Genomic DNA, 72,089 nt, shown 5'->3' on the forward strand with positions numbered 1-72,089 from the left:
CAGAAATTAAACAGAGAGGTAGACAGACTAAAAACAGTCATGGACCAAATGTACTTAACAGATATTTATAGAACATTCTATCCTAAAACAAAAGGATATACCTTCTTCTCACCACCTCATGGTACTTCCTCCAAAATTGACCATATAATTGGTCATAAAACAGGCCTCAACAGATACAGAAAAATAGAAATAATCCTATGCGTCCTATCAGACCCCCTCAGGCTAAAGTAGTTTTTCAATAACAATAAGGAAAGAACGCCCACATATACATTGAAGTTGAAAAATGCTCTACTCAATGATAACCTTGTCAAGGAAGAAATAAAGGAAGAAATTAAAGATTTCCTAGAATTTAATGAAAATGAATGTACAACATACCCAAACTTATGAGACACAATACAAGCTATGCTCATAGGAAAACTCATAGCTCTGAGTGGCAGCAGAAAGATACAGAAGAGAACATATATGAGCAACTTGACAGCACACCTAAAAGCACCAGAACAAAAAGAAGCAAATACACCCAGGAGGGTAGAAGGCAGGAAATAATCAAACTCAGAGATGAAATCAACCAAGTAGAAACAAAAAGGACCATCCGATGAATCAACAGAACCAAAAATTGTTCTTTGAGAAAATCAACAAAATAGATAAACCTATAACCAGACTAACGAGAGGACACAGAGTGTGTGTCCAAATTAACAAAGTCAGAAACATAAGGAAGACATAAACTACCAAATCAGAGGAAATTCAAAAAATCTTCAGATCCTACTACAAAAGCCTATATTCAACAAAACTTGAATATCTGCAGGAAATGGACAATTTCCTAGACAGATACCAGATACAAAAGTTAAATCAGGAACAGATAAACCATTTAAACAACCCCAGAACTCCTAAAGAAATAGAAGCAGTCATTAAAGATCTCTCAACAAAAATGAGCCCAGGTCCAGGTGGGTTCAGTGCAGAATTCTATCAGACCTTCATAGAAGACCTCATAGCAATACTATCCAAATTATTCCACAAAATTGTAATTGACTGAGTGCTACTGAAATCCTTCTCTGAAGCTACAATTACTCTTATACCTAAACCACGCAAAGACCCAACGAAGAAAGAGTACTTCAGACCAATTTCCCTTATGAATATTGACACAAAAATACTCTGTAAAATTCTGGCAAACAGAATCCAAGAGCACATCAAAACAATCATCCACCATGATCAAGTCGGCTTCATTCCAGGCATGCAGGGGTGGTTTAATACACGGAAAACCATCAATGTGATCCATTATATAAACAAACTGAAAGAACAAAACCACGTGATCATTCATTAGATGCTGAGAAAGCATTTGACAAAATTCAACACCCCTTCATGATAAAAGTCCTAGAAAAATTACAAATTCAAAGTCCATATCAAAACATAGTGAAAGCCATATACTGAAAATCAGTAGCTAACATTACACTGAATCGAGAGAAACTTGAAGCAATCCCACTAAAATCAGGGACTTGACAAGGCTGCACACTCTCTCCAACTTATTCAACACAGTCCTTGATGTTCTGGACAGAGCAATTGGAAAACAAAAGAAGATCAAAGGGATACAGATTGGAAAAGAAGAAGTCAAAATATAACTATTTCTAGATGATAGTATATTTAAGGGATCTCAAGAGATCCACCAGAAAACTACTAAACCTGATAAACACCTTCAGCAAAGTGGCTGGGTATAAAATTAGCTCAAATAAATCAGTAGCCTTCCTCTACATAAAAGATAAACAAGCCAAGAAGGAAATTAGGGAAACAACACCCTTCATAATAGTCCCAAATAATATAAAATTCCTCTGTGTGACTTTAACCAAGGAAGTATAAGATCTGTATGATAAGAACTTGAAGCCTGTCAAGAAAAATGAAGAAGACCTTTGAAGATAGAAAAATCTCCCATGCTCATGGATTGGCAAGAATAATATAATAAAAATGGATATTTTACCAAAAACAATCTATGGATTCAATGCATTCCCCATCAAAATACCAATCCAATTCTTCAGAGAGTTAGACATAACAATTTGCAAACACATCTAGAATAACAAAAAACCTAGGATAGCTTAAAATATCCTCAACAATAAAAGGACTTCCTGGGGAATCACTATCGCTGAACTCAAAGAGTATTACAAAGCAATAGTGATAAAAACTGCATGGTATTGGTACAGAGACAGATGGGTAGACCAGTGGAATAGAATTGAAAACCCAGAAATGAACCCACAAACCTATGGCCACTTGATTTTTGACAAAGAAGCCAAATCCAAACAATGGAAAAAAGATAGCATTTTCAGTAAATGGTGCTGGTTCAACTGGACGTCAGCATGTAGGAGAATGCAGATCGATCCATGCCTATCACCCTGTACAAAGCTTGAGTCTAAGTGGATCAAGGGCCTCCACATCAAACCAGATACACTCAAACTAATAGAAGAAAAGGTGAGGAAGCATCTTGAACACATGGGCACTGGAGAAAATTTCCTGAACAAAACATCAATGGCTTATACTCTAAGATCAAGAATCAACAATTAGGATCTCATAAAATTGCAAAGCTTAAATAAGGCAAAGGCCATTGTTGTTAGGACAAAATGACAACCAAAAAATTGGGAAAAAATCTTTACCAATCCTTCAACTGATAGAAGGCCTATATCAAAAATATACAAAGAACTCAAGAAGTTAGACCGCAGGGAGACAAATAACCCTACAAAATTGGGGTTCAAATCTAAACAAAGAATTCATAGCTGAGGAATGCCAAATTGCTGAGAAACAACTAAAGAAATGTTCAACATCTTTAGTCCTAGGGGAAATGCAAATTAAAACCAAATTGAGATTTCACCTCACATGAGGGAGAATGGCTAAGATCAAAAACTGAGGTGACAGCAAATGCTGGAGAGGATGTGGATAAAGAGGAACACTTCTCCATTTTTGTTGGGATTGCAGACTGGTACAACCATTCTGGAAAACAGTCTGGAGGTTCCTCAGTAAATTGGACATTGAACTACCTGAGGACCCATCTTGGGCATATACCTAAAAGATGCCCCAACATATAACAAAGACATGTGCCTCACTATGTTCATAGCAGCCTTATTTATAATAGCCAGAAGCTGGAAAGAACCCAGATGCCCTTCAACAGAGGAATGGATACAGAAAATATGGAACATCTACACAATGGAATATTACTCAGCTATCAAAACAGTGACTTTATGAAATTCATAGGCACATGAATGGAACTGGAAAATATCATCCTGAGTGAGGTATTCCAATCACAGAAAAAAACACATTGTATGGACTCATTGATAAATGGCTTTTAGCCCAAATGCTTGAATTACCCTAGATGCACAGAACACATGAAACTCAAGAAGGATGACCAAAATGTGAATGTTTCACTCCTTATTTAGAAGGGGAACAAGAATACCCTTGGGAGGGTATAGGGAAGAAAAGTTTAGAACAGAGGCAGAAGGAACACCCATTCAGAGCCTGCGCGACATGCAGCCCATACATGCACAGCCACCCAGTTAGATAAGATGTATGAAGCAAAAAGTGCAGGCCAGATCGATCCATGCTTGTCACCCTGTACAAAGCTTAAGTCCAAGTGGATCAAGGACCTCCACATCAAACCAGATACACTCAAACTAATAAAAGAAAAACTAGGGAAGCATCTGCAACACATGGGCACTGGAAAAAATTTCCTGAACAAAACACCAATGGCCTATGCTCTAAGATCAAGAATCGACAAATGGGATCTCATAAAACTGCAAAGCTTCTGTAAGGCAAAGGACACTGTGATTAGGACAAAATAACAACCAACAGATTGGGAAAAGATCTTTACCAATCCTACAACAGATAGAGGCCTTATATCCAAAATATACAAAGAACTCAAGAAGTTAGACCTCAGGGAGACAAATAACCCTATTAAAAATGGGGTTCAGAGCTAAACAAAGAATTCACAGCTGAGGAATGCCGAATGGCTGAGAAACACCTAAAGAAATGTTCAACATCTTTAGTCATAAGGGAAATGCAAATCAAAACAACCCTGAGATTTCACCTCACACCAGTGAGAATGGCTAAGATCAAAAACTCAGGTTACAGCAGATGCTGGCGAGGATGCGGAGAAAGAGGAACATTCCTCCATTGTTGGTGGGATTGCAGACTGGTACAACCATTCTGGAAATCAGTCTGGAGGTTCCTCAGAAAATTGGACATTGAACTGCCTGAGGATCCAGCTATACCTCTCTTGGGCATATACCCAAAAGATGCCCCAACATATAAAAAGACACATGCTCCACTATGTTCATCGCAGCCTTATTTATAATAGCCAGAAGCTGGAAAGAACCCAGATGCCCTTCAACAGAGCAATGGATACAGAAATGTGGTACATCTACACAATGGAATATTACTCAGCTATCAAAAACAATGAATTTATGAAATTCATAGGCAAATGATTGGAACTGGAAAATATCATCCTGAGTGAGGTAACCCAATCACAGAAAAACACACATGGTATGCACTCATTGATAAGTGGCTATTAGCCCAAATGCTTGAGTTACCCTAGATGGGTAGAACAAATGAAACTCAAGACGGATGATCAAAATGTGAATGCTTCACTCCTTCTTTAAAAGGGGAACAAGAATACCCTTTTGAGAGAATAGAGAGGGAAAGATTAAAACAGACACAGAAGGAACACCCATTCAGAGCCTGCCCCACATGTGGCCCATACATATACAGCCATCCAATTAGACAAGATGGATGAAGCAAAGAAGTGCAGACCGACAGGAGCTGGATGTAGATCGCTCCTGAGAGACACAGCCAGAATACAGCAAACACAGAGGCAAATGCCAGCAGCAAACCACTGAACTGAGAATAGGACCCCCGTTGAAGGAATCAGAGAAAGAACTGGAAGAGGTTGAAGGGGCTCAAGGCCCCATATATACAACAATGCCAAGCATCCAGAGCTGCCAGTGACTAAGCCACTACCTAAAGACTATATATAAATGGACTGACCCTGGACTCTGACCTCATAGGTAGCAATGAATATCCTAGTAAGAGCACCAGTGGAAGGGGAAGCCCTGGGTCCTGCTAAGACTGAACCCCCAGTGAACTTGATTTTTGGGGGGAGGGCAGCAATGGAGGGAGGTTGTGGAGGGGAACACCCATAAGGAAGGGGAGGGGAGAGGGGGATGTTTGCCCTGAAACCGGGAAAGGGAATAACACTTGAAATGTATGTAAGACATACTCAAGTTAATAATAATAATAATAAAATAGTGCAGGCCAACAGGAACCGGATGTAGATCTCTCCTGAGAGACACAGCCAGAATACAGCAAATACATAGGCGAATGCCAGCAGCAAACCACTGAACTGAGAACGTGACCCCCATTGAAGGAATCTTAGAAAGGACTGAAAGAGCTTGAAAGGGCTTGAGACAGCATGTGAACAACAATGCCAAGCAACCATAGCTTCCAGGACTAAGCCACTACCCGTAGAGTATACATGGACTGACCCTGGGCTCCAACCTCAGAGGTAGCAATGAATAGTGTAGTAAGAGTACCAGTGGAAGGGGAAGCCCATGGTCCTGCCAAAACTGAACCCCCAGTGAATGTGATTATTGGGGGGAGGGTGGTAATGAGGGTATGATGGCAAGGGGAACACCCATATAGAAGAGGAGGGGAGGGTTTAGGTTGATGCTGGCCTGGAAACCGGGAAGGGGTATAACAATCAAAATGTAAATAAGAAATACTCAAGTTAATAAAGATGGAAAAAAGAACAACAACAACAACAACAAAAAGAACATTCATAACAGCCTGTAAAGGTGCATTGTGGCATCGTAACATCAGCTTCCATGTTCTCTTTTGTCGGTGGCTTCTCCTGTCCCTGCTTTCTTTTCATCATTTCTGTTCCAGTCTCCTTCCCTTCCCTCAAACTTTTCTCCTATCCATCTTTCCTTCTCATCCAATGACCGCCTCATTCTATCTTATACCTGCCTTACCTTTGACATCATTTCACATAGATGTTCATTCAGTTATTGCCCTAGAACATGCCACCAGTAATCATACTAATTCAAACCTTCAGCCCATACCTTGTTTTCTACATAATGTACCTTATATACTGCTCCTATTCTGTATTGTACGTATACCTGCATTTTGCATTGAGTAGTCTGAAATAAATTGTATATCATATGCCAAAAAAACCCCAAAAACAAAAAAACATTAACTAATAATTGCTTTCCATAAATGCATTTTGACAGATAAACCTAAATAAAACCTGGAAGTACGTTATCATTCTCTCCAAATGTTCCAAGATTCAGTGAAATTGAAGTATTGTTTTGCTTATTATCTTTCTTTATGTAATTTATTAAAGTTATTTTAATCTCTTTTTACATTCCTGATATTATTCCCATTCCAGTCCATCTTCTAACTCTTCCACATCCCATATCTCCTGACCATTCTCAAGGACCTCCCCACCCCACCCACATCCCACCCCTCACCAGACTTCCCCATTCCTAGGGGCCTTGAGTTACTTGAGGGTAAGGCTCATCAGCTCAGACTGAGTCAGCCCCAGAAGTTCTCTGCTGTATATGACCTCTTCTCAGCTGTCTACTCTGTATAGTTGGTGGTTCTTTGTCTGAGAGGTCTCAGGATCCAGATAAATTGAGACTGCTCTTTCTCCTGTATCATTGCCCTCCCCTCCTCAAGTTCTTTCATTTTTTTTCACTAACTAATATAACCACAGGTGTCAGTAGCTTTTGTCCATTGGTTGAGTATAAATATCTGAATCTGACTGCTTATTGTGTCTTTCAGCAGGCCGTCCTGATAGGCCCCTTTTTTTTCAGAACACCATGTCCTCAGTAATAGTGTAAAGCGTTGGGGTTCCCTCTTGAACAGGATAGTACTTTTGACCTGTGACTGGATCAAGTTTTCCTCAGGGTCCTCTCCATATTTGTCACTGCAATTCTTTCAGACGACAATAATTATGAGCCAGAGTTTTTGAATGTGGAGTTTTTATATTTTTGCCTTCTTTGTCAAAGATCTACTGTCTCTAAGTATTGGTTTCATTTCTGGGTCTTCAATTCTATTCCATTGATCAGTGAGTTCATCTCTCTACCAATACCATGAAGCTTTTATAACTATTGCTCCATGGTATAGTTTGAGGACAGGGATGGTGATTCCCCACCAGTTCTTTTATTGTAAGGAATTGTTTTGACTATTCTGGAATTTTTGCATTTCCAGATGAATTTGAGAATTGCTTTTTGATTTCTTTGAAAAATATTGTTTGGATTTTTGATGGAGATTACAATTATCTATAAATTGCACTTGGGAGGGGCACCCTTTTTTTACTGCTAATTCTGCTGATTCACAAGCATGGGAGATCTCCCCATTTTCTGACACCTTCTTCAATTTCCTTCTTGAGATACTTGAAGTTATTGTCATACAGATCTTTCACTTGTTTGTTTCAAGTTACCCACAATTTCCAGAGCACTTAGTGTTATAATACTTTTTTTCTCTTAACTGCTTGCCCAGTGCCCCATTGGTTGTATTTTACCATCATTTTCCTCGAATTCCTGTAAGTCTTTAATTTTGTTCTTTATTTTTTCCTAACTATGCTATCATTGAGTAGAGCATTTTATAGTTTCCACTTGTAGGTAGGATTTCTGTTGTTTTTGTTCTTATTGAAGACCAGCCCTAATCCATGGTGATCTGATAGGATGCATGGGATTATTTCTATCTTATTGTATCTATTGTGTTTGGTAAGTGGACCATTAAATGGTCAATTGTAGAGATGGTACCACGAGTTGCTGAGAGGAAGGAATATTCTTCTGTTTTGTAGATAACTTTTAAATCCATTTGGTTTATAACCACTCTTAGTTTCACACTGTCTCTGTTTAGTTTCTGTTTCAAAAACCTGTGTTAATAGCAATGGGTTGTTGAAGTCCACCTCCATACATGTTTGGTGTTCAATGTGTGTTTTGAGCTTTAGTAAAGTTTCTTTATGAATGTGGTTGCCCTTGCATTTGTGGCATAAATGTTCAGTATTAAGATATTCTTTTGGTAGATTTTCCTGTGATGAATATGTAGTGTCTCTTCTGATCTCACTTGACAACTTTTGGTAGAAATACTATTTTAGTGGATATTAAGATAGCAACTCCAGCCCATTCCATGGAAGCATTTCCTTGGAAGATATTTTTCTAGGCTTTTACTTTGAGATACTGACTCCCTTTGCTATTGAGGTGTGTTTTTTGTATGCATCAAAATGATGGAGTCTGTTTGTATATCCAGTCTGTTATCTTATAACTTCTGATAGGTGAGTTGAATTCATTAATATTGAGAGATATTAAAGATAGGTAATTGTTAGTTCCTGTTATGTTTCTTTTGTAGATGGCATTATTTGCATGTTACAAAAATTATTTTAACTTAATTAACTTAAATCCTTCTCACTGACCTTCTCCCAGTTAACCCCTACAAAAATATTTTTTGCTTTTTCTATCTGATACTTAGTGATTGTGTGTCTTCCCCTGGGTATCCCTCTACCCTAACACTTTAAGTCTCTAATTCTAGGGCTCTGTTCTCCCAGTGAGACGTGAAAAGTTTCCCTAACCATAAGAAAATATCCCAGGCAATACTTTTTGTCTCACTTACTTACAACAATAGCATAAAGGATTATGATGGCCAATTCTGACTTCCAAAGAGCGATACCTCCATTATTGCACATAGCATAAAACTGCAAAATCAATAATACACCTACCAGGAATTAAAAAGAAAATATTTCCATTGAATTATACAAGGCACAGAAAACAACTGACTTTCTTTTCTTTCTTTCTTCTTTTTTTCCTTTTTCTATTTAGATAAAATACTTGTTTTTTAATTAAATAGCCTGATTAAACTTTTTTCCTACCTCTTGTTTTCCCAGGTCCTTCACACATCCTTCCTCAAAACTATAATGCTATCTACCATTAGAAAACTCTCTTCAATGGGACATCTCTAGAATATTGTATATTAATGTAAAATATGTTAAAATAAAACAGATATAACACATATGTATTGGACAAAATAAGTAAAGGAGCCCAAAATAAGCCATGAATTCCAGAGATTCATATGTTCAAACACTTACAAATATCATTAAAAAATTTAACTTATAACAAATAATACATTTGCAAAGAATTTTAGGTTAATATATATAGAATGTAATTTATTTTCACTCAAGAATATGGGGGGAAAGATCTTGGGGTTGATAGCTTAGAAGAGGGGACAATTAGTAGAATTTAAATTGAATAAGTAAAAAAAAAATAAATTATTACAAAAATAGAAATTGTTACTCTATTAGTGATGGGACAAGAGTCTACATCAACTTTCAGATTTTGCTCTCCAATTATAACAAACTCATGAATTATTTTTCCTGTTGCCTTGATATCTTTCTTGCTCTCTCCCTCTCTCCCTCTCTTCCTCCCTCCATCTCTCTCTCTCTCTCTCTCTCTCTCTCTCTCTCTCTCTCTCTCTTGTGTGTTTGTGTTTGTGTGTGTGTGTGTGTGTGTGTGTGTATTTCTATTTATTTAGAAATCCAGGCTTTCTTGGTGTCCTAAATCAACTCTAGCTCTCGCATTTTTCTATTTCCTTTCTATGGTGTTTCCTGAAGCCTGAATAAAATGTTATGCCCATACACCCATCCCCCATCTCCCTTCTTCATGCTTCTGTGAGACTCTCCCACTACCACTTACCCAATTTCACAACAAAACTTTGGCTTTCCCCTATACTGTGGAAATGAGCATTCATAGGACCAAAAATGTCTCCTTCTATTGAGGCCACACAGTGCCCTCCTCTGCTACATACGTGACTATAGCATGGTTCCCTCAGTGTGTACTCTTTGGTTTGTGGTTTAGACCCTGAGAGCTCCAGGGAGGTCTGGTTGGTTTATATTGTTGTTCTTCCTATCAGGGTGCAAACCCCTCCAGCTCCTTCAGTCTTTTCTCTAACTACTGCACTGGGGTCCCATGCTCAGTTCAAAGTTGGATGAAAGCATCCAACTCTGTATTTATCAGGCTCCAGCAGAACATCTCAGGAAACAGCCATCAGGCTCCCCTCAGCATGCAAATTTGACATCTACGAAAATAACTGGATTTGGTGGCTGCATATGGGATGGATTTCCAGGTGGAGCAGTCTTTGAATGACCTTTTCTTCAGCATCTGCTTCATTCTTTGTTGCTGTATTTCCTCCTGTGAATATTTGCTTCTCCCTTTTAAGGACTGAAGCATCCACATTTTATTCTTTCTTCCTCCCAAGCTTCATATAGTATGTTAATTGTTTTTTGGGTGTTCCGATCTTTTGGGCTAATAGCCACTTATCAGTTAATGCATACCACCTCCTTTTTCTTTCTTTCTTTTTTTTTGTGTGTGACTGAGTTACCTAACTGAGAATGATATTTGCTCATTCCATGCACTTGCCTAATAATTCCATGAAGTCATTGTTTTTAATAGCTGAGTAGTATTCCATTTTGTATATGTAACAAATTTTCTCTATCCATCCCTATTTGAAGAAAATATGGGAGCTTTCCAGCTTCTGATTATTATAAATAAGGCTGCTATAAAAACAGTGGAGCATGTGTCCTTGTTATACATTGGAACATTTTTGGGTATATGCCCAGGAGAACATTTTGGGTATATCTGGGTTCTCAGATAGTACTATGTCACATATTCTGATGAACAGAAAACTGATTTCCAGAGTGGTTGTACCAACTTGCTATACCACCAACAATGGAGGAGTGTACCTCTTTCTCCACATACTTGTCAGTATCTACTGTCACTTGAGTTTTTGATCTCAGCCATTCTGACTGGTGTTAGCTGGTATCAGGTTTGTTTGTATTTGCATTTCCCTGATTACTATGGATACTGAACATTTCTTTAGGTACTTCTCAGCCTTTTGATATTCCTCAGTTGAGAGTTCTTTGTTAAGCTCTATAACCTCTTTTAATAGGATTATTAGGTTATCTGGTATCTAACTTCTTGAGTTATTTGAATATATTAGACATTAGCCCTCTATGAGATGTAGGATCTTTTCACAATCTGTTCATTGCTGTTTTGTCCTATTAACAGTGTTCTTTGCCTTGCAGAAGCTTTGCAAATTTATAATGTTCCATTTGTTGATACTTTATCTTAAAGTATAAGTCACTGGTGTTCTGCTCAGGAACTTTTTCCCCTGAATATATGCTGTGAGTATAATCTGAAGAACAAAATTTTGAAATTTGCCATTTTAAACATATTAATATACAGACTCAGTGTTAACTGTAACAGAAACTAAATGCCATTCCTTGTACAGAGAAACCATTCTCAAAATGAATGTTAGTACAAATTACACTGCATAATCAAAGCAATCCTGAATAAAAATAGTAATGAAGAGGATATCACATATCTGTTTCCTGTGACATACTGAACAAAATGACCAAAACTAGGAAAATACTAGCACAAACATGGTTTTAAGTATATTGAATAAAAATCTTCAAATGAAAATCTAAAATATGGTCTAGAATTTAAGTTGCCCTGCTTTATAGAACTGCTGGGATATGCCTGTGCTCCAGAAGCAGAGACACACTGTACCATGATAACTCATATAACATAGTTGTTATATGTCTACTTCATTTTACTTCCAGGGGTATGGAATGAGAACATGTAGAATAACTGAAAGCATAACTAAATAGCCAAATGAATACAGCTCTCCCAAAATTGCTGTGACTCAAGCATAAACTAGAAGTTGTGTAATGATATAAGCAACATCAGAATGCCTAGAAGAAGTTCTGTATGTCCCTCATCTGTATTGATCCTAATATAGCAATATAGTATCCTATAATATAGGACAAACTACATCATAATGACACATGTGATGAGAAAATTCATGTTTGATGACTCAAAGTATAGATTACTGTTTTCATTCAGCTTTCACCCTTGTAATATTAACATAAGGAAAAATAAAATAATAAATACTAATATTAAAAGAAAAATAAATGAACATTTTTAAAAGTATAAAAAAGTGAAAAAAGTAAAATATTATATATACAGTTTGAAAGTGGAATAAGTGTTAACATTAAAATTAAAATATCCATTGTTTTGGTTCTTGGTCATGAGGTTGAAAGAACATGAATAAAATTCAGCATTCTCTGCCCACTTGTAGTTACTGTATTCATTTTTCACAATAAAATAGACAAAGAATTACTAATATAACTATGAGATGTCTATAATAAATTTAAATCCATTTTTGAAGAGCTGTAAAGCACACATTTTACTATGAATCATTTTCACTCTACAATTTATATCATTCTCCAACATCACTCTTGTTGAAATTCAACATGAAGTACAGGATGTTCAAGAGAAAGATTAAAAAAAACTACAGTGAGCTTCTTCACATGAATACAAAATCTAAAACCTTGGAGAGTATATTGGGTATGGAGATCATTATATCAAATGGACAATATATATATATATATATATATATATATATATATATATATATATATCCCCTTCCACTGGAGTATTCACTTGAGTGATAGTTTTCTTAAAGTTTGTTATATTTTCTGAAGAATGCCTGTTACCCTCTGTATTTGGGATCTGTCCCCAAAGTCCAAATAAAGGTGAAACTTTGGAGTTTGGAAAATATATTTGAAGAAATATAAATAAACTTTTTATTCTTGTGCCATCATTTATACACCAATAAATTGAGGCCCCTAGGAAGAAGAGGCTTCACTGGACAACTGGTTACCAGGTCAGAGTCAACAAGTTGTGGGTTTGTAAAATCCTTTGGAAATTATGTGAGTAGATTGTATCAGAGTATCCAGTGCTACAAAAGAAATTATAACTGTCAACTAAAGTATGAAAACAAGAGCTCATGTGGATTCACAGTGTGTTCTATTCACAAATATAAATGAGGTAGCATTAGCAGGGTATGTATAGCATCCAAGCAATACTGTTCACTCTACTTTCTTCTTCAGATTCTGTAAGTTTATTTATGATTTTCTAAGTTGATTTGCAGGTCCATATTCTCTTGACGATGTCCTTACACTCTGACACATAAGCTTTTTCTCTTCCGTGTGCTGTAGGGAACATGAAGTGAAGAATGTAACCGAGACCTCACATTTAAAGTTATTTGTTCCAAGATCTAGTTCCCTTTGTAATGTCTGCTTTCTGAATGTGTTCCTTTCTAATCAAGGGTAAGCTTACCTGATCATTGTTCAATAATTCACTGACCGATGAATTTAGCAGAATGTCATCTGATTTAGTTTATATCACCAATGTATTTGTGAAAGTCCACAAATATTTTATTTTCTTTTAGGTCTCTTGTCTATCAAGTTTCTCATAGTCTCTAAAGCAGTATCAAACAAATGTTCCATTGATGAAATGGAATTAAGACTATTCACATATCATTTTATTTCCATCCCCCAAACACTTTATCACCATTATAAAATATTTTGTAGGCAACACAATAATATCTTGGTAAAAAAAGGAGACAAATCAATCAATTAAATAAAATTAAAGACCAAGACATAAAATATATAACCTATGCAAACTTCATTTTTGAAAAAACAATTCAAAAGTGTACAGTGGGTAAAAAAGCTCCTTCAACATATGGTGCCAATCTAACTGGGGATATCCATGTAGAATAATGAAAATAAATCCATGTTTATCACCTTTTATAGAGGTCAAGAAAAATAGATCAAGGACCTCAAGATGAAACCAGTTAATCTAATAGACAAGAAAATGGTAGAGGACCTTGAATAAATTGGCATAGGGGACATTTTCTTGTACAGAACACAATGGTACAAGCTTTATGATGAAATATTGACAACTAGCACAACATGAAAGTGACAGTCTTTGGAAAAGCAGAGGAAATTGACAATAGTACAGAGCAGCAGATTATAGATTGGGAAATGATCTTCCCTATCCAGAAATCTGACACAGGGTTATTATCCAATATATAGAAAGAACTCAAGATGATAGACTGCACAAAAAAATAGTCTAATTTAAAGACAGATATTTTCCAACAGAGTATTCTCTAATGTCCTAGAAGATCTTAACTACAGTCGATGCCAAGAAGAGAATGCTGACAAGAGCCTGTTATAACTGTCTCCTGAGAGCTTCTGATAGAGCCTAATAATTGCAGAGTCACATTCTCCCAAACAAACAATGGACTCAGCATGGGGTCCCCAATGCAGAACTCAGAGAAAGGACTGAGGGAGCTGAAGAGGTTTTCAAAACCATAGGAAAAAAGGCAATATCAACCTATCATTCCCCTTGGAGTTCCCATAAACTAAACCACCAAACAAATAATATATATAGAGGACCCATGGCTCCACCTGCATATGGAGCAGAGAATGGCCTTGTTGGAATTCAATGAGAGGATAGATCCTTGGACCTGTGAAGGTTTGTTGCCCTATAGTAGGGAAATGCCAAAGCATGGAAGTGGGAGTAGATATGTGCCTGGGGGGCACCCTCATAAGCAGGGGTAAGGATAAGATATAGGGTGTCCAGAAACGAATCTTGGAAAGAGGATATCATTTAAAATGTAAGTAAATAAAATATAAAATAAAAAAGAAATATTCAACATCATTATTTACCAGGGAAAGGCAAATCAAAATGGTGACATCAGATTATAACTTTTGTTCCTAGGAAGGGTTAATATCAAAAACACATATTACAGTACATTCTGGGAAGAATGTGGTAAAAGAGGAACACTGCTCCATTGCTGTTGCAATTGCAAAATGTTATAAGCACACTAGAAATCAATCTTCTTCTTCGTTAGAAATAGTTCCACCTTGACACCCTAGGTACAGTTTTATATGTACACATATATACATATAACACATATATATATATGCATATACATATATGTATACACATATACATATGTGTGTGTGTATGTGTGTGTTTCTACCTATAACACTCCTGGACATACACCCAAATGATGTTGCACTATAGAAAAAGTATACATCCTGTATGTTCATACCAGCCTTGTTTGTAAAATTTAGAAACTGGAAACATCCCAAATGTTAATTGACTGATGGACAAAAAAATGCTATTCACTGACAAAATGGACATTATTGAGCTTTTAAATATGATAGCATCATTAATATTTTAGTAAATATATGAAACTAGAAAATATTACCATGAGTGTTTTAACACAGGCAAAAAAGTACATCCCTGGTGTGTACTCACTGAGAAGTGGGTATTAGCAAAAGTTACAAAACACACATGGTTCAACATTAGAGCTTTTGAAGATTAACAAGGAGGAAGGTCAAAGTATGGAGACTTCAATAAACCTTACAAGGAGAGACAAAATAATCATGTGAGGGAGAGGAATGAATGACCTTGAGAGAAGAAGGGGAAAAGGATCAAAGTTGGAAAGAAAGGAAGCCCAGAAAGCCAGAAAAACTAGTGGAAATCTGCAGCACTTTGGAGTAGAATAGGGGGATTCCTATTTGTTAGAAACCCCCAGGACTCAATGAAGATGACCTTAGCTGAAATAACCAACTGTGCAGATGGAATCTGAAGAGACTACTTCCAGTAAAGAGACATGGCTCCCAGTTGATGCATGAACCTCCTCAGTAATCTTCTAAATTTTTGACCAAGAAATGATTCATTCTAAAAGAAATGCAGGGAAAAACTGGTGTAAAAATTAAAGGACAGGTCTTTTTTGATCACTTGTCCTATTTGGGATTAATCACCTGGGCACTAAACGCTGATGCTATTACTGATCCCAAGTAGTGCTTGCAGAAAGGAGCCTAGTGAAGCTGTCCTTTGAGAAGCTCTACCAGAAGGTCACTGGGACAGACACAAATTCTTAGAGCTCAGCATTGAACTGAGGTCAGAGACCCCTGTGGAAGAGTTATGGTTAGGACTGAAGAGACTGAAGGGGATTGTCACCCCAGAGGAAAAGCTACATATGGTATCAACTAACCAGTATCTCTGAGATTTCCTAGAGACTAAGACACCAACAAGAGAGTATACTTGCACTGGACTATGGACACTAGCAAATTTTAATCAGGACTGCCTTATCTTGGATCAGTAGGACAGATTTGCCTAATCTTGAAGAAACTTGATGTCCCACCAAAGGTAGATGCTTGTGTGTATGAGGTGGGTAGATGGTTGGGAGAGTTTCCTCTCCAAAGACAGGTAAAGATGGTGAGCGGAAGTATTGGGAAGGGGAGAAATATTAAGAATGTAAGTATATAAAAATTTTTTAAAACATTTATTTTCTTCAATGCTTTTTAAAAATAATTTTCTTGATGTTTGAATATATGGGGATATCTGTAGTAGAATTTCTGTACTCTACAAGAGATATTTGGTCCTTCTTTTTTATTTTGCTTTAATGCTTTGTGTCTAGACATAGAGGATGAAAATGATTAAAATTCTATTTGCTGACATCTGTTTCTTTCAGTGTTGAATGGGTGTTATATTTCTTCATTTATGCTTTTGCCCTTGATTCTTGGAGAGCTTTAACAACGTGCTAAGTCTGATAAGAAATTGTTTACTGACCTGAGAGGTTTGGATACTGCACAGGCCATTTAAAAACAAGTTTTGAGGCATTAGAATGTGACACTTAAGTGTGGCAATAGACTAAGTATCTGAAATTGTTCCAAAGCAGAAGGAGAAAATCCTGTTGCAGTAGGATTTTTTATTTATTCACTGTTGTTTGAATAATGTAAAAAAGTGCATGGAAGTCTTCCACCCATGAATGTCAACTATTTCAATGGGTAAAAAAAGGAGTTTTGATTTATCCTATCATTTTCTCAGCACAGGCCCTTTGTTTTCATAATAATCTGTGTCAGATGACATTGAGGTGTTACATTAGCCAAAACCATCCAATGTAATAAAATGGTGCTGGTTCAAATGGAGGTCAGCATGTAGAAGAATGAAGATCAATCCATTCTTATCACCCTATATAAAGAAAAAGTCCAAGTGGATCAAGGACCTCCACATCAAAACAGATACACTCAAACTAATAGAAGAAAATGGGAGGAAGAATCTCAAACACATGGGCACTGGAGAAAATTTCCTGAAGAAAACACCAATAGCTTATGCTCTAAGATCAAGAATCGACAAATGGGATCTCATAAAACTACAAAGCTTCTGGAACACAAAGGACACTGTCATTAGGACAAAACAGCAACCAACAGATTGGGAAAAGATACTTAACAATCCTACAACTGATAGAGGACTTATATCAAAAATATACAAAGAACTCATGAAGTTAGACTGCAGGGAGACAAATAAGTCTATTAAAAATGGGGTTCAGAGCTAAACAAAGAATTCACAGCTGAGGAATACCAAATGGCTGAGAAGCACCTAAAGAAATGTTCAACATCTTTAGTCATAAGGGAAATGCAAATCAAAACAACCCTGAGATTCTACCACACACCAGTGAGAATGACTAAGATCAAAAACTAAGGTGACAGTAAATGCTGTCGAGGATGTGGAGAAAGAGGAACACTCCACCATTGTTGGTGGGATTGCTGACAGGTACAATCATTCTGGAAATCAGTCTTGACGTTCCTCAGAAAATTGGACATTGAACTACCTGAGGACCCAGCTATACCTTTCTTAGGCATATACCCAAAACATGCCCGAACTTATAACAAAGACACATGCTCCAATATGTTCATAGCAGCCTTACTTATAATAGCCAGAAGCTGGAAAGAACCCAGATGCCCTTCAACAGAGAAATAGAAAGAAAAAATGTGGTACATCTACACAGAGGAATACTACTCCGCTATCAAAAACAATGACTTTATGAAATTCATAGGCAAATGGATGTAACTGGAAAATATCATCCTGAGTGAGGTAACCCAATCACAGAAAAGCACACATGGTATGCACTCATTGATAAGTGGCTATTTGCCCACATGCTTCAGTTACCCTAAATGCACAGAACACATGAAACTCAAGAATGACCAAAATGCAAATGCTTCACTCCTTCTTTGAAGGGGAACAAGAATACCCTTGGCAGGGAATAGGCAGGCAAAGTTTAGAACACAGGCAGAAGGAACGACAATTCACACTCTGCCCCATGTGTGGCCCATACAGATACAGTCACCCGATTAAATAAGATAGATGAAGCAAAGGAGTGCACGCTGATAGGAACCGGATGTAGATATCGCCTGAGAGACACAGCCCCAAAATGGCAAATACATAGGCAAATGCCAGCCGAAAATCACATAACTGAGAACCGGACACCTGTTGAAGGATTAAGAGAAAGAACTGAAAGAGCTTGAAGGAGTTCGAGACCCCATATGAACAACAATGCCAACCAACCAGAGCTTCCAGGGACTAAGCTACTACCCAAAGACTATACATGGACTGACCCTGGGCTCCAACCTCATAGGTAGCAATGAATAGACTAGTAAGAGCACCAGTGGAAGGGGAAGCCCTTGGCCCTGGGAAGACTGAACCCCCAGTGAATGTGACTGCTGGGGGTAGGGCAGTAATGGGGTGAGGATGGGGAGGGGAACACACATATAGAAGGGGATGTGTAGGGTTTAGGGTGTTTTTGCCTGGAAACCAGGAAAGGGAATAACAATGGAAATATAAATAAGAAAGACCCAATTTAATAATTATGGAGGGGAAACAAAAGAAATATTCAACATCTTTAGTCATAAGGGAAATGCAAATCAAAACAACCCTGAGATTCACTTCACACCAGTCAGAATGGCTAAGATCAAAAACTCCAGCGACATCAGATGCTGGCGAGGATGTGGATAAAGAGGAACACTCCTCCATTGTTGATGGGATTGCAGATTGGTACAACCATTCTGGAAATCAGTCCGGAGGTTCCTCAGAAAATTGGACATTGAACTACCTGAGGACCCAGCTATACCACTCTTGGGCATATACCCAAAACATGCCCGAACATATAACAAAGTCACATGCTCCACTATGTTCATAGCAGCCTTACTTATAATAACCTGAAGCTGGAAAGAACCCAAATGCCCTTCAACAGAGAAATAGACACAGAAAATGTGGTACATCTATGCAGTGGAATATTACTCAGCTATCAAAAACAATGACTTGATGAAATCCATAGGCAAATGGATGGAACTGGAAAATATCATCCTGAGTGTGGTAACAGATACACAAGTAACATTTGACAGCATTTTTAAGAATAGTGAAAACTGTTATGTATGTATTAATGTATGTATGTATGTATATATGTATGTATGTATGTATGTATGTATGTATGTATGTATGTGTGCATGCATGAATGAATAGGCTCTGGTCATCCCTTACTGCTTTAAAATAGTTTGATAATGATATCCAACAGGACAGGCAACATCACTATAAATATACTAATTCCAAAGATAGGGAATAATTATGTATGCAATATCACATGCACAATTTGAGTGTTTCTGGCCACAGAAAATTTTTGCACTGAGTGCTCAGGCTTCATGTCTGCCTGTGCATTCTCTTCAGTTCATGAAATTTTTTTTCATGTTGGCACAAGAAACTCTAATCACATAAAGAAAACCATAATTTTGCATGTTTTAGAATGTGGTACTGTGGGCTGAGATACATAAAGGTAAAATGGGAGTGAGGGATAAAATTGGACAGATAATGGTAAGAGAGTGATAATGAGGGGAAAGAAAGAGAGAGAGAGAGAGAGAGAGAGAGAAAAGAGAAGAGAAGAGAGAGAAGAGGGAGGGAGAGAGAGAGACCTGATAAATATCATTTGGAAAATTACTGCCGTATTACCAGCTTGTTCACTGCAGAGAATCTGATCACCACTTTTTCTTGACCTTGATTTAATACAAAATATAATTATCCTCATGTATCCAGGACTAAAGACGACATCCTAATTCCAAAATCACTAAACTTTCATAGCTAATACAACTCATCCATGGGTGAGGCGATAAGTTCTTACATATTAAACATTCACCTGAAATGGTAAGGAAGTTAGTGGAATGTGTTTTGCAGTTTATTTTTGCTTTATGTTTTTTAAGTTTAAGGGAAATATGTGCAATTTTCTTTCTAATATATATGTTTTTAAAGAAACACGCCATCCTTTGTTTGTCAAGAAAATTAATTCAACGTCTCGTGTAAAAGAAAAAAAAGGTTTTCCTAATGACAAACTTCCTTAATGCTTATTCAGTGGTGGTGGTCCACATAGGAGAATAAAATATCCAAGGGTTTTTTTTAATTATTTATCTTTAAGTATTTTTTACAGTCCACTATTCTCCTCCTGGTCTACCCTCCGTCAGTTCCTGCCCCCTGTATCCAAGAGACTCTCCCTCCCACCCTGTTTACCCCATATCACTTTACTCACTCACCCCATCCCACTCAACACAATCCCATTTCTTCCCCAATTTCCTCCTATAACCTGGACTCTTCCTCAACATACTAGTCCTCCCCATTCTTGGTGAACTCAATATTCAAGGGATAGGTGCATCTTCTCACGGTGACAAAACCAGGCAGTCTTCTGCTGTGTATGTGTCTGGGGCAAAATGTGAGTTAGTGTATGTTGCTTGCTTGGTGACTCACTGACTGAGGAATTTCTAGGGTCCCAGTTAGTTGAGAGTGCTGGGGTCACGCTCCTCCTCTTCTTTCAGACTTTTCCTACTGGCTTCCCCAAATTCAGTTCATTCAGTTGAGATAAGTATCTGCTTCCAGTGCTTGTTCTGCCTCTTTGAGGAGAGATATGTTAGGAATTTTAGTCTTTTCTAGAGTTAACAATCATATGCTTTTAACCAGGTTTAGGCACTGTTGTGGTATTCTCTTTCTACTATAAGCATTCTTCTTAGCTCTTCCAGAACTTTTTTCATAAAAATATAATATTTAAACCTAAGTTTGTAAGGAGTAAGTTACAATGCTTTGATGAAGTTCAGGGACCTGGTCACTCATCACTTCTTGATATCCATAGATTCCTGTAATGTGCAGAAATTCTAAATCCTTTAACATGTGAATTTTTGCATGGAATCATAAGCAGAGTGAATCAAATGTCGAACTTAACTCCTCAGGTTTATGTTTGGGAAGACGCTTAACAAAAATATGGAAATTTCAAATTCCTATCCTTGGCCTGTAGTTTTTATTCATCTTCAATTCAGAGTTTGAGTCAACACATGTCCCATTATTTTCCCTTACCTTGTGTTCACTTCTCTGCATTTTTTATTTCATGTAAAGTCATTTCCTCTCCAACCTATAATTAACTTTTTCAAATCTGAGTGATATTACAAACTGATAAACTGTACTGCACACGAACTGAACATTTCTAATGAGAGTGTATAAATACAACTGTACATGTGAATGTGCTGTCCTGCTATACTAAATCTGGGGTTAATGAATCTCAGGAATCAAAATTGGGATAAACAAGACCTACAGAATTCCAAAATTCTTAGGTATGGAAATACTTTAGGACTGTTTTGGGCAAGTTTCATATCTTTTCATGTGTACAATCTTTACCACATTAGTAAAAGAAGACATCTGGGTGTTATTCTCTCAGTAATAGACAGATATGAGATTTTTTTCTAAAGGATTGCAATGTTAATGTCACCTACAATGGGAAACACAGAAGTAGATTCAGGGTTCCACATTATCTATTAATATTGTCCAGTTGATAACTAATAAAAATATGTAAGAGATTACTATGGAGATTTACAAAGATAAGGTGTTTTGAGTAGCCCCAAGATTTCCCTGAAATCAGGTCAGGTGTCCTGTGGAAGATGATAAAAACATTGAGACACATCTATGAGATAGTGGGAGAGGTCTTAATGTCTCCCTCTTACCATGTTTTAATGACTATTTCAAACAAAAACAAACTATGTTCTTTTATATGAACCAGTTAGAACATTTAATACTTAATTATTTCTTAGATTATTTTATATTATTTTATTTTACTAAAGTTCAATTTCAATTTTTACTTTCCCAATCTCTAGTTCCCTACCACTATTCCCTTCAAATTTCATGGGTTCCAAGAAGTAAATAGCACTTCTTCTAGTAAGTGTACCAAAATGAATTATTATTAGTGTTGAGACATAAACTGAAGTATGAGTAGAAATCTTGGCTTATAGATCTTCTGGCAGTTGTGGAAGTTCCTGATGTCTTCTTCTCCACTCAGATTTTTCTAGGTTAATTCTGGGAAAGTTTTGTCATAAACAAATGAATTTATGAGGAGAGTATCCTATTCTGTATGGGAAAAAATCCTGCTTCCTGGGAGTTATATATCACATTTGCTTTTACATATCTTCTGACTCATCTTGCACAATGATTCTGGAATCTTGGAATGAAATGTTTGACACAGAAGTATGATTTTAGCTGGAAACACCAAAGTTTATTACTCTCACCAATTTGAATTACTGGAGCCCATAAGTTAATCACAATAAGTTGTGAAAAATAAATCACATGATGAGGATAGAGGCATATACTAATTCTTAATATAATAATAATAGTCAGGGGAAATATTATTAATATAAAATTTAGTTGAATATTACTGTTAGGTTCTTCTTGTGAAGTGGACCTTCAACTCAATGATGAACCCCTTGGTTGCTCCTAGGATTTTTATGCCACTGTTTCAACAGCCTTATTGTTGCTATACCTCCCAGAGCTCACATTTTGTCATATTTATGATTACTTCTAGGACTATAAAATACCCAGTATAGTTGAAACCTCCATCTTGATTACCTCATGGTCTTTGACTCAAATATAGGGTATCTTCAGAAAAGGGTAAATATATTATGATTACCATTACTGCTAAACCTTATAAGCATCATCCTAGTTTGTTTTCAATATATTTCCTAAACTTGAAACATCTAATCTGCTTCATTTTAGAATACTCATAAAAGGAACATAGTACCTCATATCAGAAAGAATTTCTATTGAATTAGGAGTAAAAGGAAAAACTTGCTTTCCCGTGAAGCAATAGAGATCAGTAGGACACAGTATAGTCTAATATATGTTGTAATAATAACAAAATATTATGGGAAAATATTTTCCTTTTGGAACATTTTTAATTATAACAATATTTGCCACACCCACTCCAGTGGAGTCTGTGTGACATGAAGCTGTTTTGCGTCATTTCTATCCAGAACATAAGCATGTGCCTGGCATGGCTAGGCCTCCTGGAGGTCCCTGGCAGTCTCCCTACAAAAAGATGATGACTACTGTCTATGCTTGTGATGAAGGTGCTTTCTGTTTTCTACACTTGGTGATCTTAGCAACTTTAAGCCTGTCAACAATATCTGATTTTAAGAATATAGCAGTGTGGGAAGATGGTCATGTACCTTTAGATGTTTTAGGAACTGAAGGTTCAGAGACGGAAACCTCTCACACCATCATGAGCCTGATGAACTCAACAACTGTGATGAATTCAGCTGCTGCACCCATTAGTTCCCAGCAAATAGGAGAGAAATTAATTGCAGCTATTAAAAATATGACTGCTCTAGAAAAGCCTTTCCCCCATTTTGGGAAAGTTTTGTTTAGCATGACTCAGAATAGTAGTGACTCTTTTAGAAAGATCATGGATAAGTTCCAACAAGTTGAAGAAACTTAACAAGAGCTAACTAGAAGGAAAAGAGAAGTGAATATTGAGCAAGAAATGAAAGAAATTATAGAATGGTTACAAGAGTTTCCACATCATCTTGAGCGGTCATAAACATAGAGTTTAAACTTTATTAAAATAAAGGTAAATGTTGAATGTATATCTGGTGCACACAAGTCTGGCAATATAACTGCAGTTTTCCAAACTATTGTCTGTGGCTGAGAATTGTTTCTTGGAGTGGACGTTCAGCTTTCCTCTTTACAAGGGACATTTGGTGGGGTGATGAATATGAGCTGGATGATTGCCAAATATGATGTACCTGTTCTAACTGCATACATCTATGCCAAGAAGTAAAGCTTTTTGCAGCAGCACAAACATCGAGTTTGTGTCTGTCTGTCGAAACGAATCTGTTCTCTACCTGAAATCCAAGCCTTGGTCCCTCTGCTGATACACTCCCCTTGGTGGTCTGCAGCAAATATTTTTAAATTATATTTAAATAAGATTTAAATATAATTACATCAATTCTCCTTTTCATTTAATCCTTCAACCCTTCCAGTGCATAATCCTCAAACACTCTCATATCCATAGTGTCCATTAATGAATGTTTTAAAAATATCAATAGAACTGAATTACTCCATTGGGCATAACCTGTATTTATAATATTTCATGGCAGACTCTGGGTGTTAGATTACCTACTGGAAATCTCTTCCCTTGGGTTGATTTTTCTCTCCCAATTTCAGCATTCCTTGGTTATCTGTAGTTTTCTGCATATGGTTGAATCTTCATGAAGTTCAACACTTCCATGTTCAAATGTGTACCAATATCATGTTTTCCATTTTGTTTCAGATACCGCATTTATGAGACATCAAGGATGACATCTCTCTAGCATTTCTAGGAAAGTATCTCATAACAAACTTCCTTTTCCGCTGACTCTAGCCACATTTTCACCCTGTCCTCCACTTTCATCCATGAGATTTGTGTGCTATTGTACTGCAGATGAATCAGATTGGGATAGGGACACATGGTCTTTTATTCTTTAAATTTTTTTTCTTTGGTTCTCAGTAATGGTATCTTCTTCAATGTACTAGTTTGCTGTACATAGCTTTTACTATGTTTAGGTATCAGCACTGAATTCCTAATCTTTCCAAGAGTTTTAACATGAAGGGATGTTGATTTTTAGCAAATGCTTTCTCAGCATCTAATAAGATGATCTTTTTTCTTTGAGTTTACATAGTGAATTACGTTGATGGATTTCTGTATATTGAGCACTCCCTGCATCCCTGTGATGAAGCCTACTTGATCATGATGGATGATCATTTTGATGTGTTCTTGGATTTATTTTGCAAGAATTTTATTGAGTGTTTTTGCGCAGATATTCATGAGGGAAATTGGTCAGAAATTCTCATTCTTTGTTGGGTGTTTATGTAGTTTATGTATAAGCATAATTGTGGCATCATAGAAAGAATTAGGGAGTGCTACTTCTGTTTCTATTTTGTAATATAGCTTGGAAAGTGTCAGTATTAGGTCTTCTATGAAGGTCTGATAGAGTTCTGAACTAAATGCGTCTGGTCCTGGTCTTTTTTTGGTTGGGAGATTTTAATAACTGCTTCTATTTCTTTAGGAGTTATGGGACTGTTTAGATGGTTAACATGATCCTGTTTTAATTTTGGTACCTTGTATATGTCTATTATATTGGCTATTTCTTCCAGATTTCCCAATTTTGTTGAATATAGGCTTTTGTAGTAGGATCTGATGATTTTTTGAATTTTCTCAATTCTTTTGCTTTGTCTCCATTTTCCCTTCTTTCTTTCTTCCTTCTCTTCTTTCTTTCTTTCTTTCTTTCTTTCTTTCTTTCTTTCTTCCTTTCTTTCTTTCTTTCTTTTTAATTTGGATATACTCTCTGTGCCCTCTGGTTAGTCTGGCTAAGTGTTAATCTATCTTGTTGATTTTCTCAAAGAATCAGCTCCTGGTTTTCTTGATTTCTTGTGTAGTTCTTATTTCTGTTTGGTTGATTTCATCCCTGAGTTTGCTTCCTCTGGGGTGAATTTGATTCTTTCCATTCCTGAGCTTTTAGGTGTCATGCCAAGTTGCCAATGTGTGCTCTCTCTAGTTCCTTTTTTTTTTTTTTTTGAGGCACTCAGAGCTATGAATTTTCCTCTTAGCACTGCTTTCACTGTGTCCTGTAAGTTTCAGAATATTGTTCTGTAATATTCATTGACTTCTAAAATGTCTTTAATTTTTTCTTTGTTTTCTTGACCAAGTTATCATTGAGTAGGATATTGTTCAACTTCCACGTATATGTGAGTTTTCTGTCGTTTTTGATTCTATTGAAGACCAGTCTTAGTCCATGGTGTTCTGATAGGACGCACGGGGTTATTTCAATCTTCTTTTACATTTTGAGACCAGTTTTGTGATCAATTATATGGTCAGTTTTATAGAAGGCAACATGAGGTGCTGAAAAGAAGGTATATTCTTTTGTTTTAGGATGAAATATTTTATAAATGTCTGTTCAACTCATTTGATTCATTACTTGTCAGGTTCTCTGTGTCTCTGTTTATTTTCTGTTTCCATGATCTGTCCATTGAGGAGAGTGGGGTGTTGAAATCTACCACCATCATTGTGTGAAGTGCAATGTGTGCTTTGAGATTTATTGAGGTTCTGTTTATGAATGTAGGTGTCCTTGCATTAGGAGCATAGATATTCAGAATTGAGAGATAATTGTGGTGGATTTTTCCCTTGATGATTATGAAGTGTGTTTCCTTATCTTTTTTGATAATCTTTGGTTGAAAGACAATTTTATTCAATATTGGAATTGCTGGAGAGCTTGTTTTGGGGATCATTTGCTTGCAAATTTTTTTCCAGCCTTTTACTCTGAGGACATGTCTGTCTTTATTACTGTGATATGTTTCCGGTAGCCCTCCTTAGGTATCCAGTCTGTTAGTCTATGTCTTTTTATTTGGGAATTGAGTCTTTTGATGTTAAGAAGTATTAAGAAATAGTGACTGTTATTTCCTGTTATTTTTCTTGTTAGAGGTGGAATTATGTTTGTGTGGCTTACCTCTTATGGTTTCCTTGTAGAAAGATTACTTCCTTGCATTTTCTATGTTGTAGTTTCATTCCCTGTGTTGGAATTTTCTACCTATTATCCTTTGTAGGCCTAGATATGTAGTAAGATATTGTGTGAATTTAGTATTGTCATAGAATATCTTGGTTTCTCCATTTATTAATTGAGAGTTTTGAAAATGCTGTCTTTTTTTCCATTGGACGGTTTTGGCTTAATTGAGAGTTTAGATGGAGATAGTACCCTGGCCTGGCATCTGTGTTTTCTTAGGGTGACATCTGCACAGGGACTTCTGGCCTTCATGGTTTCTTGTGAGAAATCTTGTATAATTCTCATAGGTCTGCTTTTATATACCACTCTAGAATTTTCCCTTTCTGATTTTAATAGTCTTTATTTGCTTTGTGCATTTGGTGTTTTGACTATTATGTGACAGGAGGAAATTCTTTTCTAGTCCAATCTATTTGGAGTTCTGTAGGCTTCTTGTATGTTTATGAGCATCTATTTCTCTAGGTTAGGGAAGTTTTCTTCTATAATTTTTTGAAGATATTTATTGGCCTATTAAATTGGAAGTCCTCACACTCTTCTATACTTACTATCTTAGGTTTGATGTTCTCATTGTGTCCTGGAATTCCTGGATGTTTTGGGCTAAGAGCTTTTTGTGTTTTACATTATCTTTGATGGTTGTGTCGATGTTTTCTATGGGATCTTCTGTCTCAGAGATTCTCTATTCTATCATTTGTATTCTTTTGGTGATAGTTGCATCTATAACTCCTGATCTTTATTTCAGGTTTTTTATTTCCTAAGTTGTCTCCCTTTTTGTTTTCTTTATTGTTTCTATTTCCATTTCCATGTCCTGGATGGCTTTGTTCAGTTTCTTCACCTGTAGGTTGGGTTTTCCTGTAACTCTTTCAGGGCCTTTTTATTTCCTCTTTAAGGGCTTCTACGTGGCTTATATTTATTTAAGGGAGTTATTTATGTCTTTCTTAAAGTTCTCTATCATCATCATAAAATGTGTTTTTTAAATCCAAATCTTGCTTTCCTCATGTTTTTGAATATTCAGTATTTTCTTTCTTTGGGAGAACTGGGCTCTGATGATGCCAAGTATTCTTGGTTTCTGTTGCTTAGTTTCCCGCACTAGATTCTTGCCATCAGATTGTCTCCATTGTTACCTTGTCTTGCTGTCTCTAACAGTAGCTTGACCCTCCTATAACCCTGTGTGTCAGCAATCCTATAGGCCTGTTTTCTTTCTGCCCGATCTGGGAACAGAGTGCTGCTCCTGAGTTTCTGTGATCTGAAGCCTTCAGGCAGATCACTTGGAGCAGAAAAGTAGGTCTTACCTCTGCTGTCATATGTGTCAGAGCTCCAGTCGAATGGTTTTCAGGTTTCAACACAGACAGAAACAAGAAGTTTTCTGCTACTGACTGTTCCTAGGTTCCTATATCCAGTGGTTACTAGGCAGGTTCCTCTTCAGGCAGGAATATGAGCAGAAGTGGTGGTCTTCCCTGAATTCTCAGAATTGTCTACATTTCTGAGAGTCTAGGTATCTCCCCAATGGGATTTTGTTATACAGCCCTGTGGGAGCAGTTCAGCTCCATGTACTGGCATACACTCAAAATGTCCTGTCCCAGACTGATCCTGCCTTTGTGTGTCCTGAGACCAACAGGCAGGTCACTTGGAGCCCAAGAGTTGGTGTTCCACCTGCTCTCAGATCTGTAGGCACTACTGGTGGTTGGCTTTCAGCTCTGGGGGCAGGTAGAAACCAGAAAGGCCCTGCCCTTGACTAGACCTAGACTCTGGTCACAGAGAGCACTAGGTGGGTTCCTCTTGGGTCAGGAACGTGAGCAGATGTAGTTGTCTCCTCAAAGCTTTCAGGATTGTTTATACTTCTGAGAGTTCAGCTCTGTCTTCCATGGGATTTGGGTACAGAGAACTGTGGGACTGGCTCAGTTCTGAGGAAGAGACTTTTGTTCTCAACTGCTGCTAAAACATTTAGGCTGCCAAACCTTGTATACATTTTTAAATTTACATTGTTCTCTTTATCAGTTTCCTGGGAAAGCACAGAGTCAGATGTTGCCAGATTATTTTGTAGCCTGATAAAAGAGAGAGAGAGAGAGAGAGAGAGAGAGAGAGAGAGAGAGATCTGGCAACTTTATGTGAGTCCCAACCTCATTTACAGGGAATAACTTCAAGTAGTGCAAGATAAGTATAGTACTCTTAAAGCCTAAAGCAGTATTATATATAGTGCTTTCCTGTTAAATGACAGAAAAATATTTCTGCATGAAGGCATAACTGTATTAAAAATATTAATCAATTATCCCCAAGTGGTAAATATATTGAAACATTTCCAAGCATAGAAAATACCAATATCAAGACTAAAATAGAAAGACAAAATGAGAGATAATATAACCTGTGATTATATTCTGTTAAAATTTTCAAAAGGCTGTCCAGGATATTCACATTAGAAATGGATTTACCAGGCTTCCACATATGGTCATTTGAATCTATGATGAGAGAAAAAGTCACAGGTACTCAATTGCTTGCAATTAAATATGATTATAAGTTTTTTTCACAACACCTCATGCTGCTCTCTTTGTTGTAGCTCCTTTGGTTTACTAATGACCTTTCCATCCTATCTTCAATGATGATGAACACTATTCTTATCTTAACAAATGCCCACCCCAAAAACACATCTCTACCAATGGCAATGGTCTCCTTGGTAATTTACTAGAACTCTGTTAGATTTGTAATACTAGATGATGATCAAGGTATTCAATTTCTCTCAGAGATAAGAAGAAAGTTTGAAAAAAATGAAATCTGCTTTACCATTGTAAACATAATCTCTATCTATGAACATGTATTCAATTCAAAAGATGAAATGAACAGCAACCAAATAGAGATGACATCCACAAATCCATAGATTTTGTTATCATTTCTGGGGAAACAGACAGCACTATTGCTTTCAGATTCAGAATGTTGGATTCTCCATGTATAAAGAGACTATGGGTCACGACATCACAGTGGGATTTCCCTACCAGGAAGAGAGACATAACTCATGAAAAATTCAAAGGGACTCTTACTTTTCTACATCACCATAGTGGGGTTTATGGCTTTAAAATTCATTGTAATGCCTAATGGAACAGAAATTTGACTTGGTCTTTCTCTTAAAGAAATACAGTAAAACCCAATTTAGCAGGTGAAGGAATAGCATAAAGTGGTACAAGACTTAAAAGTGTAAATAGAAACAATAAAAAACCACAAATGTAGACAAACCAGAAAATGGAAAGCCTAGGAAATTGGTCAGGAATTACAGATGTAAGTATCACCACCAGAATCCAGGAGAAAGAAGAGTCTCAGGTGTAGAAAATACCTTAGAAGAGACTGAAACAACTGTCAAAGAAAATGTAAAACACACAGAAAAAAAAATACCAAACACAAAATATCCAGGAAATTCAGTTCAGAATGAAAACTCCAAATCTAAGAAAAATTGCAGTAGAGGAGAAGGAATATTCCCAGCTCACAGAACATGAGAATGTCGTCAACAAAGTCATAGATGAAAACTTGACCAACCTAAATAAAGAGATGGCCATGAATTTGAAAGAAGTTTATAGAACACTAAACAGATGGAACTGGAAGCGAAAATCCTGTTACACAATAATCAAAACAATAAACTCACAGAACTAAGAATATTAAAAGTTGCAAGGGAAAAGGGCCAGGTAACAAACAACAGTAAACCTATTAGAATTGTATCAGACTACACAACATAGTCTAAGAAAGCAAAAAGAGATTGGTCTGAGGTCATTCGGACCTTCAGAGAACACAAATGCCAGCCCAGGCTACTATACCCAGCAAATTTCTCAATACACATAGAGAAAGCCAGGAAAAAGTCAATTCAAACAGAATCTATCTATAAATCTAGACATACAGAGGGTCCTAGAAGGATCCAACACAAGGAAGATAGCTATAGAAATAAATTACAAGATATTACGCACCTCACTAAGAAGCCAGCATCCTAATATCCAGTAAAATAGACTTTCAACCAAAAGTTATGATACATGATGAGGAAGGACATTCATAAAAAGAAAAATCCAACAAGAGAAAGTCTCAATTCTGAAGATCTATGCCCCAAATGCAAGGACAGCCAGATTCATAAGAGTAACTTTACTAAATCTCAAAACACCCACTGAACCCCACACAATAATAGTTGGAGACATTATTGACACCACACTCCCATTAATGGACAGATCATTGAAAGAAAAACTAACCAGAGACACAGGAAAACTAAAGGAGGTTATGAACCAAATGGACTTAAAAGATATCTACAGAACATTTTACCCTAAAACAAAAGAATGCACCTTCTTCTCAGCACCTCATGGTACAGTCTGCCAAATCAACCATATCATTAGTTACAAAATCCTGCTCAATTGATACAAGAAGTATAAAATAATTCCATGTAGCCTATCAGAACACCATAACCTAAAGCTGGCCTTCCATAACAGCATAAACAATAAAATCCACACATACATGAGGAAACTGAACAACTCTCTATTCAATGATAGTTTTGTCAGGAAAGAAAGAAAGGAAGAAAGAAAGAAAGAAAGAAAGAAAGAAAGAAAGAAAGAAAGAAAGAAAGGAAGAAGTTAAAGACTGCCTGGAATTAAATGAAATTGTTGACATATAATACCCAAATTGATGGAACACAATGAAAATGGTGCTAAGAGGAAAATTCATAACACTAAGTGCCCTTACTAAGAAACTGGAGCGATCTTACACTCCACACTTAACTCCACATCTGAGAGTTGTAGAAGGAAAGGAAGCAAACTCATCAAAGGGAAGAATGCAGGAAATAGTCAAGCACAGGGCTAAATTAATCAAATAGAAATAAAGAGAACAAAACAAATAAACAACAAAAAAGTTGGTACGATGAGAGAACCAACAAGATAGATAAACCCTGAGTCAAATTACCTAAAGGGACCACAGACATTATTCAAATTAAGAAAATCAGAAATGAAAAGGGAAAGAAAATAACAGAAACAGGAATCAAGAAATCATCAGTGCCTATTAAAAAAAAACCCTATACTAAACAAAACTGGAAAATATAGGTGAAACGGATTGTATTCTAAACAGAAATCACTTACCAAATTTAAATCAAAGCAGGTAAACTATCTAAATAAGCCCATATCCCAAAAAGAAAATTAAGTCATTAAAAACCTTCTAAACAAAAATTCCCATGTCCAGATGGATTTAATGCAGAATTCTACTAGACCTTCGAAGAAGACCTGATACCAATATACCTCAAATTAATCCATAAAATAGAAGCAGAGAGAACACTGATTCATTCTCTGAAGCCACAATTACTCTGATACCTAAACCATTCAAGGAACCAACCAAAAGAAAGAATCTCAGACCAATCTTTCATGTAAATATTGGTGCAAAAATACTCCTTAAAATTCTTACAATCAGAACCCAAGAACACATAAAAAGCATCATACACTTCGAGCAAATAGGCTGAATAGCAGAAATAGAAGGTTGGTTCAATATACAAAAATCCTTAGTGTATGTCGTTAGGACAAAACAGCAACCAACAGATTGGGAAAAGATCTTTACCAATCCTACAACTGATAGTGGGCTTATATCCAAAATATAAAAAGAACCCAAGAAGTTAGACCGCAAGGAGATAAATAACCCTATTATAAAATGCATTCAGAGCTAAACAAAAACTTCACAGCTGAGGAATGCCGAATGGCTGAGAAACACCTAAAGAAATGTTCGACATCTTTAGTCATAAGGGAATGCAAATTAAAACAACCCTGAGATTTCACCTCACACCAGTGAGAATGACTAAGATCAAAAATTCAGGTGACAGGAAATGCTGGCGAGGATGTGGAGAAAGAGGAACACTCCACCATTGTTGGTGGGATTGCAGACTGGTACAACCATTCTGGAAATCAGTCTGGAGGTTCCTCAGAAAATTGGACATTGAACTACCTGAGGACCCAGCTATAACTCTTCTGGGCATATATCCAAAACATGCCCCAACATATAACAAAGACACATGTCCCACTATGTTCATAGCAGCCTTATTTATAATAGCCTGAATCTGGAAAGAACCCAGATGCCCTTCAACAGAGGAATGAATACAGAAAATGTGGTATATCTACACAATTGAATATTACTCAGCTATCAAAAAGAATGATAAATGAAATTCATTTGATGAAATTCATAGGCAAATGAATGGAACTGGAAAATATCATCCTGAGTGAGGTAACCCAGTTACAGAAAAACACACATGGTATGCATTCATTAATAAGTGCCTATTAGCCCAAATGCTTGAATTACCCTAGATGCACAGAACACATGAAACTCAAGAAATATGACCAAAATGCAAATGCTACACTACTTCTTTAGAAGGGGAACAAGAATACCCTTGGGAGGGAATAGGGAGGCACAGTTTAGAATAGAGGGAGAAGGAACTCCCATTCAGAGCCTGCCCCACATGTGGCCCATACATATACAGCCACCCAATTAGATAAGATGAATGAAGCCAAGAAGTGCAGGCTGACAGGAACTGGATGTAGATCTTTCCTGAGAGGCACAGCCAGAATATAGCAAATACATAGGCGAGTGCCAGCACCAAACCACTGAACCGAGAACGGGACCCCCGTTGAAGGAATCAGAGAAATGACTGGAAGAGCTTGAAGGGGATTGACACCCCACATGAACAACAATGCCAGCAAATCAGAGCTTCCAGGGACTAAGCCACTACCCAAAGACTATACATGGACTGACCCTGGGCTCCAACCTCATAGGTAGCAATGCATAGCCTAGTAAGAGCACCAGTGGAAGGGGAAGCCTTTGGTCCTGCAAAGACTGAACCCCCAGTGAACGCGATTGTTGGGGGGAGGGTTGAAATGGGGGATGGATAGGGAAGGGAACACCCATATAGAAAGGGGAGAGGGAGGGGCTAGGGGGATGTTGGCCCAGAAACTGGGAAGGGAAATAACAATAGAAATATAAATAAGATATACTCAAGTTAATAAAGATGGAAAAAAAACCCTTAGTGTAATCTACCATATAACAAATCTCAAAGGAAAAAAAAAAACAAAAAATATGATCATTTATTTAGATGCAGAAAATTATTTGTCAAAATAATACATACCTTCTGGGTAAATTATTGGAGAGATCAGGAACTCAAGACCCTTAACTGAACATAATAAAAGTAACATACAGCAGTCCAGTAAAAAACAATGAAAACCTTAAGCAATACCACTAAAATTGCGGACAAGTCAAGCATTTTAACTCTCCCAATACTGATTCAATATAGTACTCAAACTGCTAGTAAGAAACATAAAACAACAAAAAGAGAGCAAGTGGATACAAATTGGCAAAGGAGAAATAAAGGTATCCCTATTTGCAAAGGACATTATAGTATATATTAACAATCCCAGAAACTCTATCAGAGAACTTCTCCAGTTGACAAACCACTTCAGCGAAGTGTCCCAATATAAAATAACCTCAAATAAATTAGTAGCTTTCCATCATAAAAATGATAAACAGGCTGAGAAAGAAGGGAAAAACTCCCTTCACACTAGCCACAAATAATATATTTTTGGGAAATTCTGACCCACAAATTAAAGACCTGTATGACAATAACTTCAAGTTTCACAAGCAAGAAATTGAAAAAAAATCTCAGAAAATTAAGACATCTCTCAAACTCATGGACTGTCAGAATTAACATAATAAAAATGACCATCTGAACAAAGGCAATCTACAGATTCAATTCCATCTCCATTATTTCCCAACAAGGTTCTTCAAAGACATGGAAAAAGAAATTACGAAATTTATTTGGAAAGGCAAAAAAAGAAACACAGAATAGTGTAAATAATTCTTAACAATAAAAGAAGAGTTGGCAAATTACCATCCCTGACATTAAGCTCTAATACAGAGCAATAGTGATAAACACTGAATGGTACAGAGACGTACAGGTTGATCAACAGAATAGAATTGACAACCCAGAAATAAAACCACATACTTATACATACTTGATCTTTGAAACAGAAGCCAAAAATATAAATTGATAAAAGAAAGCACCTTCAATAAATGGTGCTGGTCTAACTGGCCAGCTATATGTATAAAATTGAATATAAACATACATTTGTTACCTTGCACAAAACTCAATTCCAAGTGGATCAAGGCCTCAACCTAAAACCAAATACCCTCAATCTAATAAAAAAAAGATAGTGGAAAAGAGCCTTGAACTCATTGGTACAGGGGGAAATTTCCTAAACAGAACTCCAGTGGCCCATGCTCTAAGGTCAATAATTGTTAAATGGGACCTCAGGAAACTGGAAAGTTTCTGTAACAAAAAGGACATTTTCAGAAAGATGAATCTGAAAACTACAGTTTGGGTAAAATTATTCACTAACTCTGCAACTGAAACAGGTCTAATATAAAAAATATATAAAGAACTAAAGAATCTAGCCAACAAAAAAACCAAACAACCAAATAAAAAAAATGAAGTATAGAAGTAAAATGAAATTTCACAACAGAGTAATCTCGATTGCCTGAGAAACACTTAAAGAAATGAGGAAAGTCCTTAATGATCAGAGAAATGCAAATCAATATGATCCTAAATTCCACCTTACTACAATCAGAATTGCTAATATCAAAACCTCACTGAACACCACATGTTGGCGAGGACGTAAGAATGAGGAACACTGCACCATTGCAAACTGTTACAACTCCGGAAAACAATTTGTAGGTTCTTCAGATAATTGGAAATAGATCTAACTCAAGATGCAAGTTGCAATGCAACTCTTGGGAATATATCCAAAAGATGCTCCACCTTGCCATAAGGACACATGTTCTACTATGTTCATAGTAGCCTTATTTGTGATAGGCAGAAGCTGATAACATCCCAGTGTCACACAACAGAAGAATGGATATATAGCATATTGCTCATTCACACAATAGAATAAAACTCAGCTATTAAGAACAAGGATATCCTGTGTTTGGCCTGAAAGTGGATTGAACTAGAAGATACCATCAATAGTGAGGTAACTGAGACCCCAAAGGACATGTATGGTATGTACTCATTAATAAGTGGATATTAGCCAAAAAAGTCAGTAGAGAATACTCAAGATACAATCCACAGGACTCAAAAACTTCAACAAGCTAAAGGCGCCAAGTGAAGATACCTTAGTCATACTTGGAAGGGAGAGAAGAGCAGTGACAAGTGGGGAGAGAAGGAGGGAACTGGAAGGGAAAGGGGATGGGGGCAGGGAAGAGGGAAACAAGATCTGACATTGGGTGGGGAAAAAGGACCCAAGCCTCGAAAGAATCGAAACAGGAGAGGAAGAGACAGTGGCAGGTCCCTCCAGCTCTATTCTGCACCTGGAACTGGACTGTCAAACAGATTCATGGCATGGATCCAATTCCCCCACAATCACCATTGCAGAGAGACCTGGACCCTCAGAATTCAGGTAATCCTGCGAAATCAGAGAAGACTACACTTTGCCCACATTCCTGACAGAAGAGGTATCTACCTAGTGCCATCTGTGCCCCCCCCCCCTGGGAGCAGGGAACTAGGAGAAGTCACGTGCAGGACCCTTCTGATTCCTGCCTGCGCCATGACTGAAAGACAGTCACCAAGAGTGCCTGCACACCTGAGAGCAGAGGTAAAACCAAATTTTCTGCTCCAAGTGACCTGCCTGGTTGACTCAGGACACAGAAAGACAGAAGTTCTCTGGGACAGGACTCTTCTGGTTTCTGGATGTGCCTGGAACTGAACTGATCCCATCTCACAGCTCCCTGCTTTCATATCATGTGGCAGAGAGAGCAGAACACCCAGAAGTGCGGAACATCCTGAGACCACAGGACAGACACCACTTCTGCCCATCTTTGCCCACACCCCTGACACAAAAGGAAAGTGCATAGTTCCTCAGGACACAGAAATAGAGGATCAGTCAGCAGCAGGTACCTACCATTCAGGGCTGATCCCACAACTGAACTGAACCAGCCAAACTGCTTCCAGCACCCAAATCCCATTGTGGAGAGAGTTGGCCCCTAAGAAATGCAGACACTCATGAGAAATCATAGGAGACTACCCTCTGCCCACATTCCCAACCCATGAGGGAATCAACTAGTACCATTTGCGGCCCCTGGGCACAGGGACCTAGGAGCCGTCAGCAGCAAGACCCTTCCAATTTCTGTCCATGCTTACAGTTGAAAGATATTCACCAGAAGCAGCTACTCTCGAGACCAGAGCACTGGGTTAACAGAAATGCCTGAAAGAAAACAGGAAAACAGGTTTACAGGAGTGCTGACTAGAGGCCTACAGGAGGGTAAAACTACTGTCAGAAACAGCAAGAATGGCTAACCACAGAGACAACCTGATGACTAGAAGCAAGCACAGGAACCTAAGCAACAGAAACCAACACTACTTGGCATCATCAGAACTCAGTTCTCCCACCAAAGCAAATAATGGATATCCAAAACACACTGGGAAAGGAATATTACAATTAAAATCACATTTTATGATAATAATGGAGGACTTTAAGAAGGACATAAATAACTCTCTTAAAGAAATACAGGACAACACAAGTAAACAAGCAGAAACCCTTAAAGAGGAATGGCAAATATCCCTTAAAGAAATACAGGAAAATAAAAACAAATACATGAAGGAATTCAACAAAACCATCCAGGTTTTAATAATGGAAATAAAATCAATAAAGAAAGAACAAAGGGAGACAACCTCAGAGATAGAAAACTTAGTGAAGAGATCAGGAGTGATAGATGCAAGCATAACCAACAGAATACAAGAGAGAATTTTAGGGAAAGAACATACCATAGAAAACATTGACACAACTGTCAAAGAGTGTGAAACACAAAAAGGTCCTAGTCTAAAGTATCCATGAATTTCAGGACACAATTAGAAGATCAAACCTAAGGATAATAGGTATAGAAGAGAGTGAAGACTTTCAACTTAAAGGGCCAGTAAATATCTACAGCAAAATTTTAGAAGAAAACTTTCCTAACCAAAAGAAAGAGATTCCCATAAACGTACAAGAAGCCTACACAACTCCAAATAGATTGAACCAGAAGAGAAATTCCTCACGTCACATAAGAGTCAAAATGCCAAATGCAAAAAATAAAGAATGACTATTAAAAGCAGTAAGGGAAAAACTGACATATACAGTCAGAAATAAAAGAATTACACCAGACTTCTCACCGGAGATTATGAAAGACAATAGATCCTGGGCAGGTGTCATACAGACCCTAAGAGAACACAATGCCAGTCCAGACTACTATATCCAGCAGAACTCTCAATTAACATAGATGGAGAAACCAAGATATTCCATGAAAGAACAAAATTTACACAATTATCTTTTCACAAATACAGCCCTACGAAGGATAATGGAAAATTCCAACATAAGGAGGGAAACTGCATGGTATAAAAAGCAAGAAAGAAATTGCTTTGCAATGAAACCAAAAGAGAGACACACAAACACAATTCCAACTCTAACAATGAAAATAATAAGCGGCAATCACTATTCCTTACAATCGCTCAACATCAATGGACTCAATTCTGCAATAAAAAGGTATAGACTAAGAGATTGAATATGAAAATAGGACCCAGGATTTTGCTGCATATAGGAAACACACCTCGGAGACAAAGACAGATACTACCAGAGTAAAAGCCTGGAAACAAATTTCCAAGCAAAGAGTCTGGAGAAACAAGCTGGAGTAAACATTCTAATATCAAATAAAATTGACGTAAAACCAAATGTCATCAAAAAAGATAAGGAAGGACACTTCTTAATCATCAATGTAAAAATCTCCCATATGAACTGTCAAATCTAAATATCTATGCTCCAAATGCAACAGTACCTACATTTATAAAAGAACCCTTACTAAAGCTTAAATCACACATTGTGCCTCACACAATAATAGTAGGAGATTTCAGCACCCCACTCTCATCAATGGACAGATCATAAAAACAAAAATTAAACAGAGACATAGAGAAGCTAAGAAAGTTTTGAGCCAAATAGATTTAACAGATATTTATAGAACTTTCCATTCTAAAACAAAAAAGATATACCTTCTTCTCAGCACCTTATGATACCTTCTCTAATATTGACTATGTATAATCAGTCACAAAACAGGCCTCAACAGATACAGGAACGTAGAGATAATACTATTCAGTATATCAGATCACCTGGAGCTATGGCTGGTCTTCAATTACAACAATAACAAAGAATGCCCACATACACATGGAAGTTGAACGACGCTCTACTTAATGATTACTTAGTCAAGGAAGAAATGAAGAAAGAGATTAAAGACTTCTTAGAATTTAATGAAAGTGAAGATACAAAATACTGAATCTTATGGAACACAATAAAAGTAATGTTAAGTGGAAAATCCATAGCTCTGGGTGTCTGCAAAAAGAAACAGGAGAGAACATACATCAGCAGTATGACAGCACACCTAAATGCTCTAAAACAAAAATAAACAAATACACTCAAGAGGAGTAGAAGGCAAAAATAATATAACTCAGGGCTGGACCAAGTAGAAACAAAAAGGACTATACAAAGAATCAACAAAACCAGGAGCTGATTTTTGGAAAAATCAACAACATAGATAAACCCCTAGCCAGACTAAGCAGAGGATACAGAGAGTGTATCTAAATTAACAAAATCAGAAATGAAAGGGAAACATAACAACAGAATCTGATCATACTACAAAAGCCTATATTCAAAAAACTGGAGAACCTGGAGGAAATGGGCAATTTTCTAGACAAATAGCAGGTACCAAGTTTAAATCAGGAACAATAAACTATCAGATAAACAACCCCATAACTCCCAAAGAAATAGAAGCAGTTATTAAAAGTCTCCCAACCAAAAAGAGCCCAGGACCAGATTGGTTTAGTGCTGACCTAGGTTCTATCAGACCTTCATAACAGACCTCATAAAAATACTGTTCAGATTATTTTACAGAGTAGAAGCCGACAGAATACTATCAAATTCCTTCTATGAAGCCATAATTACCAAAACCACCAAATAAATACCAAAACCACACAAAGACCAAAGAAAGAGAACTTCAGACCAATTGCCCTTATGAATATTTATGCAAAAGTAGTCAATACAATTCTTGCATACTGAATGCAAGAACACATCATTGTGATCATCCATTATGATCCAGTAGGCTTCATCCCAAGGATTCAGGGATGATTCAATATAGGGAATCCATCAACTTAATCCTGAGTTCAATTCCCAGCACCCATGTGGTCCACTTCATGGAGAGCTGTAATTCAGCTCTGTGTATACTGAACACCTCTGAACTGTACAGGAACCGAACCCACCAACACATTATTAAGGATAAAAATATGTTTAAGGGTACATTTTGTAAGTTAAAATAATGAGATAAGACTATATATGGGCAAATGTTTAACTTAATTTAGATATATCCCTTCACCCTCTGACTCAGTGAACCAACAACATATCAAGTTCATTTAAAAAAGAAGCTGAGCCAGGATTAGTCTAGAGAGTTCAACATCTTTATTCAGAATTTCGTCCAAGATGAATATGATCGTCTTGAGAACATTTTCCTAATAAAGAAAATTGAAAAGAAGTCACAAATGGTGTTCCTAAAAGGTATAGCTGGAATTGGCCAGACTATTCTGTTCAAAAATTTAATGCTTGTCTGGTCAGAAGGCCTGCTTGGTGTTTCAGAACAAATACTTCTATATCTTCTACTTCTGTTTCAAAATATGAAACAATTGAAAATAACAAGACTGTCTGAACTAATCTCCAGACAGTGGCCCAGTCCCTCAGCTCCCAAGGAGGAGATCCTATCCCAAGCTAAGAAAATCATATTTTCTGGGACAGCATACCATGACAGGGACTTCCAGGGGTAGACCAGGATGGAGACATCTCAGAAGTCTGTGACAGCTCCTTGCAAAAAAAGGATGGTGTCTGGGCAGCTGAGAATCAGGAGACAAGTCAGCCCAGGGGAACTTCCATCTGAAATAAGGGACCACCTAAAGTAGGCCAGGATGGGGACATCTCAGTAGCTCATGGCAGCTCTAAGTAAAAAACAGTCATTCCCGTTTCTCCTAACCTTAGCCCTGGACAATGTCTGTATAGATTTTATTTGTGCATGACTGCCTTTCAGTTGGCCTTGGTGTACATAATTATTCAATTATATATGACTTTCCTATTTCTCCTTTTACTCTGGTGAATTTTGTGAAACTAAAAGTTCCTTGATATGATTGTTAAACAATTAAATTTCAGGCACAGCACATCACAGACTTAATGACTGAGGTGCATGCTATGTGTTCTCATCTTGGAAAAACTGTACTAACTGCACAATGGTAGTTCTAGGTTACTTCACTTGCAAAGAAAGTTTGAAGAAATTCTTTGAAAATGAATTGGAGCCAAGGAAAGAAAAACTATTGATGTTATGAAATAAGACTTGAACACTTGAGAGTGGTTCCTGAATAAGCAAGTATAGAATACATAAAATCTTATACTAGTAAAACTAATTCCAAACACTGGGACGCTAAGGAAAGCCATTGTGTGCAATGAACACAAGAAGACAGCTAACAGGATTACTGGATTAAGGGTTAGCTTGATTCCTTCTGGCCATTGCCTGATACTTTTGTCTATGTCATTTATCATTAGAGTTTGTCAAGAAAATGCAAGTAGCTGACCTAAAACTCTGAGCTCTGAAGTATAATAAGTTAAAAGTTAAAGTTTAAATAATGCTAAGTTTACAGTTATTATCATTTTGACCACAGGTGTAGGAATACGAGAAGCTTGAAACTTTGGTGAACAATTATATTTCTTGATTCTTTTTGGGAAGTGGTTATTCTTTTGAATTTGATTTGGCAATGATTATACAATATCTTTTTTCTACCTGCTGGTGGAGTATCAATAATAGGCTGGGACAAGAAAAAGGTGGGAGAGTATGATAAGAACATGAGAAGAGTGAGTGAAGAAAAATGTGACGTGTGAGGAAAAGTGTGTGTGAGGAAAAGGACAGAATGTGAGGTGTGTGGAGAAGTGTGTGGGAGAGTAAAAGGAGACTGCATGTGGTATGTGTGAGATGGGTATGAAGAGTGAGCATGAGAGTGAAAGGGGAATGTATAGAGGTATGTAGAAGTGTGGGAGATTAAAAAAATAGAGTGCACAGAAGAAAAGCAAAATGCACAAGAGAATGCAGAGTGTATGCAGCCTCCAGCTGTGAGTGAGTGAGCAGGAGAGAAAAAAAGCAGAGTGTGAGAGAAGAGAGAAATTTAATACTTGAAAAATTGCCTGTCAGTGTGTACCCAAAAAGTAATGTGTGTATATTTATTGTGTACCTTTCAGATATCCCTGCTTCCAGTTGAGAACTCTCATCTTGTGTCCAGGCTAGACACAGATATTTATTTATTATACACAGTTAAGGAAAGATCTAATGGGATTTCACCAAATAGGAGAACTGTGTAACAATTGCATGGAAGTATATCCAGTAAAAGTATTGTTGAGCAGTTTGCTCAGGAAGAAGAAACTCCACAAATCCTTTCTCCTCATCTCTGCTGCTTTTGAAACTTTTCAGAACTTTAAGGACAGGATTGAGTGCACAAATTTGAAAAAAAAATTTAAGTGTTTAAAGAGAGAAATATTAAGATATATTTCAACAGATTGTTTCAAACAGGAAAATAGTCCAAGAGATCTTCAGTTTGGTAAGAGAAAACAGATAGCTCTTTGCTGTAAATCCGGCCCTATGGTCTGCTGCAGGGTGCCTTAAAAATGAGATAGAGCAGGAAAAAAACCCAGTCCTTATTTGCCAGTGTACCACCTCCCTGTATATGACTCACATCTTCAATTTGTTCATTTTCCAAAATGCCCAATATCGAAGTAAGAAAAGCATGGCTTGTGTTTTCTAGCTGCCAAAGGAATGTGAACTGACATATTTTGTTTTGTGCAGAGGCTCTCAAGAAAAATAGGCTCATGGACTCTGACATCCCCTAAAATGTTGAACATTGGAATACTTGAAAAGAGCAGGGAATCTAAAAGTTCTTACATATTCTTGCACCTGTCTGTCCAGGATTTTTGTGATGCTCTGTTTTATCTTCTATAGACCCGGTGGGATCAGCCTAGTCAGTATGTTCACTGTATAGACATAATTCTGTTTACTTTTCTAAATTAGGTCAAAATACAGTGGATTTTTGGGGTTGTTTCGTTTTAGCCATGTATTGTAACAAGAAAAACTAGAGGCATTTTTTGGCTACCAGTTGTCTCAGCAATTAAGGAAAGAATTATTTGACTGGCTGGAAATCCTATGTGACACCAAAGACCCTAAATTAAAAATAAATAGCATGAAGTTCTTTTACTGTCTGTGTGAGATGGAAGAGAATGTCTTTGTACAGTCAGCAATAAACTCTGTTGAACAGATTGACATTGTGGCTAAGGATTATTCTGATCTTTTTTTGCCACCTACTGGTGAAACTATGGTTCTGTACTGAACGACATCCATTTCAATCCAAAATGAATGAAGAGCTAGACCAGATTGTACATGTAACTTTTTACTATTGTAACTTTTGGCCTCGTTTTCAAAATTTGTCCCTGTGTATTTGTGACTTATAAAAACAGATTCAAAACTCACCCTTACTGGTTCACAATGGCAAGTGTTAAGCCTAGAAACCACAAACACACAAACACACAACAACAACAACAAAAACAGACTCAAGATGTTGTCTGTGTGCATATTTTTGTATATGTGTGTGTGTGTGCATGAGTGTAAACACACACATAGAAGTGAAAAAACAAATTCAAATATTTTGATGATAGTTTCCACTTCTTTAAGATTCATTTTTATTATGTATGTATGTGACTACAACTTAAATATTGATACATGTGGAAATGTCCTCAGTGGTGAAAGGAGTCAGCAGATCCCCCGGATGTATAAATAAATAGCTGTATGTTCTGAGATCCAAATTTTTCATATCATGAGTACTCTAAAACTAACTACTAAACTATCTCCACTCTGATAGATGCCATCTGGTGCCCAAATTGACCCTTTAAAAAATATGCTATTCGATCTTATTAATACTTAATTTGTTAATGGTTTCGAGACAGGATCTCACTATATAGCTGTGGTAAGTCTAAAATTCTGATATTCATCTGCTGGTCTCCAGAGTACTGAAATTAAAGACACTTGCTCCATGCCTGAATATGTTTCTTAATTGTTAGTTATGCACATGTATTAATAGTATCACATCAATTCATATATACAGAGGCCCAGAAAGTAGTTCAGTTCACAGAGTATTGTCTACTAGAAACATCCTGAATTCATTCCAAAGCATCCTATACAATCGAGTATAGTTGTGCATGCCTGTAATTCAACTTCCCAGATAGTGGAACCAGATCAGAAACTGAGGATCATCATTGTCTATATAGCAATTGTAGAACAGGCCTGCACTTTATAACACAGTGTATATAAGGAGTATAAAATATTACATAAATGGTGCCATGTATGGAGGTATCATGCTTACAACACCAGCCCTCAGGGAACTGAGGATAGAAGTTCTCTGAGAATGTTAAATTAGTCAGGGCTGAGTAGTAAGTGGCTTCCAGGTGAATCTGGTATAAAGAATGAGATTATATCAAAAAAATACTTGAACAACAAAAATGTGGATAATTTATGTTCACTTGATTGTTTTCCAATTGTGAGGATATAGTACAGGTCCTCATCTATACTAGGCTACTATGTTACAGAAATTGCAACCCACAATTTCTCCCCCATCCTTTGGGGACAGGCAGAATCCCACTAACTTGCCACATATCTCGCATTGAACCTCAAATATGAATTGACCTTAGCTGGCTAACCTTTTTCAGTATGAAGAGTCAGATTGCTAGATTTATGTGCTGTGAATGGCTTGACTTAACTTTATGTAAATGAGTAGAATCTGAAAGTGCTGGTGGGATTTATCACCTATTTAGTTTTATTTCATGGGATTAAATGCTTTTGTCCACATGTTTTCATGTACTTGTTCTGCATACAGTGACCATGGCAGAGATATAGGGATGTCAGATATCTGTGAAATTGGAGTTGAGGATGGTTGTGAGCCTGCATATTCATGGTGGAAATGAACTCAGGTCTTCTGGGAGATGAGCAAATGATCTTAACCAGTGAGGAATCTCTCCAGCTTGAATTAATTTTCTAACAGTGGAATGAATTCATTTCTCTTCTGTTACAGGGATAAGCTCCTCTCTTCTTGCATCTTATGTGCACTGCATTTGTAGTAAATGAGGGCATACACACACTCCAAATGAAAGGCACTAATTTTAATGAACCAGTCTTTCCAATCTTATATAAATATCGGAAGAACTCCAGGTGCATCCTTAAAATATTGTGTAAGTTAAAATTCAACTTTGATTTACTCATACCATGGAAGTAACAGACTAGTCTTCCCATCATTTTTGAGCTAACTCCATGACGTCTTATATAGTCTAAAGTAGATTTTCACTGCTTTGTAACACTAATGTCTGTTATCAACTGTTTTTCATTTTGAAAAACATTATGCATTACCATATGTATATAATTTATCACATGCATTATAGGATGAAAAGAGCATGTATAGGTCTCTGCTTTCTAGGAGCTAATAGCTTCCTCATATCACAGGCAACCTTGCCTCCACAAATTTCTCAAAGTTCTACATGGAAGAGAAGAACCACCCACTTTGAGAACCAGTGAGCTGTGTCACTGGGTTACAAAATGAGAGTCATTATGGAGTATAGAATTCTGCCAGGGAGGAGAGCTTAGGTTGATAGTAAACAGATGGATATCTCTTTGTTCTGCAGGGTAAATAATGTGTTTATTTTATGTGATAAGCACCAATTGTTTGAGTTGATTCAAAGCTACAATTTGGAGTGACACATTTCTTTCCCATAGTGATGTGGAAATGTTGTGTGATAACTTGGACAAGAGAGAGCACAACGTACAAAAACTGGAGTAAGTCTTTCTGTTCTTCAAGGTCATTACTTCCCCTCAAATGGGACATCTTAATTTTGGTTCACTTTCTGAGATGAAAATGACCTGACCTAAGCAATAATAGAAAAAATGATTACAGGATACAAAATTTCAGCTTATGAGCCATCTCTGTGGCTAGTCAGAGGAGCAAAAAACTAGAAGCATAGTCAGATTACATGCACAATTAAGAGGATTAATTAGTGCATTCAGGATAGTAATCAACTAACTTCCTCCACTCCTATATAAGAAAGGATCTTGCTTTCTGACAAATGGTACCACCCACAATAGATGAGTCTTACACCTCAGTTAACTTCATCAAGATATCAACCATAAACTTGGCCACAAGTCATCTCTATCTAAAGAAGCCCTCACTGAGATGCCCTTTCTAGATGATTTTAGATTGTGTCAAAATTAGCATTAAAACTATAACAGGACTACAGTTCTAAATTTGTGCTCTTGTGTTCTATTTTTCTATTATTCATGTGTTGAGTTCCTCACTTTAAAACCTGATCACATCTGGTCAATGAAATGGAACTGTTGGTAAAGGCAGTTTTTGACAACATTACAACCTTTTATCCAAGGACCCACATGGATAAAGGAAAGAACAGACTTCTACAAGTTGTCCTCTTTTGCTACACATCTCCATATAATTTTTGCATGCTGTAGCATATGTACTCAGGCACTCATATACAATGTAAATAAATAAAAGAATGTAATGTATAGTAAGTTAAAACACTGGTTTGTTATAAGCACTTTTTAGTTCCCTAAATATCCAGAGTTCAATTCTCATCCCTCATGTGGTGGTTCACACAAATCTCTAACTCTAGATCCACAGGATCTTATACCTTCTTATGTGGCAGGCACTAGGTAAGCATTTGGTGCACACACAAATGCAGGCAAAACACACATGAAATAAAAAAATGGTCTAATTTCATTTTATCATAAAATGATCTGATTAGGGAATGTAAACATTCAGGTTTCATGGCTTCCTACCTGGCTTAGAACTCAGAAATCTCACTCGTGATTGTAAGGTCTATGAACACATAACTCAGTTTACTGAAAGATGGGAGCTTTCTGAATCACTGGGGGTTAGGGGAACCCTAACCTGTTCCTCCTTGAAAACCTGAAATTCTGACTAAAAGTAAGCTTCGTGATACTCCCATGATTCTAAATATTATATCTAGGTGACTCTCAGATATTGTTGGTGGCAGGAATTTGAAGACAAAAGGTGTCTTTTGTTTTACAGCTAAAGTTTAGTAATAGTTCAATTCAAGGCTGTGGTATTAGAGGCAAAAATGTGGTTTCTTGGTTTGTGGCTAGTGACAGAAAAGGTGGGTGGAAATAAATATCGAGAAATACAGTTCTTGATATGTACACTTTTATCGCGTTTTTCAGCCCTGGGTACTGTTAATCTGTATGCTCCTATTGTAACTGTGCTTTTGATTTACAATGGTTGAGTTTATTGAGTGATGTAGAAAGAAAAACTAAAAAAAAACCCTAAAAAGAAGAAGAGGAAGAAGAAGAAGAAGAAGAAGAAGAAGAAGAAGAAGAAGAAGAAGAAGAAGAAGAAGAAGAAGAAGAAGAAGAAGAAGAAGAAGAAATATCCAGTAGAAGTAGACTGAAAAAAAAACACAGAAACAGAGGGAAACCCTGATTTCCTGTTTTGGGAAGAGAAACAGGAGGGACATTTTGCAACTCTAAGGTGACAGACATACAATAGCTGATGCATAATGTCTTTAAATATGAGCAAGACAGATGCTTCAGCTTATCTAGCCAAAATAACTGGAGAAGTCTTGACACAGTCTTGCTGGAGTTCCCCATAGAGAGTTCCAGAATGAGTAGAGCATTCTGTCAACACATGTTTTCTCTCTGGCCTGTTCTCTCATGATGGATGTCATTATTTTATTGTGACTTAAATGATAGTTACTTTGGTTCATTCTGGCTTTCCTTCCAGCCATTCTCTAGAACACAATGGTTTTATTCTTGGGCTGTGTACCTGTTCCCCCCACTCTTTATTACAGATCCAGAGGTGCAATTCATTCTCTAGAAAGAAACAGTCTATTCAAACTAGTGAGTTTCAGAGCAATAAATACCTCACCTCAAAAATCAAGAATGATTCCTGAAGTTTGACTCTGACTTCTAACTGTTTACACACACATATCCAGAATGCAAGTAGATGCAATAAAGTGGTTTTTCACACCAATAATAATCCTGCTACTGCAGCACCAGAAAGCACATGTTGTTGAGAATCTCCACCTCTCACTGAGGGAGTTATTGCTTTTTGGGAAGGGATAATATAAAATATTTTTTAATTAAAGTCAAAATGAATACAAGTAATCTTCTCTCATTGGACAGAGGGAAGGGAGTAGATTGTTCCATGATTAGTGATTAGTAGTGGTGATGCTTGGTACTTTATAGTGATTATGCATAAATATGCTTGTAAATATAACTTTATTTATCCAGAGTGTCCTGACTTACAATTGTTTGGATGTACAATATGAAAGCATACCCAGTCATTTATGTTTATCTTCCAACACACTAGTAATTAATTAAATGAATTAAATTTTAACATTTAAACATTTTAATATAAAATGGTCTTTATGTTAAACAATTTGATTTTTGCCCACCTGAAAACAAATGTGAATTCTCTCAGAATTTTTAAGATAGGCTAAGTAAGTTAGGGTGGTCTTCTTGTAGATAAAGGTTTATATTATGCATTTCTATATAGATATATGATTCAGAATATTTTATGTAAGCATAATATATTTTATAAGTATGATATACACCAAATAATATTATTTTTAAAATTCTCAGCATTTATCTCAGCATTTATCTCTGTCTTCAAACCCACATGTGATTAAGAGAATTTTTATGAAAGTATATGTGTTCAGTTGCACACGTGTGATTGGATTGTGTACACAAGATGAGAGGACAATCTCTCATGGTCATCCATCATCAGATGCAATCCATCTCATTATTTTTGAGAAGAAATAACTCTTTGGAACCTGTTTAATTTTATTTGGGCAAACAAAGGGGTGAACCAAAGGGGAATTCTGATTGCTAGACTGAAATACTTTAATAATTGCTAATCTAAATATATTAGACAAATAATTATACTTTAAATACTTTAATGTATTATTTGGAAGGAGGAAGTTGCCAAATAAGGGAATAAATCTTGGTGCATAGCTTTGAGAATGTAACCTAATGATTTTAAACAAGGGAAAAGGAATAGGGGAGAAAGACAAGGCCTGTAGAGCCATTCTTGCCATACCACGCTCCAGCTGGCCTGACTCCCCCCATTTTCTACCTTTTTGTTATATTACTGGATTGCTGAGTGTTGGATAAGTGTCTTTCATTCTATCTGGCTACTTCCTGATGATACTGGGGCATTATAGTTAGTTGACCTAAAGAATCTGGCTTTTTTTCAAAGCCAGGAAGGACAGACAGTGTCATTTTATCTTGATGTCTCTGGGACCATCTGATAATAGTGAAGTTTTGTCTGTGAAGCATGTCGATTCTAATGAAACAGGGTTTTTTTCCTGATGAAGTAGATGGGGCTGAATTTATTGTTGCCAGACCAGTCTGTACTTGATTGAAATGTATTGGGACAGATTTCCTGAGGCAGAGTTGAAGTTAAGGAGTTAAGAACAAAATGTTCTTGGATGTACAATTGGAAATGTAAGGTTCATGGTCCTTGGAACCGGGAAGAGGAGTCCTAAGACTAGGGAAAGAGGTGGGAGGACAGGAAAAAGGGAGAGATTCCACCCTTCATTATTTTCAACAGATAGCAAATCTTAGGCTGTTGCTTGGCAGAAGTGCCTGTCTAGACATGGAGAGTCCTTGAGAGAAGCACCAAAATTTAGATTGGTTGTATAGGTTAATTCCGGAACAACTGTTATCATAAAGCATTATCTGTTTGTGTTAGGGAGAATAAGGTTTGAGAAGCTTTGCTACCTCTGTACAGTGTTTTTAGAGTGTTCAGGTGGTTTCTGAAATTGAAATATTTTAATAACATGGATGATGATGAAGTTCTTGACAGAGATTGACAAGGACAGTCTGTAACCTACTTTTGGACTTGCTATGAAAATAGAGAGAATTTAGCTTTGGTTTCCTATTAGTATTCTGGTTTACTCAGGATGAATGACAGAGAAAAGGAGAGCCTCTGCATGATGAATCTACCCTTCTCAGCAGCATGGAATTATCCATTTAAGGCCTGAACTCTGACAACCTCCTAGAAACTCTTTATTGTTTCCTCACAAAGCATCTTTAGCAATTCAGGTTCTGCATACCGAAAACTTGTTATGTGACCTAAGAGTTATCTTGAAAGATCTATCACCTAAGCAGTTCTCAGCAGCAGGAGACTTCCTAGTTTGCCAGTCATGTTTTCAGACTAATGTTTGAAAAGTCTCTGAGAATCCTTCAAATGATTAACCCCATAAAATCTCTGAAAACAATCACTGATTAAAGACTGCTTCAAAGCTTAAATGTGACCATTCCATATTTATGACTAGGTACATGGGTTCTCCCAAAATTGTACTACTTTCAAGAAAGATAAAGAACCATTGACTTTCATTACTATTCATTTCACAATAGCCATGAAATAGGAATATGCTAAGTGTCTATCAGCTGATGAATATATGATGATAATGTGGAATAAATACATAATGGAATATTTTCAGCTATTAAACAATATTAGGAAATTCATAGCTATACTGGTGGACTTGTATACACTCTGACGTTAGTAGTGGAGATGTAGTAAAACAATTTTTTGCTAGTTTACTCTCATTTCTTGATGTTAGCTATGATTCCTCAGATTTGTGCTTTGAATGGAACACCCTTAGAAGTCACGAATTTTGTATAAGATAATTTGGGGGGTAGATTTTCAGGAGAGTAGAGAAAGAATACATTGTTTAAAATATTAAAGGTAATAATGAAAAATAGTTAAATTGGGTGTAGTGGTAAGTTAGGGCAGTGTAGGGACTATGTAGAGGGATAACTCTCTAGACTACTTTTGAAACACTATATAGATACTTGATTGTATGGAAACTTCCAGCATATATTCATTAACATGTGGAAATTAAAAAGGATTTAATGGAGTTGGATAGGCTACATTATCAGATGATACTCCCATTAGAAACCTTATGCTTACAACCAATTTTAATTGCAAGAATGAGTTACTTAATTTTCAGCTCTTTCTCAGTAGACTCACAAAGATTCCCAACAATTACAAGCTCAATAAGTCTAGGGTAGCAATTCTTTCTTTTGATATGGGACTATTGGAAAAGATTAGGAACATCTTAAAAAGATTTTTTTTATCTCTTCTGGATAGCGTCTTATGCTATAGCAGATGGAATAAATAATTATTAATAATAATAATATAAATAATGCTTAAGTGTCGTTTACAGCACTTCTTTTAGTATCACTCTGTCAACCAATCTATCTTTCAAGTACTCATGATTCTTAACCATCTAGACCTCCAGCAGTGCAGAAACATAATTAGAGCTTGGCTCATAGAAGTTGAAAAGGCCATTGTTTATGCTCCTTCCTTATACTCTGTTATGCCTGCAGTAGTGGCTGTCCTTTGAGGGCCAGTAGTCAGTGACAGATAGCCATCTTGGTAAGTCAAACTAAAACAGGCACTGTTGACTATACTAGAGCTTCCCCTGAGGTGGGGTAAACAAGATCTGAGCAAAGAGCTGCAATTTCCGTTAGACTTTCAAAATTAAAAACAAATAGGTACAAATGTAGGAGGAGCATAAGCAAGTAGGCCAAGCTACAATGCTGGCATACATGCCTTAAAACTTCTTCTGTGGGGTTGGGGATTTAGCTCAGCGATAGAGCACTTGCCTAGCAAGCACAAGGCCCTGGGCTCAGTCCCCAGCTCCGGGAAAAAACAAAACAAAACAAAACAAAACAAACAAACAAACAAACAAAAAAACCTTCTTCTGCAAGCCAATGTGAAATTTGTATCATAGCAACATAGCAATAGACAGCTGAGGTTAAATCCAGAAATAGAGTGAAATACTGAGAAAAGGACAGAAATATATGTGGCTACTTGATAGCTAATGAGAAGCTGGGAGTGGGTTATAAATATCTGCCCTATTCCTGTAGTAAGCAAGTTTGCTTTTGCCAGTTGGCCAACTTCCAGAGACTGTGTCTTGCACTGTGTGCTCCTTCTTACTCCTGTTCAAAAGGGTCTTGGTGAAGTTGCAAAACACACTTGAGATTATTCTTTCTCTTGCTGTCTGACTTGTATTTTTTTCCTTAATATGTCCATGATTTCTCTAACAACACCTCTATAGTCTGCATATTCACAGCATTCTTCTGTAAGACTCACAGATTTTTCTATAGTTGTCCTTGACTTTTCTAATATTTGGATGTCCTCATTAATAGCTTTTTGTAAAGAGTGTGTAATGGGAGCTCTGTATAAGAAGGTAGAGAGAACAATGGCTGTAATGGGCTCTTTGTTGGCATCAAAATCTCTGCTCAATTCAAGATAAAGCACACCAAGCCAGCATAGTTACATCTGGAGAGGTTTAATGAGAGAAGAAGAATAGAAAAGGGGCAAAGTAAAGGCCAGCCATGAACATGTTGAGGGGAGAGGAAGGTGAAAGGACAGAGAAAGGACAAAGTGGTAGAGGGCAAGAGAGCAGAGAAGAGAAGAAAGAGAAAAAGGAGGGGGCAAGCAGCCACTTTATAGTGAAGCTTGCCTGCCTATTGTCAGGTAACTGTGGGGCAGAGCATACCTGGCCATTGCCAGGTAAGTGTGTTGCTGGAGCTTAGACAAAATACCAAAAGGCTCTCTTTTTAATATTTTTATGATGGCCTAATATAAGGTGGTTGAGAACATCTTTCACTGAATGGTAAGTCTCTGTAGGAACATGGAAGTCAGCAAAGGAATTCATTGCTTCCATATGGATTCATGGGATTAGGCTAATTGAGCAGTCCTAACAAGCCTTCTCTGACATGATTAAATTGTACCCATTGTGATAAACCCAAGGAATGGTCTGAATCCAAAGGCAGGAATATTCCTGGAGTACTTTTTGGCTTAATCATAATCCCATGTCTTTAAGTGGTTGCAAAGTAATTCTACCAGGGCCTTTTTGCTGACATCTGCAGTTATTTGCTTCTGTAGATTCAGCAACTGAGTCATTATAAGTGATGACATTATAGTAAAGGGTTTAACATTTAAACAAAGCTAACAATCAAATTATTATGAGTGATATTTAGGACTTCATACATAGCTTTTAATAAGCAACAAAGATAAATGTACTCTTCAATCTTGAAGTTCTTTTCTGTCTGGTATACATGGGTGATAATGCCATTAGAGTTTTAGGCTTGGCCTTATAGAAATGGTGTTTGCTAGAGCATGGGGTGCTTGTGTTCTAGGTGGAACCAAACTAGGTTAGACCACGGGGAAAGACTCATCCCATCCTGAAAAGTATCTACAAATGGTAATAATGTGAATGCACAAGCATTCACATGCACACACACACACACACACACACACACACACACACACACACATTTTTAAATTGAGTACTGATGCTCAATTGAAGTTCACAAGTACATGTATGCTGAACTTTGTGTGTGTGGAGTGCATGACCACCCATTTATTTCAGTCTCAAATGTCAATTCAAAGGAACAGAACACAATTACTTTTGGACTCAGAATTTTCCAAGGAAATGGAATTTGGAAGGAATGTCTATCTGGATGGTGTTGACACATGCCTTTAATCAGGAAAAACCTGAGGATCTCAGTGCATTTTAGACTGATATGGTCTAAAGGGTGAAATCCAAGATAGTCAGGGCTAAATACTGAAACTATGTCTCAAAATACAAAACAAAATAAATAATAAATAAAAAATAAGGAGGTATATCTGTCCATATCAAGGTGCTAGGTGATAAGCTTCAGCTTGTAAAATACCTCTTCTCCTTGCATTCTGGGAAATAAACTGAGATTTCATATGTGACACAGATAACTGTAATTATGGATGAGGGGACAAGGAACAGCAGGTTTTCTATGCAATTTGCTCAAGGCACATTCCACAACAGATAAGATATGAAAGATATTTTGTTTCTTTATTGTGGTGTGCATGAGAAAAAGAAAGGATAAAATCATATTAGTCAGTGTATCACGGCATGCTCCCTTGACCCTTGTTGCTATGTATTGAAGGAGGAATCCAAGTAAACAGGTGACCTGATAGGGTTTTACTATAGAACCACCTCAATGGGGCAGGGAAACATCAGTTTCTGACAAGGCCATCAGTCTTCCTGCATTCCTCTATGGTCAATGTTAGGGTCCTCAGGCCCTCTAAAACTTCCTCCCTATTTCCTCCCAAGAGTCTATTAGGGTACACTGACTACTCAGTTCTCCAGTGCCTCCCATAGGACCAGATGGAATCCAAGGATGCACAGTTCCTCACTGCCTCCAAGGAGACCAGCATGGAACACTAGATACAGAACTCAATGCCTCCCACAGGGCCAGCAGGAAATAATTACTTCACAGCTCCCCACTTCTGTGCACAAGGGATTAATTCAATACTCAGTCCAATTCCACATATGAATCACAGGAAATCATTATTGTCAATATCAATGCTGAGTTTTCTTCTCAGCAACAAAGGACACATCTGATTCACAGGGTATATGTGGTTGTTATGAGCCGCCAAGTCACTTTTCTTAGATTTGGTCATTAAGGTTTGGGGGATGATGGTGTTTGTTTTTAAAGTAAGTATCACACATTCTAGACTGGCCTTAAAATCTCTATGTTGGAAGATGACCTTGGGTATCTGGTCCTCTTGTCTGCAACTCCCAGTCTTGGAATTCTGACCATGAACGCTTTGATTTAATTTGATGATGGCCACGAACCCAGAAATCCCTGTGTGCTACACACTCTCAGCTATCACAATACCCCTGCTTCTGTTATTTTCAGGACTCACACAGCTGCTAAAGCAAGACTACTGCTCTATATATAATTCAGGATGGCCTTACATTTAAGGGTACTCTCTTGTCTATTAAGCCTCCAGAGTCATGAGATTATAGGCATATACATCACTATATATCTGACAGTTTGTTTTAAGAAAAATCCACAATGTCCCTAGAACTGGCTAAATGTTAGTCAGGTTCACGCATTGGCATGAGGCTCCATCTCCTATTTTCCTTAGCTGCGTGATTGGGCTTAGGATTGTAGTGCTTTGAGCCTTCTCTTCTGTCCAAATAGATCTTAGATGAGGTCAGCTTTGAGAGCCGCTAGTTAGAACATACCAGCAAAACTACCCGGCTACACAGAGATAGTTCTGAAAAGTACTACAGACTGGACAAAGCTTTCTTTATATGGCATAGAACTGAGGCAAACTCCTTTCCATCCCTCTAACCGTCTCATAGTTCACCAGCTTCAGAAGAGGGCAGTCAAGCTAAAGCTCATGTTGGACATACATGGAAATATTCTCAATAGGGAAAATAAGTAATCCAAAAAGAAAGGAAGGAAGGAAGGAAAGTAGGAATGAAGGGATAGAGGGAGGGAGAAAGATAGTCAGACAAAGAGACAAACAGACAGACAAAAAGAAAGAAAGGAAGAGAGAGAGAGAGAGAGAGAGAGAGAGAGAGAGAGAGAGAGAGCAACTGATCAAACCCAGGATAAGTGGTTCAGTCATAAAAGTCCATAAAAGGAGAGGCAGGAGGATCTACAATTCAAGGTCTTCCTTAATAAGAGTGAATTTTAGAATAACCACGTGTACAGGTGTGACTCCTTAGTTGGAGCAGCCCTTGCCCAGCATGCCAGAAGCCCTGAGGTTCTTTCCTAGAACCAAGTGAACCACAGTTGTTGGGTAAAACCTGTAATCCCCTTAGCTGGCACCCAAACCTTGCTGATTCCGGCCCACAGCTCCCTGCTCCCAAACCCTGTGTGAGAGAGAGCTGATTGCCCAGAATTGCAGGCAATCCTGAGACTGCAGGGCAGGCGAGACCACCACTTCTGCCCACCTTTGCCCACATCCCTGGCCCGAGAGGAAACTGTGTAGTGCCTCTGCACACAGGAAGATAAAAACAGTCAAGCTGCATGAACACTGCAGTCCAGACTGTGCCCAGATCTGAACTGAGTGGATATAACAGCTCACTGCACCAAAATCCCATGGGAGGGAGAGCTAGACCTTCAGAGGGGCAGACACTCCTGGGAGTCCAGAGGCACTACACAGTTTCTGCTCAGGCCAAGGAGAAGTAGGGGCAGGCCCTTCTGATTCCTGTCCACAGGGACAGCTGAAAGCTAGCAGACAGGAATGACTACACGCCTGAGAGCAGAACACTCTGTTCCCATAACTGGCTGAAAGAAAAAAGAAAAACAGCTCTACAGCACTCCTAACACACAGGCCTATAGGACGGTCAAGCCACAGAAACTGCAAGAAAAGGTAACACCAGAGACAACCTGATGGCGAGAGGCAAGTGCAGGAACCCAAGAAACAGAAAGCAAGACTACATGGCATCATCAGAGCCCAATTCTCCCACCACAGCAAACATTGAATATCCAAACACACAAGAAAACAATATTTAGATTTAAAATAACATTTTATCATGAAGATGGAGGACTTAAGAAGGTCATAAATAACTTCCTTAAAGAAATACAGGACAACACGAGTAAACAAATAGAAGACCTTAAAGAGGAAGCACAAAATCCCTTAAAGAACTACTGGAAAAAAACAACAAAACAAGAGAAGGAAATGAACAAAACCATCCAGGAGTTAAAAATGGAAATAGATACAATAAAGAAAGCACAAAGGGAGACAACCCTGGAGACAGAAAGCTTAGGGAAGATATCAGGAGTCACAGATGCGAGGATCACCAATAGAATACAAGAGATAGAAGAGAGAATCTAAGGAGCAGCAGATTCCATAGAAAACATCAACATAATTGTCAAAGATAATGTAAAATGAAAAAAGGTACTAGCCAAAACATACATGAAATCCAGGACAAAATGAGCAGATCAAGCCTAAGGATAATATGTATAGAAGAGTGTAAAGACTCCCAACTCTAAGGACCAGTAAATATCGTCAATGAAATCATAGAAGAAAACTTCCCTAACCTAAAGAAAGAGATGCCCATAAACATAAAAGAAGTCTACAAAACTCCAAATAGATTGGACCCGAAAGAAACTCCTGTCACATAATAGTCAAAACCCCAAATGAACAAAACAAAGAAATATTAAAAGCAGTAAGGGAAAAAGGTCAAGTAACATATAAAGACAGACCTATCTGAATAACAGCAGACTTCTCAACAGAGACTATGAAAGCCAGGAGATCCTGTACAAATATCATACAGACACTAAGAAAACACAAATGCTAGGCTAGGTTGCTATATTCAGGAAAACTCTCAATTTTGATTGAGAACCCAAGCTATTACATGACAAAACCAAATTTGCACAATATCTTTCTAAAAGTCCAGCTCTACAAAGGATAATAGATGGCAAAACACAACAAAAGGATGTAAGCTATACCCTAGAAAAAGCAAGAAACAAAACCTTTAGCAACAAAAACAAGAGAAGCACACAAACATAATCTCACCTCCAAATACAAAGATAACAGGAATAAACAATCAGTATTCCTTAATATCTCTCCACATCAATGGACTCAGTTCCTCAATAAAAACATAGATTAACAAAGTGGGTACACAATGAGGAGTCAGCATTTTGCTGCCAGCAGGAAACACACCTCAGAGACAAAAACAGATATTACCTCAGGGTAAAAGGCTGGAAAAAAAACTTTCTAAGCAAATGTTCTGAAAAAGCAAGCTGGAGTAAACATTCTGATATCGAATAAAAATAGATTTTCAACCAAAAGTCATCAAAGAAGTTAAGGAAGGACACTTCATATTCATCAAAGGAAAAATTCACAAAGATGAACTCTCAATCCTAAATATCTAAGCTCCAAATACAAGGGAACCCCCATTCATAAAAGAAACCTTACTAAAGTTCAAAGCACACGTTGCGCCTCACACAATAATAGTAGGACACTTCAACACCGTATTCTCATCAATGGACAGATCATGGAAACACAAATTAAACAGAGTCATAGACAGACTAACAGAAGTTAGAAATCAAATGGACTTAACAGATATTTATAGAACATTTTATTCTAACGCAAAAGGATATACCTTCTTCTCACCACCTCATGGTACCTTCTCCAAAACTGACTATATAATCGGTCACAAAAAGGGTCTCAACAGATACAGAAAGATAGAAATAATCCCATGCATCCTATCAGACCACTATGGGCTAAGACTGGTCTTCAGTAACAATAAGGAAAGAATGCTCACATATACATTGAAGCTGAACAATGCTCTTCTGAATGATAACCTGGTCAAGGAAGAAAGAAAGAAAGAAAGAAAGAAAGAAAGAAAGAAAGAAAGAAAGAAAGAAAGAAAGAAAGAAAGAAATTAAAGACTTCTTAGAATTTAATGAAAATGATGTTTCAACATATCCAAACTTATGGGACAGAATGAAAGCTATGATAAGATGAAAACACATAACTCTGATTGCCTGCAGAAAGGAAAAGGAGAGAGTATATATCAGCAGCTTGACAGCACATATAAAAGCTCTACAACAAAAAGAAGCATTTACACATAGGAGGAGAAGAAGGCAGGAAATAATCAAACTCAGAGCTGAAATCAACCAGGTAGAAACAAAAAGGACAATACAAAGAATCAACAGAACCAAAAGCTGGTTCTTTGACAAAATCAACAAGATAAATAAACCCTTAGCCAGACTAATCAGAGGACACAGAGAGTGTGTCCAAATTAACAAAATCAGAAATGAACACGGAGACATAACAACAGGATCAGAGGAAATTCAAAACATCATCAGATCCTACTACAAAAGCCTGTATTCACCAGAACTTGAAAATCTAGGGTAAATGGACAATTTTCTAGACAAACACCAGGTACCAAAGTTAAATCAGGGACAGATAAAACATCTAAACAACCCCATAACTCCTAACGAAATAGAAACAGTCATTAAAAGTCTCCCAATCAAATAGAGCCCATGTCTGTATGGGTGCAGTGCAGAATTCTATCAGACCTCCATAGAAGACCTCATAACAATACTGTCCAAACTATTCCACAAAATTGAAACTGACAAACCGCTACCAAATTCCTTCTATGAAGCCACAATTACTCTTATACCTAAACCACACAAAGACCCAACAAAGAAAGAGACCTTATGAATATTGACGCAAACATACTCAATAAAATTCTTGCAAACTGATTCCAAGAACACATCAATACAGTCATCCATCATGATCAAGTAGGCTTCATCCCAGGAATGCAGGTATAGTTTAATATATGGAAAACCATGAACGTAATCCACTGTGTAAACAAACTGAAATATAAAAACCGCATGATCATTTCATTAGATGCTGAGAAAACATTTGACAAAATTCAACACCCCTTCATGATAAAAGTCCTGGAAAGAACAGGAATTCAAGGCCCATACCTAAACATATTAAAATCCATTTACAGCAAACAAATAGCTAACATTAAACTAAATGGAGAAAAACCTGAAGCAACTCCACTAAAATCAGGAACTAGACAAGGCTGCCCACTCTCTCCCTACTTACTCAATACAGTTCTCAAAGTCCTAGCCAGAGCAATCAGATAACAAAAGGACATCAAACGAATATAGATTGGGAAGGAAGAAGACAAAGTACCACTATTTGTAGATGATATGACTGTGTATTTAAGTGACCCCAAAAGTTCCAAAAGAAAAGTCCTAAACCTGACAAATACCAGTCTGGGTATAAAATTACCTCAAATAAATCAGTAGCCTTCTTCTACACAAAAGATAAACAAGCTGAGAAAGAAATTAGGGAAACAACAAACTTCATAATAATCCCAAATTATATAAAATACCTCAGTGAACTTTAACAAAGCAAGTGAAAGATCTGTAGTATAAGAACTTCAAGTAATTGTTTCTTTTACAAGTGTGAATGCCCTTGCATTTGAGGCATATATGTTCAGAATACAGATTTCAACTTCTTGGATCTTCCCTTTGATGTGTATGAAGTGTTCTTTCCCCTCTTTGTTGATAACTTATGGTTAAATTATATTTTGTTGGATATTAGAATGACTACTCCAGATTTTTTCTTAGAACCAACCACTTGCTTGAAAAAAAAGCTTTTCCATTCTTTTACTTTGAGGTAATGCCTTTCTTGGACTCTAATGTATGCTTCCTGTGTGCCACAAAATGCTAGACCTTTTATTTATTCATTCTGGTAGACAAAATATTTTTATTTGGCAACTGAATCCACTGATGTTCAGAGGTATTTGGGACCAATAATTGATACTTCCTGTTATTTTGGTTGTTACAAGTGGAATTATGTTTGTGTTTTCTCTTCTTTTCCTTTTGTTGTTAAAAGATTAACTTCTTGCTTTTTATTGGCTGTACGTTCCCTTCTTGTGTTGGGTTTTCTTACACAATTTGGATCACAGTATCACAATATCAGAGGATCATAGGCTCACAGGAAGAACAGGCTACAGTTAAATATAGGGAGTCCAGATAACACCAGAAATATCCAGATGGTGAGAGGCAAGCATAACAACAAAAGCAACAGAAACAAATTTGATTTGGCAACATAAGAACCCAATTTTCCTACCAAAGCAAGTTCTGGATACCCCAACACACTTATAAAGCAAAATTGTGTTTTAAACTCTCATTTCATGAAGATGAAAGAGAAATATAAGGACAAAAATAACTCCCTTAAAGAAATACAGGACAACATAAGTAAACATGTAGAATCACTTAAAGAGGAAACACATAAACCCATTAAAGAAGAATAGGAGAACACAAATGAGGGACACAATTGAATAAAACCATCTAGGATCTAAAAATGGAAACAGAATCATTAAAGAAAACTCAAAGTAGACAGCCACGGTGATAGAAAACCTAGGAAGAAGAGTTACAGATGGAAGCGTCATCAACAGAATATAAGAGGTAGAAGAGAGAATCTCAGTGGGAGGAAATAGAATAGAGGACATGGACACAACAGTCAAAGAAAACACAAAAAGCAAAAAGCTCCTATATCAAACTATTCAAGACATCCAGGACACAGTGAAAAGATTGAACCTCAGAATAATAGGTATAGAAGAAAGTGAAGATTCCCAACTCAAAGGACAAGCAATATCTTCAACAAAATTGTAGAAAAAAATTTCCTAACCTAAAGAATGTAATATCCATAAACATACAAGAAGCTTACAAAACACCAAACAGAAAAGGCTAGAAAAGAAATTTCTCTTGTAATGTAATAATAAATACATTAAACCCACATAATAAGAAAGAATATTGGCAGCAGTACAGTAAACATTTCCATTATTATATAAAGGTAGACCTATTAGAATTACACTAGACTTCTCAACTGTGACTCGGAAAGCCAGAAATTCTGCACAGATGTCATAGAGACCCTCTAAGAACAAAAATATCAGACACCCTACTATAACCAGCAATACTCCCAATTACCATAGATGGAGAAACAAAGATATTCCAAGACAAAATCAAATTTAAACAATTTCTTTCCAAAAAACCCAGCCCTAAGGAAGAAAATGGAAGGTAGGCAACTTTCTGATTGTGGTTTTGAAGGTTGATCTCTGAATAAACTGAGTCTAATATGGCAAGGTTGTCTTTATTTTAGAGACATGTGCCCTTGTACCCCAGGCTTTCCTCAAAATCTGTATTTAACAGTTGTTTTAAAAACAATTTTACAACAGAATACTGAATACTCTAATGTATAGTATAAAGACTCAGGTGCTAGATGCTGTGATGAAAGCCTACTAGTTCAGCAAGGAAGAGAAAGAACTCACCTGACCTTCATCCTCAATGAATGTCCCAGAAAGAAAAAAATATTTTCCCCCTTTCCTCACATCTTAACCACCCTTCCAACTGATTGTCCCTCCATTCTTCTTCCTGTTTGTCTCTTTATCCATTCTTTTGTCTTTCTCTCATTCTCACTTATCTTTTCCAAGTTTCACTTTTTGTATGTTGGTTGCTTGCTTCAACTCTTGACCTATGATTGGTTTTATGCAATGCTGTTTACAAGAAACAGGATGTGCTCCTATTAAAGGATGTACTAGGCAGAACCACAACACACCTAGAAACAGATTTTTCCACTACATAATATCCTTCAACACTCTTCGATTATATGTGTGTGCTAGGGCTGAACCACACCACAAACAGAGTTGTTTTCTAGTATACAATTTCATGTTTCACAGTGTGATCAAATAAATATCTTGCAATGTTTGACTGAGGATGATCTTGAACTCCTGATTTTCATGCATCTACCCCTCACATGTGGAGTTATAGGCATGTGTCACCATATATCATGGTATATTTAACTATCCCTATTTTATTTTTTTTTACTTTTATTTATTTACCTATTTAGTTTTGCTGTTGTGGAATCATATGTTCAGGGTATTGCACATATCTGAAAAAAATTATGTAATCTCAATGGTCTATACCTCCTTCTTACTTTTCACCCCTTAATCTACCACTGATTTTGTTGTTTTTGTTGTTTGATACGGAGTTTCCTTCTCTCTCTGTAGTCGTGGAGTATGAGACATAGACCAGTTTGGTCTTGAATTCACAAAGATCCTCTTGTCTCTGTTTTCTACATGCTGGGATTATAGGCATATGTGAACACATTCAGCTAATCCTTGGTGTTTTCTTGTGTTGTGTTATGTTGTTTTATTGATTCAATCTCTTTCTATATAATTCAGGTTGATTAGAGACTTAGTTCATAAGTCAGGCTGGCATTGAATTCATGATCTTATGATCCATTTCCCAATTTTGAGATTACAGGCATAGGACATCAAAGTAGGTTCTAGGCGCACATATCTATTATTTAAGATGATGTCTCTTATAATCCAGGCTGCCTTTCAACTGGAAATGTTCTTCCAACACTGTCTTAAAAGTTCTATACTGAATGTAGTATATTAGAATGAACAGGGAGGAGAATTGTTTATAATCATTCATATTACAGCAATGTGCTGCCATGCCTACCTTGATAACTTTATCTTATTTCATTATTTTATTATTTTTCTTTATTGGTAAATTCATGTATTCGTGCTCATTTCATGGTGTACACATAGAAGCTGAAGCTAAGTCAAAGGACGCCTCCCACAAGTTAGTGTAGGGGATTGTACTTGTATCCTCAGGATTGGGATAAAGTATATTCCCCTAAAGAGCTTTTATTCTGGCCTTCAAATAGACCCTTGCACATATCTTGTATAAAGCTGTGTGTGGTAATACATGAATAAGTTCCTACTCTTTAAATTCAGTGTATCACTAGACAGTGTGGACTGCCTTTTTTTTCTTTTTTGGAGCTGGGGACCGAACCCGGGGCCTTGCACTTGCTAGGCAAGTGCTCTACCACTGAGCCAAATCCCCAACCCCGTGGACTGCCTTTTTAATACTCTTGTCTCAACCTCGTAAATGATAGGTTATTTGTCTTATTATTTGACCTGTGGAGTTTATCTATAAAATGCTTTGTTATTTAGAAGCAACCTCAGACTTTTAAATCTTTGGAAGGAGATGTCAGTAAAATGGCTGTTATACAGTATGAAGTTCTGAGTTCAGATTCCTTTCACTCATGTAAACACTTAGTATAGTGGATCTATGGAATTTTACTGGCCAACCTAGCCAGTCTGTAAGTTTCAGATTCAGTGAGAATCCTTGTCACAAACAGTAGGGTGGAGATAAAAAACCAAAACCAAACCAAACAAAACAAAACAAAAAAAGAAAAACCAAACCAAAACAAAATAGAACAAACTGCGTTCGGTCCCCAGATCCGAAAAAAAAGAGAAAGAAAAAGAAAAAGGCAAAATAGAACAAACATAAACTGTGACCTTTAGATATTTGTGTATAATATGTGTGCTTACTTGTGCTATCATATGTGTGCGCATGTGCTCACAGCCACCTACATCTATACTCAAGAGATAGGCTGATGGCATATTTCCTGTAACCAAAATATTGAAGATGTGGGGGCAGGAATATCAGGAAATCAAAACCAGTCTCATTACATCGTGATTGTATGTCTAGCTTTGACTATGTGCAAAAACAAACAAAAAAAAAAAGAAAGAAAGAAATAGAATACAGAAAAAAAAGCCCCAATATATAGTCATTTACATTACCAAATATTTGCTTCTAATCTTCAGGGTAATATCCATCACTGAGTGAAGCTGATGTGATTTAAATAGGAATGGCCCCAAAGACACATGTGTTTGAATACTTGTCAACAGGGAGTTATTGTATTAGGAGATGTGGCCTTGTTGATGTAGGTGTGGCCTACTAATTGAACTCTGTCAATGAGGTAAGCTTTGATGTTTCAAAGGTTCAAAACTATTCCTATGTCTCTATCTTCTTGCTGCCTGCTGATGTAGTCATAGGACTCTCTATCACTTTCAAGTGCCTCCTTACCCTGACTGAGCCTCAGGCGACAGCACAAATTAAGTGCTCTCCTTTATACTATTTGCACTTGTCATGATTTCTCTCCACAGCAGTAAAACTGTGACTAAGATAGAAGCCAAGGCAACCTGGAGGAAGAGGTCATGGAGAAATATTTCTTATTGGCTTGCTTGGTTTGCTCTCCCTATGCTATTATAGAATCTAAGACCAAAACTCAGAAGTCGCTCCAGGCACAGCAGGTTGCATGCTCCCACATTAATCAAGAAATTCCTTCAGAGACTTGCCTAAATGTCAATTGAAAAGAGAAAATTCCTCATTTAAAGTTTATTTTACCCAATTCAACTCTAGTTGATGTTCATTTGAAAAATACTAATCAGCTTACACATTTTACATTTTGTGAGTTGTCTACTATTGTTCTTTGAGCCTTTAAATTTGATGCTGTCCATTGCTATGGAAGAAGTTCTTGAGCTTGTCTGTGCATGACCAATGAAAGAAGATAAGTTTTTTTCTTTCATCTTTATTAACTTGAGTAGTTCTTATTTACATTTCAATTGTTATTCCTTTTCACAGTTTCCAGGCTAACATCCCCCTTGCCCCTCACCCTCCCCTTCTCTATAGGTGTTCCCCTCTCCATCTTCTCCCCATTACCACCCTCCCCCTAACAATCAGGTTCACTGGGGGTTCAGTCTTGGCAGGACCAAGGGTTTCCCCTTCCACTGGTGCTCTTACTAGGCTATTCATTGCTACCTATGCAGTTGGAGTCCAGGTGGAAGCCATGGTTGCTTGCTATTTTTCATATGGGGTCTCAAGCCCCTTCAAGCTCTTTCAGTCCTTTCTAAGATTCCTTCAACCGGGGTCCCTTTCTCAGTTCAGTGGTTTAATGATGGCATTCGCCTATGTATTTGCTGTATTCTGGCTGTGTCTCTCAGGCGAGATCTACATCCGGTTCCTGTCAGCCTGTGCTTCTTTGCAGATGACTTTTTTGAGTTTGAAACTAGCTTGATCTACAGAGTAAGTTCCAGGACAGCCAGGGCTACACAGAGAAACCCTTACACAAGCAACGAAAAGAAACAAGAAAAAAGAAAAGCATTCCAACATCCTGTAAGTCTAGAAAAAACAGTCTTTTACGGGATTGTCACAGGTTAATTTTGAGGAAAGGCTAATGTTGCTCAGGCTGCCTTGTAACTTACTATGTAGCTGAAGCTGGTTACATCATCTCATGGTAAATCTGATCCAACTGCCTCAGCTTTCTAACAACTGGAATTTCAAGCAATATTCCTAAGCCCTATTATTTTGTTAAATCATTCAAATGATGTACAAGGAAGACTGGAAATACATAGGTGCAGTTAAGAAGAGCTGGCTGTACTTCCAGCACACTAGGATTCAATTCCCAGTACCCAAATAGAAACCCAAAACTCTTTCTGGGGAAGCAAAGGTCATCTTCTGGCATCCGCTATGCATAGCACACATGTAGTATGCATGGGTGTGTGTGTGTGTGTGTGTGTGTGTGTGTGTGTGTGTGTGTGTATGCAGGCCAAAAGAAGAAATAGATAAATAAATAAATATGATGTAAAAAGGAGACTTTAAAAAGAAGTATGGGGGCTGGAGAGATGACTCAGTGTTAAGATAACTGACTAGTCGTCCAAGTAGTACCAAACTAATTTTGCAGTAACCATGCTCAGAATGATGTGTAATGGGATCCAGTGTCCTATTGGCCCTATTCAGGTGTATCTGAAAAGATTCACGGTGTACTCATATACACAAAGTAAGTAAGTAGTTTTTGAGAAGTGATGCAAACAATACACTCTATGCTTACTTTCCTTTAAGAGATTTCCCTTTTCCTGGTTTTCTTTGTTTATATGTTAATGTGTGTGCCTATTGCTTTTTGAATGAGTGTGTTATGGGAGTTAGGGGTCAGAGGCCAGCAGATAAATGGATAAAATGTATAGTTTTTCATACCTGTCCCTATTTTTTTTTGAGACAGTTTTCTTTCTGTATAGCACTGGCTGTCATGGATCTCACTCTGTAGATTCAACTGGCCTGAATCTGAAAGAGTAGCTTGCCTCAGCATGCAATTGCTAGAATTAAAGGATTCACAGCTGCCTGGCTAAGGCAGGAATTCTCTCTGTGTAACCCTTGATCTCCTGGAACTGAGTTTATAAACCAGGATAGCCTGGAACTCACTGAAATCCACCTGCTTTTGCCTCTGGACTTCTAGAATTAAGGCAAATACCATCAGTGGTTTCTGGGGTTTACACTAAGCAAGACAAGCCTTTCATTGAGAGGGTATAGGCTATCTCTCTACCCCATCCCCTTTTGTCAGTATTGTGTGTTGTCTTGAGACAGGGTCTCATATAGCCCACTTGGCCTTGAACTCATTATTTCAGTTGAAGTTCCTTCAATACTTTTGGAAATAAATTAACAAATCAAGAGTCTTGTGATAGAACTAAGTTGTTTTAAACATGCAACTCTGCCGAAAGTCATATCTGGCATAGAGAAAAAGGTTTGGATGCCATGGTGATGAATTGGCACAAGACAATGTCAAAAATTACTTTCAGAGAGACATTCTAGTTCTCTTCTTTTATAGAACTCGATCGGACTTGCATGCCTCTATGTCTCTATTTCTTTTGTATAGGACAAAAGCCTCAGTCAGTAAACATATTAGGATTCTAGACTGGCAACTTCTGATTGCTGGCTTCCCTATACAGCCAGTCAAAGTAACTAGCCCTACCACCTGTAGTTTTTTGAAAGAATGAAAGGCTAGCCACTTGCTTGTTTGTCTGTAATTCTAATGGACTCTAGCTCACCTCATACTAAAAAGGGATCAAAGCAATTTATGTCTTATATTCCTTATCATCCTCTAACATTACCCAAGTTCTGGGAATTTTTCTTTATAATTTGAGAATATAAATGTGTTTCTCATGTGCATGAAACAGGTCTCAAGGAATCAAGATTTGTACTGAAGATGGGTTTTATTCAAGAGTTTGTTGTGACTCTCAGCCTTTCTTTTCCCGTGTGTGTTCTCTTCATTTTCTTGTTCTGTCTGCCCAGCATCTGGGGGAGATGGACTTTTCTGAAGAAGGCTTCTTTTAATGAGAGTGCAAGGGGACCACAAACTCTACACAGGCAAAGAATTCATCCAGGACATCACTGGTTGCTTCCTGGTATGTCCTGTATGGATGAAGACAAACTAAACTTACCAGAGAAAGATTAGTTTGGAAAAGGGTGTAAATAGGGCACACTTGTCTCAGAAAGGTGCTGACCTTATGTCAGTTGCCTAATGGAACCCTGAAGAGATGGCAAGGGGACTGGGATGTCCTGTGGAGGCATGCCTCCATGGCTATTTGTTAATCTTTTCTCACAAACACCAGTGAATCCTGGCGTGAACTTCTCTCCAAGGCCAAGGTTTTGCCCTGCCGCATGTGTCCCGCGCTACGTCTCGCCAGCAGGAACGACGCGGCACACACAGGATCCTACTGCAGAAAAGCTTTAATGCGTCTTGAGAGGGAGAGCATAAGCTTACAATGCGGAGACGCCGAGTGAGGAATAATCGTCCCTTATATAGGAAACTATCCTCGCCTAGGAAGTGTCACTCTCTGACTGGTCGCTGCGAATTATGCCAGATGACGTACCAAAACGTACGTGTCCCTTTGAGTAGGGAAGTTACCAGGCGCCTGCGTATTGCCCTTTTTACTAGGTGCGTTCTGCCGGATGCCGGTGCCATCTTGTAATGGAGTTTGTGAGGACAGCTCCTCACATATGTGAGGACAGCTCCTCGGACAGCTCCTCACATCTGTGAGGACAGCTCCTCGGACAGCTCCTCACATCTCCCCCTTTTCTGTTTTTTTAAGCAAACAGGACACCCAGATATAGGAGGGCGAAGTCAGAGGTCATATCCTCGTACAAAGTTGGCGAACCTGTACAAGAGAGATACCCTTAGGCTGTTGGGACCCAGGGCACTCCCGACCTGTCGCACTGCCATTTTTCGAGGGAGGGAAAACTGGGGCAGAAAACCTCATGTAATATGACATGCCTTCCAGGGAGCGTATTTGGTAGAACTTCCCTGTGCGATGCTAAGCTCGTCACCCTTCATGGGCTGCTCAAGCCGGACACTCTAATCCTGTGCAATGAACCGAGGTTCTAGGAGTGCAAGAGCTGTCCAGCCGGCGACCTGTTGCTTGAGCATGGTCAACCAGATATCGGCTGACGCTCCTTGTTCAAGGGCTACAAGCGCCTGGGCGATCACTACTTTGTCCTTTCCTGTTTGAGATCTCAATTTGCAAAGCAACCAGAGGAGTAACACTAATCCACAGCAGAGGATCACTCCAAAAAGTCCCACTCCCACCCATTCCTTGAAATAAGAGACTGCTGAGGTGATCCAGGACGACAATCCCTCCGTCAAAGACAGGTCCAGTCGGGTAGAATTTACTTGAATGATGGTCGCTCTCAGCTCTCGAAGTGGCTGTTCAAACTCCGAGGTCCAATTCTGTAACAGATGCTGTGAAAGACTCTTAGACAGATTAGCAGCTCGGGTAAATTTGTCATATTATATGGAGGTGACACAAAGGCCTGGGAGTTTTTGCTCACAGCCAAGCTGGGCCAGTTGCCATAGAATGTCTAATTGCTCTTGGACCAGATCTATACGTTGGTTGACAAGCATAAGGCCTCCCTATATCTGAGTATTGGCTGAGGCCTGTCTGTCCCGAGCCACAGAGATGGTGGTCGATAAATCATTGATAGTTTGAGTTGTCTGTACTGTATTTGACAAGGCCAATGCCGAGGCAGTAACCGAGGCAGCGACTGCTGTCGTAGCAATAATGCCAGCAATAATAGCTGAAGTACCAAAATCTCTTTTTCCTCTAAATAAGGTCATGGTCCCCGAGGTATCAACAGGGATCGGGATAAAGCGAGGCATGCGGGTAACTACTGCGATATTTTATATGAGTAGCTGTCCAGACAGCGGCAGCAGGTTTGATGTTCCCCATCCAGAAAAATGACAACCATTCCTTTTCGCCCTTTCCTCCAAGTAGCATCGCCATGGGCGTAAGATCAGTGCAGCTACCATTAACGCAATGTAAGGCCACCACCATAGAGAACTGTGGCGTTAGCCACAATGTCCTCCTCACCAGTTCCCCATGTGGCCTTCCTTAACCAAGCAGAAGATTGATTACATAACATAATGCAAGGGAGATCAAAAGATGTTTTGTTGAATATGCCAAAACAAAGGCTGCCCTGAAGGGGAGTAGTCCTATTTTCTTTTAGTCGTTCAACCTGTGGATCCTTAGGTAAATAGGCCAACCCTAAATCCCTGTTAGTGGTACATCACCGGCATCGGGAGTGGAAAGGTTGACATTATTCCCCATCGTAGCTCGCCCTGCACCGTTGCTGGCATCCATGGAAGAAGAGTGAGGAGGTGCAGGAGTCCCAGTCCCTTCTTGATCACTTGCTGTGATGCTCCGAGTAAGTCGTCCTGGGATCCATATGGGATTTTCATTGTCCTGTGGAAAAACACAGACAGCTCCCCTGGATCTTATTAAAACAGGATCCTCGCCTTTCCATTCATTTGTTAATACATCCTTCCATTTGACTAATTCTTTTGCCCTCTTGGGCTCTGAGCAATGTCGCTCAGCCACTGTTTGTCCAGCTTCATCAAGATTTAAAAATTTTAAGGTAAAAAGGGCCAGAGCAGTGGCCACTCGGGATGTTGGGGGGAGTTCTATCATAATTCCCCTTCTTTGTTTTATTAAATATGATTTGAGCGTCCGATGAGCACGCTCTATGATTCCCTGTCCTTGAGGGTTGTAGGGCAGGCCCGTCAGGTGGGTAACCTGCATCTGAGCACAAAACTGACAGAATTTTTGAGATGTGTAGGCGGGGCCATTGTCAGTTTTTACACATTTTGGCTTTCACCAAGCACTCCATGCCTCAAGGCAGTGCTGAATGACATGTGTTGTTTTTTCTCCTGTAAGTGGGGTGGCATGTAGAATGCCAGAAGATGTGTCTATAGATACATGCACATACTGTAATTTTCCAAAAGTAGAATTATGAGTAACATCCATTTGCCAGATTTGCAATGGCTGTATTCCTCTCAGGTTGAACCCGATGTGAGGAACTGGGAGGAACTGGCAGCACTGTTGGCATTGGGTGACTATATCACGTGCCTCTTTTCTAGTTATAGAGAAGCGGCGGCTTAAAGTTTCTGAGGTGACATGGAAATTGCCATGAAAGACTTTAGCGGCCTCTAAAGGAGAGGCCAGGGCCACAGCTATCATTTTTGTGGCTTTGTCAGCCAAATCATTCTCTGAACTCATTGGGCCAGGGAGTCCAGAATGGGCCAGTATATGAGTAATGTATACAGGGAATCTTCTATTTAATAGGATAATTAGGATTTTTCGGAAAATATCTGCCACCTTACTAGTGGTTTTAATTATACCGGCAGTTTCAAGAATACTAACAGCACTAGCTCGGCCTCCTCCTCTGAGTCTAAGGTTTTATTTTCAGAGCTTTCAGAACTGTCGAGGTTCATCACTTCTAGCTCTTTCACAGGGTATAGGCTGGCTCCCCCTCCTGGTTTATGTGTAGAGGAGGAAGTGCTGGAATATGAAAATTTCAACGCTCCCTTGTCTGTGGACTTACCGGGAGGGCCTTTTTTCTTTCTTAGGACGTCCTTTTTCTTGTGCGCGCCCAACCTCTCACTACGTTCGGTTTCTGACAGACTTTCCCGGACTACCTCGAGAGTGGCCTGTCCTTCTACTACTGCTGCCTTACACGTTTCATCCTTTAAACAATTCTTAACCAGCTTCCATATAGCTTTGGTCCCTAGGCGCAGATCCTCTTCCGCCAATTTTCTGTCAAGGTCTTTTCCAAGTTTGTTCCATGAGGCAATCGTAAACGAGCCTGAACAGGCAAACCAAGTCGCCACCCTCTCCACCTCCTTCACAAAGTTTTTAAGTGTTCCTCCTCCAAGTTTGATGTCCCTCTGCTTTAACACTGTTTCCAAGGCCGTGACCACAGACTGTGAGGATCCCATGATGTGCCAGGAACGCCGGCGGCTTATCTATGTCCGTCTGACAAGGCGTGAGGTGAAAGGGTAGAGACGGACACGCTGCTCTCTTATGTACGGGAGTCTTACACGCGCCTCCCCGGACGGTGCCGCTTATCTACGTCGGCCTTATCGCATCCTTGTTCCTCAACAGTCAAAATCGAAGGTAAAAGGGAGCTGCGCGAAGCTCACTTATATACGAGAGACTGAGACGCGCCTTCAGCTGCTGTGATCGTCCTTTTAACAGCGAAAACGGTGAAAACAGAACATAAAGAGTAGGGTGGCTCCCAGGACAAATACTATAGCCTCAACAAATCCTTCCCAAGGCGGTGACAACCCCAGACCAAAGTCCAAGAGAGGGCTGCCTCTCCGAATGTATCTACCTGCAGTTCTGAATCCTCCTTGTCGCCAAGGGATCTCCGAAGGTGCTGACGATGGCGAGGTCTTTCCCGGGTTTTCGGCACCAGATGTCCTGCGCTACGTCTCGTCAGCAGGAATGACGCGGCACACACAGGATCCTACTGCAGAAAAGCTTTACTGCGTCTTGAGAGGGAGAGCATAAGCTTACAATGCGGAGACGCTGAGTGAGGAATAACCGTCCCTTATATAGGAAACTATCCTCGCCTAGGACGTGTCACTCTCTGACTGGTCACTGCAAATTATGCCAGATGACGTACCAAAACGTACGTGTCCCTTTGAGTAGGGAAGTTACCAGGCGGCTGCGTATTGCCCTTTTTACTAGGTGCGTTCTGCCGGATGCTAGTGCCATCTTGTAATGGAGTTTGTGAGGACAGCTCCTCACATATGTGAGGACATCTCCTCGGACAACTCCTCACATCTGTAAGGACAGCTCCTCACACGCATGCAGGTTAACCAGCTGAGACTGATGTTGTGATCTAGGCCTGTAGAGAGGGGACTTGGCTGCATGTTGAACTGCTGGTGTGTGCCTTCAGCCCCACTTTGGCCAAGCAGTGTGCCCAGTTGACGTTGCCGAGTTCTGTGCTTCTGCTAAAAGTGGGCAGTAACTTGGTGTTG

The 72,089-nt window shown here is 38.0% G+C and overlaps 1 pseudogene; it reads left to right on the forward strand.

The window, feature by feature from the left end:
• The first annotated feature begins 23,787 nt into the window (after nucleotides 1-23,787).
• On the forward strand, nucleotides 23,788-43,070 carry Nlrp4b-ps2 (NLR family, pyrin domain containing 4B, pseudogene 2; annotated as a pseudogene).
• Nucleotides 43,071-72,089: the final 29,019 nt, after the last annotated feature.

The sequence above is a fragment of the Rattus norvegicus genome, chromosome 1, assembly GCF_021556685.1.
Source record: "Rattus norvegicus strain SHRSP/BbbUtx chromosome 1, alternate assembly SHRSP_T2T, whole genome shotgun sequence".
NCBI lineage: Eukaryota > Metazoa > Chordata > Mammalia > Rodentia > Muridae > Rattus > Rattus norvegicus.